The 72,089-nt window shown below is 43.2% G+C and overlaps 2 protein-coding genes across 3 annotated transcripts; both read right to left on the reverse strand.

Annotated features, from left to right (window-relative positions):
* Positions 1-8,517: 8,517 nt before the first annotated feature.
* LOC141139883 (receptor-transporting protein 3-like) lies at positions 8,518-19,304 on the reverse strand. Its single transcript, XM_073626431.1, has 2 exons — positions 19,037-19,304; positions 8,518-12,683 (listed from the first exon to the last, which is right to left on the reverse strand). The coding sequence occupies exons 1-2, from the start codon at positions 19,174-19,176 to the stop codon at positions 12,131-12,133; spliced, it is 693 nt and encodes a 230-aa protein (XP_073482532.1). The 5' UTR covers positions 19,177-19,304; the 3' UTR covers positions 8,518-12,130.
* Positions 19,305-30,102: 10,798 nt separating this feature from the next.
* On the reverse strand, positions 30,103-49,564 carry LOC141139884 (receptor-transporting protein 3-like). 2 transcript variants are annotated; one of them, XM_073626433.1, is made up of 2 exons: positions 49,297-49,564; positions 30,103-30,747 (listed from the first exon to the last, which is right to left on the reverse strand). In XM_073626433.1, exons 1-2 carry the CDS (start codon positions 49,434-49,436, stop codon positions 30,165-30,167), a joined length of 723 nt encoding a protein of 240 aa, XP_073482534.1. In that variant the 5' UTR covers positions 49,437-49,564; the 3' UTR covers positions 30,103-30,164. The 2 variants fall into 2 exon arrangements, 1 of the variants encoding a protein (XP_073482534.1); XR_012243828.1 differs by lacking the exon at positions 30,103-30,747 and adding an exon at positions 34,203-34,937 and having other exon boundaries at positions 49,297-49,434.
* Positions 49,565-72,089: the final 22,525 nt, after the last annotated feature.

Consider the following 72,089-nt stretch of genomic DNA (forward strand, 5'->3'; position numbering starts at 1 on the left):
CCCAGGCAATTACTTCTTCTGTTTTAGATAGAATAGAACTGAAACACCTGTCAGCTTTTTATTGCTATCTGTTCCCATTAGAGAGATTCACACTCTCTAATTGTCATGGTGACTATTATGGGAAGTGAAAGAAAATCTCAAATTTTCAGTGATCACCAGAACAGGAAAAGAGGGAAATTCTTTCAACCAGGGCACTAGTTCTAGCGGCCCTGATATTTACCTGAGATTTTTCTCACTTTGGAGGGATTTCTTCTCACTTCCTGTGGGATAGGAAGTGATGGGAACTCTCCCTAGTAGAACAGAGATGGGAAAAAAATGACAGGTTTTATAACCCTCCAACTCAATCCAAAATGGAAAATATATTTGATATCAGTGGAATATTATGACTATCACTTAAAGCGGAATTTCACTCTTTCAATCAACATTGACTCTTTTTAATCGTTATCCACTTGAAGACCAAGTCTTTTCTGGAACTTTTTGTTTACAAGTTTAACATTATATATATATATTTTTAGGAGAGACCCTAGGGATTAAAATGGTAATTTTTTTTGGAAACAATACACTTTAATGATTTAATGGGCACAATGGCAGCATTTGATGGCACAGTGGCAGCGTTTGGGCACAGTGGCAGCGTTTGATGGCACAGTGGCAGCGTTTGATGGGCACAGTGGCTGCAATTGATGGCACAGTGACAGCATTTGAGGGCACAGTGGCAGCATTTGATGGCACAATGGCAGCGTTTGATGGGCACAGTGGCAGAGTTTGATGGGCACAGTGGCAGCGTTTGATGCACAGTGGCACGTTTGATGGCACAGTGGCAGCGTTTAATGTGGACAGTGGCAGCCTTTGATGGCACAGTGGCAGCATTTGAGGGCACAGTGGCAGCGTTTGATGTACACAGTGGCAGCGTTTGATGGCACAGTGGCAGCATTTGATGGGCACAGTGGCTGCATTTGAGGGCACAGTGGCAGCATTTGATGACACTGTGGCTGCAATTGATGATTTTTTTTCAAAAATTTTTTGCGCCCCCCCCCCCAAAAAAAAATTTTGAGCACCAGCCACCACTGTATAAATCATTCCATGAAACATCAAAGAATAAAATTGAAATAAACTAAATACAATATTCCCTATAGTATACTCTTTTATATAAGTGATTAAAACCACAGTGCAACCAGTCCATATATATAGGATTTCATATATTGAATAACATCAGTGTTGATAGAGAACCAGTTCATATCAAACAGTGTGTGAAACCATCCACCGCTGTGCTCATCCATCCTCACTGGGATCAGTATCATGTGCACACCACCACCAGCCAAATTGCCTGCTCACCTCACAGATGAGTTTAAAAAACTCAAATAATGGTCACTCTTTTGCTCCTTCATGATCTCTCTCATCCGTGCCAAAACAGCTGATCCTCCTACATTCTCCCAGCTGAGTGCTTGCGCTGATAATTTAGATAGATTTAATTCAGGAAACTCTCTCCTTCCCTCTCCGCCTACAGCTCAGCTCCACTTTTCTCAAATCGGTTATTCACATGTAATCACAAACATAGACTCCATAGTGCTCTCTGTTTGTTACTTAAAACAGCCCCAAAATAGGCACACTTACAAGATCAAATATTTAAAACAGCATGTGTATATGCGTCCGTATATATATATATATATATATATATATATATATATATATATATATATAACTGCTTGCAGGGCACTGGACAAAGCATTGGGGACAAAAGGAAGGTGAAATAATTTGATACAGTAATGTAATCTGTAAGATTACAGTGTACTTTATGTGTTTTGTTTTTTGCACTTTTTGAATTAGCCGCCAGGCTCCATCCCCATGCGTCGCAACGCTCACTAGGAACGGAGCCCGGCACAGTGATGAATGGGGCAGAGTACACAGTTTGCGGACACAGCGGGGGGACATCGCAGGATCCTGGGGACAAGGTAAGTAACTTTCCACACTCGGGATTACCTCCAGGGAGGTTAAAAGCAACAGATAAAAAAAAGTGATCTTTTGCTTAAAAATAAATAAATAAAAAATAATTGTTTACTTCCGCTCTAGACCAGAAGTGATGTCATGACGGCAAGTCTACCCTGAAAGGTCATATCTCTGAGTCACTAAGTCTGGGTAAATGATTAGATAACTAGCTCATGTTAATTAGGTTTCTGGTTACAGGTGTATTGTTAGAGTAATATGAGCAGGAGGGGGAACCTCCTCTTCAACTGTATATAAGACTGCATTTTTGTTCTAATAAACAGTCCATGTTCAGCAAACAAATGAGTATTGTCTTGTTTTATTTGTTGTCAGCGGTTGGAAAAACTGATATCTATATTCAGACTGGCAGGAAGCGGTATATGACGAAAGCACTCAAGTGGAGTGTAGGATGTTTTGTTACAATACATACACATACTAGGCCCAATTTAGACAGCCAAATAGCCCACCAGCATGTATTTGGTGTGTGGGAGGAAATCCATGCAGGCACAGGGAGAACATGCAAACTTCCTGGAAGTAGTACTGTGGTTGAGATTTGAACCATCGACTCTAGTGCTGCTAGGTGAAAATGCTAACCAACTGTACTGTCCATATTTACTTGTTTTCCAGGCCCAGGCAAATGATGTCATGCATTCATGTCAGGAGTCTTCGGGAGGGAAGGAGGGGTTTTCTCAGCTAAGCACACCCTTCTGCATGCAAGCCTGAGCTAAGAGCAGATGGATTGCAGGAAGTAAATGCTACATGAATCACATGCCCTTACTCAAGATTGCCACAACCAGAAATGCTAGGGGTGTTTTTCAAAGTGATTTCTCAGCAAAATAAAAAATGGAGACATGGATGGATGGGAGATTTTTGTTTATTCTTGGATGTATCTTATTTGTACCAGTTTATCTATTTACTGGCTGTATACTTTAGAATATGTAATGAATATTTTCTCAATAAAACATTCCTGATTTAAAAAAATATATATAGCGTATTTGGTTTGTGGAACTCAGAGGCAGTGTACTTCCGCTTTAATGACCACATTTTGTATGAAGGTGCTCTTCTGGAATGTGGCCAAGTCACTATTCAAGCCATCAAATACTGGTGATCACCCCACTTTAAAAAGGGCTATACCATATATAACTTTGATGTGTTGGCACCAATCTTAGTGGCTTTTATAAGTATCTGGGGTTAATACAAGCTGAATAAAACAAAAATACACAAAATATCCTAGAATGCCTGTAATTTATTTATTAATAAAGTAATATAAAGTATTGTGGTTTAATTTCAGTCAATAAACTAAGCTTTACAAGAGGTACCATGCAGTTTTGCATAATCTAACTGTGAAAACAGGCAATAACAAGACACGTACTGTAAGTTAGAAATGGTGGCAAAACTTTTATTTGGCCTATGTTTAGTTTAAGTTGTAGGTAGAACAGATAAAAATAATTTTGCTCATAGCAAAAAATTGACTCTGGAGTATAGCAAATTCTTTATGAGTTTTAGAAATGTTCATATTCATGTGCTTGCCCATACACAAGAAGAGTAATCCAATCTTTGTTTGGTGAATTACATTGGTTTTAATGTAACTGTTACTATAATAATTATTGTAAATAAATATTCAAAACGCATGACTCTTCTTTTTCAGAGGGTTGTCAAACACCTGCTTAATGGTATGCTTGGCCTTGTATTTTGAATGTTGACATTAAAGACTATGTCAACCCAAGATTTCATATTCCTGATATGTGCCTGCTGTACCATGTACTTGTATGAAAAAGCATCCTGTTCTCTTTGTATTGCTTGTATATGCTTTCCTATTAAAAACTGACCACACTAAACAGGAGAACATGCCATGGTCGATTCTCTAGCTATGATGGGAACTCTGCCTCTGCCAAAGCATAAAGAAGGAACATTGCTGCAACGTAAATTTTTATTGCAGAAGGGACTCTGTACATCCTACACATTAGGCATGGACTCTATCTACTGTATGTTTGCACTGTTGAGATATTCCAAATCTAAATATGTATTTATTATATTTTTCATCTAATATGCAATTAGTAAATGTAACATCATAATGGCTATCATTTATAGGTCCAGAATACAAACAAGTAATATGAAATTTTGAGACAATGTTAGTATTAAAAACATCTGTGTTGCAATGATATAGTGATTACTAACTGGTGGATGTGTAGCGTGTTGTAGCATGTCCATCAGTAAATCCTAGTTTTAACACTTGCTGCGTTTTTTGAGAAATTGGGCAAAAATAGTATGAAGTCATTCCAGGCTTAGTGATTTAATGCACAGCTTTCCATTTCATAACTGAATCTAGGAAATATTGTGGAGTAAATAATGAACGGAAACCAAATATTTCTGTCCCTTTGGGTTTGTTCACATGGGTATACTTAAATTAGAACTATAGCCCAAACTTTTTTTTCATTTTGGATAGAGCAAGGGAGGGTTATAACCCCTATCAGATTTTTTTTCGTCATCTGTGTCCCATTGCGGAGATTTCCCTTCACTTCCTGTCGCCTAGCCAAAACAATGAGAGGAAATCCCTGTAAATGAAGGGAATTCTTTGGGGACCACCAGGTCACCAGAACTAGTGTCTCCATTGGAAGATTTTCACCTCTATTCACCACTATTATTTTTGCAGGGACAACTCAAAATTTGGGATTTTCTTTTATTATCACTTTCAATGATAATGGTAAACAGGACAAATAAAGAGGGTGAATCTCACTAACTGGGGCACAGACAGCAGTAAAAATTGACAACCTTTTTAATCCCTCTCCACTCTATCCCAACTAAAAAAATGTTTTGCCTTTAGTTATACTTTAAGTGTACACCCATGTGAGGGCCACGTTTGCCTGTATGGTGATGCAGAGGTGGTCTGTGGATCCCTATGCAGGCAGTCCCATTCATGTCAATTGGGACACAGCTGCTTCTCCCAATTTGGCATCCATGTGGGTGCGTGTGCTTGGCCCAGAACACAGACAGCGTGAGTTTGGAGACAAGTACCCCGAATGCACCCATACCCACACAGATGTGAAATTGGAAGCAACAGCTATGACCATGCCGCAATTGTGTCCAGATTTACATGAACGGGACTACCTACACAGGGATGCATGGAAAACCTGTGCATCCCCATGCAGGCAAATACAGCTCTGACACATGTGTACGCTTGGGTACACTCATGTGAATGAGGCCTTTTTCTTCCTCAGTTGTCTCTCTTTGTGGTCTGATGTATATAGAACTTTATGAAAATGTAGTTATTAACTACCAGTTTTTTATCTTGAAAAGCCAGGAAAAAGGAACAGTAGCTGTAAAGAACGTGCTTGTGTGTTTAACCAATCATTTTTTGTATATACACTATCTCACAAAAGTGAGTACACCCATCACATTTTTGTAAATATTTTATTCTATCTTTTCATGTGACAACACTGAAGAAATTACACTTTGCTACAATGTAAAGTAGTGAGTGTACAGATTGTATAACAGTGTAAATTTGCTGTCCCCTCAAAATAGTCCAACACATAGCCATTAATGTCTAAACCGCTGGCTAAAAAAGTGAGTACACCCCTAAGTGAAAATGTCCAAAAGTGTCAATATTTTGTGTGGCCAACATTATTTTCCAGCACTGCCTTAACCCGTTGGGCACTGAGTTCACCCGAGCTTCCCAGGTTGCCCCTGGAGTCCTCTTCCACTTCTTCATGATGACATCACGGAGCTGGTGGATGTTAGAGACCTTGCTCTCCTCCACCTTCCGTTTGAGGATGCCCCACAGATGTTCAATAGTGTTTAGGTCTGAAGACATGCTTGGCCAGCCCATCACATTTACCCTCAGCTTCTTTAGCAAGGCAGTGGTCATCTTGGAGGTGTGTTTGGGGTCGTTATCATGTTGGAATACTGCCCTGTCTCCAAAGGGAGGGGATCATGCTCTGCTTCAGTATGTCACAGTACATGTTGGCATTCATGGTTCCCTCAATGAACTGTAGCTCCCAAGTCCTGGCAGCACTCATGCAGCCCCAGACCATGACACTCCCACCACCATGCTTGACTGTAAGCAAGACACACTTGTCTTTGTACTCACTCACCTGGTTGTGCCACACACGCTTGACACCATCTGAACCAAATAAGTTTATCTTGGTCTCATCAGACCACAGGACATGGTTCCAGTAATCCATGTCCTTAGTCTGCTTGTCTTCAGCAAACTGTTTGTGGGCTTTCTTGTGCATCATCTTTAGAAGAGTCTTCCTTCTGGGATGACAGCCATGTAGAGCAATTTGATGCAGTGTGCGGCGTATGGTCTGAGCACTGACAGGCTGACCCCCCACCCCTTCAACCTCTGCAGCAATGCTGGCAGCACTCATACGTCTATTTCCCAAAGACAAAGACAAACCTCTGGATATGATGGCTAGGCCATCTTTATTTAGAGCAACAATTATTTTTTTCAGATCCTCAGAGAGTTCTTTGTCATGAGGTGTCATGTTGAACTTCCAGTGACCAGTATGAGAGAGTGAGAGCAATAACACCAAATTTAACACACCTGCTCCCCATTCACACCTGAGACCTTGTAACACTAATCAGTCACATGACATCGGGGAGGGAAAATGGCTAAGTTGGACATTTTCACTTAGGGGTGTACTCACTTTTGTTGCCAGCTGTTTAGACATTAATGGCTGTGTTGAGTTATTTTGAGGGGACAGCAAATTGATACTGTTATACAAGCTGTACACTCACTACTTTACATTGTAGCAAACTGTCATTTATTCAGTGTTGTCACATGAAAAGATAGAATAAAGTATTTACAAAAATGTGAGGGGTGTACTCACTTTTGTGAGATACTGTAAAGCCTTCATGCTTCATGTAGCTAGGAGGTAGGGCAGGGGTGTCATGTGCTGTACCTGCATACTTGGTGCTAAAGGTGTCCCTCTTTCACATTTAGAGAGATGGAAGGTATGTAAATATAAAGAAAATGCCTGAAAGGACAGTTTGTAGGATGCGGCACTGATGTCACATCGTATTCACCCAGCAGGTACAGAGAGGCTGATTCACTAAAACTAGAAAAAAATGAGAAGTTGTTACAAATAGCAACCAGTGAAGCTTAAATTTCCATTGATTGAAAAAAATAGCACACACTTTCTAATTGGTTGATATGTGTAGGGTTTCCACATGTTCGAGGATTCACCCGGACAGTTTAGGTTTTGAATCCTGTCTCCGGGTTTCAGACCGCCTGAAAACCAGACACATTATTCAGACTGGACTATGGCTTCCCAGCAGGGTTACTATGTGCAGTTGTCTAAGCTAAGAGTGTCTGTTACATTCTCTTACACACTGCCCAATACCAGCACTAACAATTCCCCGCCCCCCCCCCCCCCCCCCCCCCACTGACGGGAGAGGAGAAAGGGCTTGATCTGCTCCTCTTCCTCCTGCCCCTCTGTGTCTGCCCACACTCCAATCCCTGGCGCTGTGCCTCAGAAAAGGAAAATGGGGGCCGGAAATTTGAAGTCCAGCAGCCCCAGATACATCTGGATGAGAGGTGCTGACTGCCAAGGGGTGAGTGAGCTCACCATCCATTCCTGTCTGTGACTGAAGTCTCCCCCTTCACTCTCCTGCCTCTGAGTGAGTACACTAAGGTAAATCAGGGTTCTCAGCACCCCTTACATTAGTGTTCTCCTTTATACAAGAGGCCGCAGTGTTCCCATTACATCAGAGTCCTCTCCGCACATCAGAGTTCTCAGTGTTCCCCCTTAAATCTGGGTTCCCAGAGCATCCCTTATGTCAGAGTCCCCAGAGTGCTCCCTCACATCAGAGTCCGCAGAGTCCCCCCTTACAGTGTAAGGGAACTCTGCAAGTTCAGATATAAAGAGGGAACTCTGCGGATTCAGATGTAAAAGGGGAACTCTGCGGATTCAGAGGTAAAAGGGAAACTCTGTGGATTCAGATATAAAAGGGAAACTCTGTGGATTCAGATGTAAACGGGGAACTCTGTGGATTTAGATGTAAAAAGTGGAACTCTGTGGATTCAGATGTAAAAGGGAACTCTGTGAATTCAGATGTAAAGGGGGGACTCTGCAGATTCAGATGTAAAAGGAGATGTAAAAGGGGAACTCTGCGGATTCAGATGTAAATAGGGGAACTCTGCGAATTCAGATGTAAAGGGGGAACTCTGCAAATTCAGATGTAAAAGGGGAACTCTGTGGATTCAGAGGTAAAAGGGAAACTCTGTGGTTTCAGATATAAAAGGGAAACTCTATGGATTCTGCTGTAAATCAATTAACCGCAAAATATATGTATAGTTTATACTATAAAAAATTGCTGTGCGTGCTAAAGTGTTCGGGTTTAACTTGAAGAAAAGGTGGCAACCCTAGATATGTGCCCCCTCCCTCTTGTTTATGCAATTTTTTTTCCCCTCAAGCATTAATGGTTCATCTTCCTGATTTCTTTGACAAATGGCTGACCAGACATAGTTCTAATACTTTCCAAGAAATCATGACCAAAACAGTAAAAAGCACAACAAATAATGTGTAATCAATGGTTATTTTTCCATTTCTATACTGTAAGTGGATAGATTTTTATTCACAAGTCAACCCATGAGATTGCACACAATTTATTACCATGTTATTTAAATAGGCTTATCATAATGAATAACAGTTCACATAAATCAGTAAAGCACATCCACTCATTATATAACAATATATTGAGGCTCCTTTCACACTTGTGCAACTTGTCCTGGGACTTGGGACTGCAAGGTCGCATGACAAGTCATACCCGATGATTTCCAATGAGTATTAGCTATTCTGCATATCTAAATAAGATTCAAAAAGCTATAGGTCCTCTGCAATTGTTTTTACTGAATAAAAGTTTTACTGAACATACATTATATGCTGTATACTATGGGTTTAAAAACTAAAAGACGAAAAGGATGCTCACTTAACAAAGTAAATTTTTGTTTAGCTTCGAAAATAAAGTTGCGTTCAACTGGAATATCCAATTATGTGCAAAAGATGTAGAAAAACTGTATTTTTGTCTGCACATGATTGGATGACTGAAGTGAGCGCAGCTTCACGCTATTTACTGTTCCTATTTACTAAAAAGAGTGATTTCTCACTTCAAATTAAAGTATTTGTGCATATATTTTATGGTATATAATATAGTATAAGTAGTGTTGTAGTCTATGTTGTGTATATGTTCTATATATTTGTAATGAAATTAAAAAGCAAGTATGAATATAGTAAAATAATTCTGTCTATAGTACACACAATCAAATATACAAAGAAGTGAAATCATATAAAATGATACAAGTTTGAACAAACTATATGATGTATAAAAATGATTTATCTCAGTCAGTTTTTATCAGAAATTATATAAATCGTTTGTATATTTACAGTATATTTATATATGTGAGGCACTGGCTGGCTGAATTGTGGATGGAGTTGATGTGTCACCTAGGTTTCTCACCTACACATTGCAACTGGCTCCTGATGTGGAGAAAACAACAAACTTTTTGTTTTCTCAATTTTTTATTAAGTTCTGGGCTGTGTCCTGGAGCCTAGAGGCTTTGTAGAACTTTGAGTGGGATATAGCCTCCATTCCTAGGCTCACATCTTACATGGGTGCCAGACATCATTATTGGTCTCAGCTGTCTTCAGCCCTTTATATATGTGAGCTGACCAATGCTCATGGCTCTTTCTCCCACCCTCTCTGCTGTTGGAGCCTGCTGCTGGGTGAAGACTCTGATAGCAGACAGAAGACTAAAAATGTACAAGTGCTGCCTGTTTGTTTTGGGGAATCCATTTGCACCCTGATAGTCATGAACTGACCTGAGTTTAGTTAGTTGCTCAGATGTGCAAATGTTTTGTTTGTTTTATGGCATAGACTTGCTGCGCAAAGCCCACCTGCATTGAAGCGGTGTTTCTTTGCTGCCTTGCGGAATACAAGTTTAGGACAAATTTGCTTGTCCTGTTTCTGGGTGTCTGTAGCATCAGACACCCAGAGCTGCTGCCAACGCCAGCTGAACTCATCCTTCTTACAAAAAAGGGCCTTGTTTCAGGTCTCAAGTTATGTTCTGCTGAAAATGCAATAATTGTATACAGAGTGTGCTGAGCCTGTGTTTTAATACAGGTGCAGCCCCAATTAATCTGATATCAGCCTACAAGCTCTTCAGCATTGTGGGGACTTTAAAAGGGGTTCCTGAAAAACTGCTCCTCCCATAGCGCTGGTGCTATGCTGATGGGCACTGACTGTTTTTCTAGCTCTTCCATCCTCTGTCCTGCCAATGCATCATAGGACACCTTTGAGCGTCACTGAAACTTTAAAGGAAATATTAGTTGACTTAAAGTGGATGTAAACCCTCTCCTATACCAAGGGAAGTGAACAGCTTTAGATGATAAACAGGGATGAAACAAATCTCCCTCAGCTAAGCATTAGGCTGATATTGTGTTTTGGATACCAAGTGTCCAATATTTTCTAATAATAACGTTTCCGTTGGATTCTTTCCTATACGAAGTACTGAACTCTGGGTCATACCCTTTCCTACCCATAATGATTTGACTGTAACTTTCACATTATGTTTTGTTGTCTACCTGTGACATGTTTTTCTGTATTTTGCCTATTTCTGCAAATCAATAAACTGAGCAAGAAACAAATCTCCCTACAAGTTTTACATGCATATCTGCTGTCTTCAGCTTCATATATTCTTTAGAATAGGCACCCCCCCCCCCCCACATAGGCAGAAGAATGAAGATAATTTCAGAGCTGTGCTGTGACAAGACAAGCTCTCTGCTAATCTATTTATAGCACCCACCCCGACGCACATTTCAGATCTCCTGTCTCTGAGAACTTTTCAGAAATTTTCATGCTGATGACAGGGGAATGAAACAGCAGAAACACAGGGGACTCAAGGCTTTGGAGAAAGATAAGTAAACACTACAGATAGAGGTCAAATTTCATGAATCAGGTTTACATTCACTTTAAGTAAAATCATTTTAATAATTTATGGTGAACTGGTTAGGAGTCTGAGGAAGCCCTTAAACCAATTCACTATGGAGGGGGCAACCATCTACGTGCAACTATGAGTGGGAAGTTAGTTGGTACATAAGACCCCCCCCCCTCCTTGCTGCACCCCTCCTTCCTGATCCCAGTACCTGTCAGCATCAGGCACTGCTGCTTCTTATTTTTTTTTGGGGGGGGGGAATGCTGTTTTAGGACAACCCCAATTTAAGCATACCCTCAGTACTGAAGGGTATGTTGGCTGTGGTCAGCAGCCGCCTTGCAATGGGGATGTCAGCCAATAGCCTGGCATGCTGGGCTGGTAAGCTGTGGAATGTTTACGCTGGCCATCCTTTTCAGTGATCCATCTGACTCTGTAGCTCCCTCCCAGTTGCATCTATCTGCCCCGTATTGGGAGTTTCTGTCCTATGCTATCCTTATGCTATAAGCAAATAAGAATGTGACTTTTTGCACATGTGATCCCTCCACCTAAAAATAAAAGTACACTCAAACTTCTTTAAAAAAGGCAAGTAGTGCTCATACAGCTTCTATATCAGCAATCCTTTCATCCTTTAATTAAAACCTGCTTGCATGTAGCAGTGAGCACAAGAACATATTAATACATATTATATTAACATTTCAATATATAACATATTAATACTTCAAAGACTTTAGTAGCATCACTAAGCATAAACTGCAAGACCTACACAATTGCTGCAGACACGTCTTCTTGAGTGTTGAATCATTTTTATATTGCAGCAAATGTAGCAAGATGAGTATGACTGTTGCAGCAAGAGAAGTGAGACTCCAAGAAAAGGTTAACAGAAAGCTGAAAACAATGGTAAGAAGCACTTGCTACCGAAGTCCCAGAGATGATAGAAAAGCAGGTGACTACACTCATCATTTACAAAACTAAAATATTTGCTTTGACCATACTAACCCGTTATTATACGCTACAGATAAAGCATCATGAAATGATGAGAGATAAATGAAAGTAAGGTCAATTACGAAACTATGTTAATGTATTATTTGCCTAAATCAAAAATGATTTCTTGCTATTCTGTTTTGCTGAAAAGCTGTTCAGATTTTGTTACTATTGTGCAAAATTGTGTATTGATTTATTTAAAGTATTATACAACAGGGTTCTGATGAGTCACGTTGCTCATTTGTTGGCATGGAAACAAAGTGCAGCCAAGCATACAACAATCACTATCATAACAATCAACAGTAGAATCCAGAATGGGGTCTGCTCCACTCTAGTTTCTTCCCTCAAAGAACCTTGATAAGAAGATTTGTATGGGGGAGGAAATCTTGTCTCCTGTTCACTTCCTTGATTGGTTCTCGTTGGTAGAATGTGCCAATTGTCAGAATATTGGCTATCTGTGTAGTAATTACAAATTCCCAATGCACAGGCCTCGCAGTTGTTGTATTCATGAGGACCATCCAGCCAGCCATCTGTCACAAAGCTCCGTGGCAAATTGTCTATAGTCAAGTTGTAAAATTTCTGGGTTATTTTATTAACCAAATTGCCTATAGCTATCTCAATGTTCTCTACTAGGAAAGTAGGCTCCTCATACATGGCAGATGTGCACATTTTGCACTTTTGCTTGAAAACATACATCCTCACCTCCCCGGTTTGTCTTTTCAGGCTCATGTGGAATAAAATGTGAACCTTTGAAGAACCCCAGCAGCGACCACAGATTGAGCAATAAAACCTGAAATTAAAAAAGACTTTCAGATTACATTTTGATTTTGGAATAGACAGATAAAGTTAGAATTACAAGTCAGGCTACGTTGTGTGGAATAGTCTAAAAGGTACTTCTGTATTTATTAACACCACATTTTGTTTGCTCCTCCTGTACCTTTACAGGAGCAGTTCACTATAAACATACATGTGAGAGCAGGCTGAATCACTTGGCTTCCATAATCTGTTGAGGGACACCTGACCCTGAGTTCTTGGGGCACAACCGGAAATTCTATTTTGTGCTAGAGATGTAAAAAAGTATCTTTAGTATCTACCTGAAATTGAAAAAGTAGAGTTTAAAGTGGTAGTAAAGTCCCCCTGGACACTTCTCCCGACAGGTAAGCTTAAAGTGGATGTAAACCCTCTCATATACCCAGTGAAGTGAACAGCCTCAGGTGATACACAGAGATGAAACAAATCTCCATACATAAGTTTTACTTGTATATCTGCTGTCTTCACCTTTCTACATTCTTTGTAAAGTGCAGATCAGGTTAGAAATCTGTCTTCCTCTTTCAGCAGGTGGGTGGGGAGTATGAGCTTACACTTTATGAGAGCTGATTGTAGGAAAGGAACCCCCACCCCCCACATAGGCAGAGGAACAAAGGAACATGCAGAGCTGTAGTCTGAATAGACAGGCTCCCTGCTCATCTCCCTCTAAGCTCCCTCCCTGACACAAATTTTCAGCTGCTGTTATTTCATGTGTCAGAAAGCTTCTCAGAAGTGACTCTTACTGATAACAGAGCAGGGATGTGCAGTCAGGGGAGGCAGGTGAGGCAGAGCCATGAACATAAAAAAAAAAAACCATCAAGCTTTGAGGGCCGTAGCCCGACGACCTGAGGTCACAGAGACCCCAAATTTTTAGGGGGAGGGGTAGCCGAAGTCCTACCCCACCACTGGGGCTCTTTGGACCTATGGTTTCGGAGATACGGGGCTCCTTTTGCAGCCTGTCAGAAGCTACATACAGCGTGGCCAGTTTAAATACAAGCTGGCACACTCTTTTTGCAGCAGACTAAAAGGATGAGCTCACAGTGCCTCCGAGGCACTGAGCTCAATGAACAGCTTGGAGCCTTGGACCAATGGTAAAGTACCATTGGTCCAAGCTGTCCAATAAAAATGCTGCAGTGGAGGCTCTCCTCTCACTGCAGTGTCATAGAAGGGGGGTTTGTCTAAAAGACACATGCTCCCTTCCAGTCCAGCCTTCTTAACTAGAAGGAAAAAACATGGGTTTGTGAGTATAATGCCGCGTACACACGGTCGGACTTTTCGTCTACAAAAGTCCAACGGACGCTGACGGACTAAAGCTGGCTGGTAATCCGATCGTGTGTGGGCTTCTCCGGACTTTCAACGGACTTTTTTAGCCTCAAATCCGACGGACTTTAGATTTGAAACATGCTTCAAATCTTTACGTCGTAAGTACGACGGACCCCGAAATCCGCTCGTCTGTGTGCTAGTCCGACGGACAAAAACCCATGCTAGGGCAGCTATTGGCTACTGGCTATGAACTTCCTTATTTTAGTCCGGTGTACGTCATCACGTACGAATCCGTCAGACTTTTGTGTGGTCGTGTGTAGGCAAGTCCGTTCGTTAGAAAGTCTGCTGCAAGTCCGCCGAAAGTCCGCCGGAAGTCTGTCGGACAGGCTGTCGGACTTTTGTAGACGAAAAGTCCGACCGTGTGTACGCGGCATAAGGCTTACCCATAATCCCATGTTTTTCTTACACAGTTAAGAGGGAGAATGAGAATCTGCTGCTGCTGCTGGAAAGGTACTTTTTTAATCAAGCTACATCATTATTATGCTATATGTTATAACATAATAATTTATTTTTTATCTATTTACTGTGAAATTACTGGTTTAAAGTTAGAAATTCAAACTTCAGTAATTTGTTCATTAAAACACCTGCTTGAGTACAGTTTTTGAAAATATAGTAAATTACCTTAACCTCTTGGCATCCTAGCTATAGCCAAATGACGGCCACAGCGTGGACCTGAATTTTCGGGAGGCTGTCATAGACGGCCTCCCCTGTGCACGCGCCCCCTGCAAGGCGCGCGCTGTGATCACCGAGTCACTGAGACTCGGGTGATCACAGATCTGAGCAAGGGGGCGGTCCCGGCCCCTTACCATGTGATCAGCTGTCAGCCAATGACAGCTGATCACATGACGCAAACAAAAGCTCGGTAATCGTTTCTTTTTTCTCACTCTGACAGCGTGAGGAGAAAAAAAGGCCGATCACCGGCTTATCTGCAAGGGATATCGGTCCCGAAGAGGAAGACTCCTGCCAGTGCCCACAGTGCCCACCAGTGCCACCTATCAATGCCCATCAGTGGTGCCAATCAGTGCCACCTAGCAGTGCCACCCATGAGTGCCCATCACTGCCACCCATCAGTGCCCATCACTGCCACCTATCGGTGCCCATCAGTGCCGCCTCATCAGCGTACATCAATGAAGGAGAAAAATTACCTGTTTGCAAAATTTTATAGCAAAATGTTAAAAACAGTTTTACATTCGGTCTTTTTAAATTGTTTTAACAAAAAATAAAAACCGCAGAGGTGATCAAATACCACCAAAAGAAAGCTCTATTTGTGGGGAAAAAAATAATAAAAATTTCATTTGGGTTCAGTGTAGCATGACCGCACAATTGTCATTCAAAGTGCATCAGTGCTGAAAGCTGAAAATTGGTCTGGACAGTAGCGGGGTTTAAGTGCCCAGTAAGCAAGTGGTTAAAGTGTATGTTAAGGCACAAGTATAAGTCACTGGCAGCCGCTCTATGATACTCAGGCATAGCACACTGTATATGTCTTTTCTATAAACGAGGCTTGCAAATACCTATTTAGAGCGATCTTCAGGCCGGTCACGTGACTTCCGGCTGCTTTTCAGCTCCGATACATTGCAGGAGGAGCCGAGATCTCCCTCTGATGTCAGCCGGGGAGATCACGTGCCTGCTCAGCCCCTCCCGCAGAAGCCTTGTCTCAGAGCTGTAAAGCGGCTGTGAGTCACGTGACCGGCCCGAAGATAGTTCTAAATAGGTATTTACAAGCCTCGTTTTCAGAAAAGACATATACAGTGTGGTATGCCTGAGTATCATAGAGGGACTGCCAGTGACCTTTTAAAAGTTTTGGATTTGTACTAATAGCATCGGGGGGCATGGGGGGCAGAGACATAGACACACAACAAGGAGCTGACAGGCAGGGAGGAGGGAATGAGGGGGAGAGAAGAGAGCTGAGAGCAGGGCAGCGGATGACTCAGGGACATACTCTGACAATGGTGGTCAGGGCTCAGCAGCCCTGGTTACCGTGGTCAGTACAGAGAGGGGGATACAGGAAGTGGCAGGTTCAAGCAGTTTCCTTTACAGTTTAGAGGGGGGCAGATTACACAGCACAAGCACTGTGCTGTTTAATCTGCTTTAAGGGGCCAGGATCTATATTTTTGGGGGGTTAACAAACACTTTAAAAACAATATATAATAATTATTTGTATATTACTTATCTATGGTAATTAACCCCTTGCCACTCAGGCCAATTCTGACACTTCTCTCCTACATGTAAAAATCATCATTTTTTGCTGGAAAATTACTCAGAACCCCCAAACATTATATATATTGTTTTAGCAGACACCATGGGGAATAAAATGATGGCTGTTGCAACTTTTTTATGTATTTGCGCAGCAATATTTCGATTCTGGTTCTGCCTATAGCTGGGAAGAGGTTCCAGTAAGCAATGAGAATTAACACCTTTGAGTTATGAATATTTATTGGATCCAGCCAAATCCTAAAGGATGGCCCGGGAGATGATAAATGTTTGGAAGCTATCTAGATGTTGTAAGAAGGATTCATTGACTGCTTCCAAAAGCAGCCTTCAACTAAAGAAAGGCAGTGATTGCTCCTAAATTATCATACTGTAGATCTGCCTGTTATAAAAAGGCTGCTCTTAAAGAGGAAGTAAACACTACCTCTTTTTTTTTCTGTTTCCTGACCTGCAAAGTAAAGGCATAATGTGCTAGTATGCATTGCATACTTGCACTTTATGTGAAACTTACCTGCAAACTAAGCCCTCGTTGTCACTGATGGAGGGCGCATCCATCTTCACCTGTCTTCCTTCCGGGTCCGTGGACTCCAGCTGTGTGACTGGCTGAAGCCACATGATGGGAGCCACCAGTCACCAGTCAAAAGTTACCTTTTCTTAACTTCCCAGGACCCCTTTACCTCAGGAGTTCTGATATGCAAATGCCAAAATGCCAAAATTCTCAGTATTGGCCAAGGGCTGGCCTGCCCTGTTTAAATTAAATTAATTAATTGTTTGGGAGCCACGTCGCACGACCGCGCAATTGTCAGTTAAAGCGACGCAGTGCCGAATCGCAAAAAACGCACTGGTCAGCAAGGGGGTAAATTCTTCCGGGGCTGAAGTGGTTAACTAATAATAACTGTTCACGACCACTGAAAGTTCGAAACACCCAGTTATTAAAAGCTATGCTCAATTTAAGAGCATGACATAAAGTATGTGTAAACCCAAGAGTAGAAATCTTATTTTATTGCAGCTTACCAGTCCTCATAAGGTGGCTGCATTCATTTTATTTTCTTCTTATATTTTCACCTGGTGCTCCTATCAATAAAACACTTTCTGTCCTAGTGTGACAACACTTTCTCACTGTGGTGTTTCTATAAGGTGTAGCGTTGTCAGCCTAGGACAGGAAGTGTGTTAAGGACTACAGAACACTGCCTCATCTTCTCATGTTCTTAACAAAGGGGTTGTGCTATGGTCCACAGAGGTAACTTGTGCAGGTTTGATAAGACTTCTTGAGACAACACTGCAGTGTGAAGATGATACAGAACAGCATTGTCATGCTGACAGAAATAACATGCTTTTTATGCATTTATGGAACAGATATAACAAAACACTTTAAATGGTATATTTTAGAGTCCAAAATGGAAATGATTAGAAAAGTTAATTGTTAAAGTTTACAAACGGTGTACTCTAAAGTCTCCCACAATCTGATCGTGCATATGTTATAACAGTGGCGGCTGGTGGTTTTTTTGGGAGGAGGGGGGGGCAGCAAACAACAACAACCACACCCCCCTCGCTGTCTGCCAGTTGGTCCTCCAGCACTTACCCCATCTAAGTGGCTGGCATCAGTGGGCATCAAGCATCAGACAGTGGCGGGCATCAGCCATCATGCAGTTTCGGCATCGGGTTCCTGTGTCTTCTCCTCCTCGCTTCTGCCGTGTGTCTCCTCCCCTCCTCCTAGGCATCCAATAGGATCGCCTGTCTTTTCAGCCAATAGGGTGATGGGTTTCAGACCCGCTTCCTGATTGGCCAGGAGCAGGATCAGTGTTACAACAGCAAATATTCATTCACTATTGCAACACACCTGGGTGGGCTCCGGACGCACTGCTCTGCGTCCAGAGCCCACCCTATTTTGAAGCCTATTAGAGCCTCTGCTCTAATCAGGTACTTAAAAAAAAACACCCCCACCACTGTAATTCATGCGCCCAGCATCCTGAAAGGGACCGGATGCATGGATAGGGGGTGGCGGCATGGTTAGAGGGGGCGGCGCCCGTGTGCCCTTAATGGATGAACTGCCCCTGTAATAGTTAGGCATACTGTACATAAGATAGGTCTATTATCCCCCCACTGTCCTGCTGCTGGCCAATTTACACTGTTGTATCCTCTCCAGTATTTTGGCTTTAAAGCTGTGTACACATGACCGGACTTTTTGACCGGACTGGTCAGACGGAACGAATCCATTGGACAATCCGACCGTGTGTGGGCTTCATCAGACCTTCAGCTGACTTTTTCTGTCGAAAATCAGACGGACTTTAGATTTGGAACATGTTTCAAATCTTTCCGACAGACTCGAGTACGGTCGAAAAATCAGTTCGTCTGTATGCTAGGCCAACGGACAAAAAAAGATGCAAGGGCAGCTATTGGCTACTGGCTATGAACTTCCTTATTCTAGTCCCTTCGTACGTCATCATGTTAAAACCAACGGACCTTCGAACGGACTTTAGTCTGTCGTCCGAAAGTCCGTTGTAACTCCATCGAAAGTCCGTCAGAAAGACCGTTGGACCTTTGATGCGGAAAAGTCCACTCGTGTGTATGCTGCATTAGTGTTTTTTCTCTGAATTCTTGGCAAATTGACTTAGACAGAGTTGCCCACCAGTAAGAGTGATACATCATGTTGCAGCGCTGTGAATTCATTGCCATGTCTTTATTCCAGAGTTACAGGGCCCTCACGTGTGCCACATAGAGCAGAAAAAAAAAGATAAATTAAAGGAATGGTAAAAAAAAAAAAATTAGACTACATTTAAAAAAATTCCAATGAAATGACTATACCTGGCATAACAACATTGTACATACTGCAGCCAGCCCATCCGTTGCTGGTAACGTTCATCCACAGAGAAGTTCCACACATCGTAGACACCTCGGTTTTTCAAATCAGTCTCAAATATTGATCTCCATTGGTGCCTGTCCATTATTGCTTTTCTCGTGGAGTGAATAGTTACAAGGTATATTGCTGTTTCCAGAGAAGTGATGTGTCATTTGTTCAGGAAACGAAAGTAGAATACACCTTCCCGCTATAATGAGTGCTGGGCAGTGTCTACAACCTGAAGCATAGCTCACAATTTTATGACATGAGAGAGAGGCACACCTTTTAGCACAAAGTATGCAGGCAAAATAAACACTCCTGTCAGGCCCGCAGTTAAATGGACCCCAAAAATGAATACCGATTAATGATTTTACCATGTTTCCTTTACACTGGTTTTCAAAATAGCAAATCGAATCATTTAAAAGTTGAATAAAAGCCTCCGTTTTTGAATACCAGTTGTGGTAGGTAATTGGTACATTATTATAGAGGTGTATACATCAGAACAGAAAGAGGGACAGCCGAAGAAAAAAGAGGGACAGAAGGATTTTGTTTCAAAAGAGGGACAGTCCCTCCACATAAGGGACAGTTGACAGTTATGCTAAAGTCTCAAGTTGGCCCATGTGTTCTGATGATGTTTTCTTCTGTATCTGTGAATGGAAATAGCACTTCCCCACCTGCCATTTATTGCACTAATATTACATCAGGTGTGTAATATCCATCTAGGTATACTAGTTGCCCTGTTGTCTTCGACTCAGTGTTTTCTGATTTCATGTCATTGACCTGGAGAAAAAAACATGCAGATTAGAAAGTCACAGCGAAGTATGAACCCTTGATCTGCATACTTGCTCTGTTTCAGTAGCAAAGACTGTATTGGAACCACTGCTGAATCAGCATAACAGTCAGGCTAAGTTCACACTGGCAATAAAAGCAAGGCATTTGAAAGGTGTTAAAAACGCTCCTCAATCACCTATACAAATGATACAATGGACAGCACACAATGCTGTTCATACTATCGAAACGTGAACCGTTAGTGTCGCTTCGCTTCAAAATTAAAGCCTCATGTAGAGTCAGGAGGCATTTGAAGCCTTTCAATGTCTCCAATTCAAGTCTATGGTAACGCTTCACAAATGCTCTGGCAGGCAGTTGCGGTGCGGTCGCAGGGCGTTAAGAGGGTGTATTTCATGATTGTAACAAGGGGTGCTGGTAACTAATACAAAATTTGTCAGGAAACACTGGACAAAGAACACTGATATCAAATAAACACTGAAACCAAAAAAATACTGTTAAAGTAACTCTTGCAGTCAATAAGCAAAGTGAATTGACAGTGCTGTTGAAGTGCAAGCACCCTCAGGTTTCTGCACATACCTTTCCTAACCTCCTAGGACCCCTACTGTCTGGGGAGCTCTGATATGCAAATTTCAACATTCTCGGTATAAGTCAAGGACTGGACTGTCCTGTCCCAATTCCACAGCTCCTTATAAATATGCTATTCTGAACCTTCACTCCTCTAGTGAGTCCACTTAACGTGGACTGTCTAACCACTGGAAGTCAGAAACGCCCAAATATCACAAGTTAAAGCGGAGTTCCACACAAAAATGGAACTTCCGCTTTTCGGAACCCTCCCCCCTCCGGTGTCACATTTGGCACCTTTCAGGGGGGAGGGGGGTGCAGATACCTGTCTAAGACAGGTATTTGCACCCACTTCCGGCATAGACTCCCATGGGAGTCTATGCCTCTTCCTGTCCCGACCGCGCTGTCTCCTGGGAACACACAGCTCCCAGGAGAGAGCGGGGACCACTAGGGATGCGCAGCGCGACTCGCGCATGCGCAGTAGGGAACCGGGAAGTGAAGCCGCAACGCTTCACTTCCTGATTCCCTCACCTAGGATGGCGGCGGCAGCTGCCGAGAACCGAGCGAGTTCTCGGCGTCCCCTGCCGACATCGCTGGACTCCTGGACAGGTAAGTGGCCATGTATTAAAAGTCAGCAGCTGCAGTATTTGTAGCTGCTGGCTTTTAATATTTTTTTTTTTTGGCGGTGTGGGTGGACCCCCGCTTTAGGTTTAGGAACATGAGTTTAAGTATATTAAAACCCAAGGACAAACATTTTACTTTCAGTTCCTTTGGTTATGTTCCTTTATCTTCATCTGCTGATCCTAACAATAATACACTTTCTGTCATAGTGCGACACTACTATATCCCTGTACTGTTTGTATAAGAAGCAGTGTTACATAGTTACATAGTAGGTGAGGTTTAAAAAAGACACAAGACCATCAAGTCCAACCTATGTGTGTGATTATATGTCAGTATTACATTGTATATCCCTGTATGTTGTGGTCGTTCAGGTGCTTAACTATAGATGCTCCCTGCTGAGAGTGGAAGGGAATTCCATATCCTTGCCGCTCTTACAGTAAAGGACCCTCTACGTAGTTTAAGGTTAAACCTCTTTTCTTCTAATTTTAATGAGTGGCCACCTGTCTTGTTAAACTCCCTTCCACAAAAAAGTTTTATCCCTATTGTAGGTTCACCAGTACAGTATTTGTAAATTGAAATCATATCCCCTCTCAAGCGTCTCTTCTCCGGAGAGAATAAGTTCAGTCTCGCAACCTTTCTTCATAACTAAGATCCTCCAGACCCTTTATTACCTTTGTTGCCCTTCTTTGTACTCGCTCCATTTCCAGCACATCCTTCCTGAGGACTGGTGCCCAGAACTAGACAGCATACTCTAGGTGCAGCCGGACCAGAGTCTTGTGGAGTGGGAGAATTATCGTTTTATCTCTGGAGTTGATCCCCTTTTTAATGCATGACAATTTTCTCATTGGTTTGTTAGCAGCAGCTTGGCATTGCATGCCATTGCTGAGCCTGTCATCTACTAGGACACCCAGGTCCTTTTCCATCCTAGATTTCCACAGAGGTTCTCCCCCCAGTGTATAGATTGCATTCATATTTTTGCCCCCCAAATGCATTATTTTACATTTTTCTACATTAAACCTCATTTGCCATGTGTTGTCAGCCTAGGACAGGAAGTCTGTTAAAGACTACAAAACACTGCCCCATCTTTTCACCTACTCAACAAAGAGGGGTGTTCTATAATTCACAGATGTAATGTGCAAGTTTGATAAGACTTCTTGAGACAGCACTCCAGAGTGGACACGAAACAGAACAGTACTGGATTCTTGGTAGGATCAAGTATTTTTTATTAAACGGATATACAGGCTGTCCCCTAGTTACAAACATCCAACTTACAAATGACTCCTACTTACAATCGGAGGGTGACAACAGGAAGTGAAAGGAAATCTACCCCTAGGAAGGGAAATTCACTCCTGTAAGAGTTATTATGGGAAAAAGGTGTCTCCACTGATGCTTTTATCACCAAAGCCTTGTTTCCACAACAACCCAAAAATTTCAAAATCCAATTGTCATTGGAACAGAAAGTGAGGTGAAATCTTCTGAATAGGGGCACAGACAGCAAAACAAACATTACAGGGGTGTTAACCCTTCCCTATGCTATCCAAAAAGCTTTAACCACTTCAATACCAAGGACATCATATGACGTCCTTGGCTTTGAGCAGGTATATCTGAATGATGCCTGTAGTTACAGATATCATTCAGATATTGCCGGTTTCAGCCGGCGAATCTCTACACCATAGGAATGATCATAGCGGCTGTTCCGCCGCTTGATCTTTCCTATGGGAGGCGAGAGGGGACGTCCCCCCCCTCCCGCCGCCCTCCGGTGCCTGCTCCGACTCACCGTTACGATCGGTGAGGTGGAGAGTGGATCCGCCAGCGCCGGATGTAGATCATAGAGATTTCCGGCGGACCAGATGGTCCCCGGAGTCTCTATGATCGTCGGAGGCCGGGTGCGATGTTATGACGTCACGCCCGGCTTCTCCATTCAAAAAAACGGCGCCGTTTCGGCTTGGAAGCGGCGATCGTTTTATTTTTTTTTTTTTATTGCAGGCTTTCCAGCCTAGTGGTGAGATATGGGGTCTTATTGACCCCATATCTCACTATTAAGAGGACCTGTCATGTCATATTGCTATTACAAGGGATGTTTACATTCCTTGTAATAGGAATAAAAGTGATCAATTTTTTTTTTTTTTCAAAAAAGTGTCAAAATAAAAAAATATATATATAATTAACAATAAAAAAAAAAAAAAAAAAATTTTTAAAGCGCCGCTGTCCCCGTGTGCTCGCACGCAGAAGCGAACGCATACGTTAAAATGGGCTGACCTACCCACGACATGTGCACCTAATGCATATGTACAGATCTGAACCCATTCTTACATCAGCATCCTCATTCCCCAGTGCACATCAGAGTCCTCTCCCTCTTGATGAGTGTCCTCAGGTCCTCCTTTATATCACCCCCCTCCAAAGTAAACCAAAGTAATGTTCTCACACTTCCTTGACACAACCCCCCCCGCCAGTACTGTCCCCTGCCCCTATTTACATTATCCCCCCACATTGCTATCCTCAGCCCCTTCACATTACTGTCCTCATTGCCCCCACATTACATTTCTCAGCTCCCCCACATCACAGTCCTCAGCCCCCTCTGTAATGTCCACATCTCCCCCACTGTAATATCCACATCTCCACACTGTAATGTTCACATCTCCCCCACTGTAATGACCACATCTCCCCACTGTAATATCCACATCTTCCCACTGTAATCTCCACATCTCCCCCACTGTAATGTCCACATCTCCCCACTGTAATCTCCACATGTCCCCCACTGTAATGTCCACATGTAATGTCCCCATGTAATGTGTAATCCCCACTGTAATGTCCACATGCACTGTAATGTCCACATCTCCCCAACTGTAATATTCACATATCCCCCACTGTAATGTCCACATCTCCCCCACCGTAATGTCCACATCTCCACACTGTAATATCCACATCTCCCCCACTGTAATACCCACATCTCCCCCACTGTAATATTCACATCTCCCCACTGTAATGTCCACATCTCCCCCACTGTAATATCCACATCTCCCCACTGTAATGTCCACATCTCTCCCACTGTAATGTCCACATCTCCCCACTGTAATGTCCACATCTCCCCCACTGTAATGTCCACATCTCCCCACTGTAATGTCAACATCTCCTCCACTGTAACATCCACATCTCCCCCACTGTAATATTCACATCTCCCCCACTGTAATGTCCACATCTCCTCCACTGTAATGTCCACATCTCCCCACTGTAATGTCCACATCTACTCCACTGTAATATCCACATCTCCCTACTGTAATATTCACATCTCCCCCACCGTAATATCCACATCTCCTCCACTGTAATGTCCAAATCTCCCCACTGTAATGTCCACATTTCCTCCACTGTAATATTCACATCTCCCCACTGTAATATTCACATCTCCCCCACTGTAATATTCACATCTCCCCCACTGTAATATTCACATCTCCCCCACCGTATTGTCCACATCTCTCCCACCGTAATGTCTACATCTCCCCCACTGTAATATCCACATCTCCACACTGTAATATCCACATCTCCCCCACTGTAATACCCACATCTCCCCCACTGTAATACCCACATCTCCCCCACTGTAATATTCACATCTCCCCACTGTAATGTCCACATCTCCCCCACTGTAATATCCACATCTCCCCACTGTAATGTCCACATCTCACCCACTGTAATGTCCACATCTCTCCAATGTAATGTCCACATCTCCCCCACTGTAATGTCCACATCTCCCCACTGTAATGTCCACATCTCCCCCACTGTAATATCCACATCTCCTCCACTGTAATGTCCACATCTCCCCCACTGTAATGTCCACATCTCCCCCACTGTAATATCCACATCTCCCCACTCTAATATCCACATCTCCCCCACTGTAATATCCACATCTCCCCACTCTAATATCCACATCTCCCCACTGTAATATCCACATCTCCCCACTGTAATATCCACATCTCCCCCACTGTAATATCCACATCTCCCCCACTGTAATATTCACATCTCCCAACTGTAATATCCACATCTCTCCACTGTAATGAGGAGGTGTCCAGTCCGCATTAGTTGTCAGTGCTGTGCTGACATTTCACATCCTCAGCTCCAGCTTCTCTCCTCTCTCCGCGCCAAAAATTCAGAACTACTCCAGAGCCAATGAGAGAGGAAGGGTGTGGATTGAAGGCAGAGGAACCAACCAGGATTGGAAGATTATACTACAGCAGACAGCCTGACACCACCCCAACCCTGTACTCTCACTGAGGATCGGCCCTGCCAGGAGATCGCAGGGTACTCGCAGGTGTCCAGGAGCCGCTCCTGAAATGCGGGAGTCTCCCGCACCTCGTGGGAGACTTGAGATGTCTGTTGAAGTAACAGGTGGAAATATGACCTATTCATGAAGAGTACATAATTTATTGTTGAAAGAACTTTTGGATGTTTTCTTAATAAGGAAGTGAAATATGAATGTTTAGCATAAGCGTGATTTCATATCCTGTGGGAAAGGATGAGTAACCTTTCAGTTCTTTTACAAAGAGTTTTAGCTGGGGGTGGGCCCCGGCTGTCTGTGTCCATGGATGCAACTCAGGAGCGCACCCGCACGAGTGCCCCAATGGAAAGTGGCTCTCCGTGGGGGCACTCGATGAAGAGGAGGGGCCAGGAGCGCTGCCGGGGGGCCCCCAGAAAAGAAGGATCAGGGCTGCTCTGTGCAAAATCCTTGCACAGAGCAGGTTAGTATAACATATTTGTTATTTTTTTTTTTAAATGAACTTTTACAATCACTTTAAAGAGATTTCTATTACAGCACCTGGCTCAACAACATATTTAATGCAAGTATATAGGGGATTCCTCTGTTTTCTAAATTGGTCTCAAGTATGTCTCTCCATGCACCCTGTTTATTATTGCTCTTCTCATTGAGTGAATAGTTACAAGGTATACGGCTGTTTCCAAAGCAGTGATGTGTTGTCATTTGTTCAGGAAAGGAAAGTGAAATTCAGCTCCCTCTATGGGAATATTCAGAGTAAAACAAATTTGATTTTACATCAGGGATTCTCACATACTGCTTAGCAAGATTATTGAGGTCCTCTCATGTGCTGTCAGGAAAAAACGTGATGTTTTTACACCTTACTTTGTAAGTATGAGCTTAATAAAAGTTATTTATTTAAAACATTTAATGAGGACTAATAACAATAATACAATTTTATTATGGGAAAAAAAAGATTTTATTAAAGCGTATCTATGGTCAAAATATAAAAACATATATTCACTTTCACAATATTTTTCACTTATTTCCTGTTAACCACTTAAGCTCCAAAAGGTTTTACCCCCTTCAGGATAAGAGCATTTTTTGCTGTTTGGCACTGTTCTACTTTAACTGGCATTCGCGCAATCATGTAACATGAAATTTTTATCACTTTTTTCACACAAATAGAGCTTTCTTTTGGTCTATTTGATCACTACTGGGTTTTTTATTCTATTATATAAATAAAAGAAGGCTGAAAATTTTGAAAATAAAATATTTAATACTTTCTGGGCCAAAGTGTATTCTGCTACGTCTTTAATATGCAGTTGTAGCATGTCCACCAGCAAATCCTAGTTTTAACGTTTGCTGAGCATACTGCGTTTTTGAGAAATTGGGCAAAAAATAATGGTAAGTCATTCTAGGCTTAGTGATATAATGCACAGCTTTCCATTTCATGGAATAAATGATGGGCAGAAACCACCCATGTACACCCATGTGAGGAAAAACGTTTGCCCGTATGGGGATGCAGAGGTGGTCTGTGGAACCCTATGCTGGCATTCCCATTCATGTCAATTGGGACACAGCTGCTGCTCCCAATTTGACATCCATGTGGGTCTGTATTGTTTGGGGACAAGCACTCACATGCATGTGCAACTACGGAGATGTCAAATTGGGAGCAGCAGCTATGTGCATGCAGCCATGTGTCCCGATTTACATGAATGGGACTGCCTGCACAGGGATGTATGGAACACCTATGCATCACAATGCAGGCAAATATAGCTCTCGCACACGTGTACGCTTATGTACACTCATGTGAATGAGACCTTTTTCTTCCACAGTTGTCTCTTTTTGGTGTGATGTAGATAATAACTACATTTTCATAAAGTTCTAACTACCAGTTTTTATCTTGAAAAGCCAGCAAAAAGGAACAGTAGCCGTAAAGAATTGGTTAAACCCACAATGTACTTGTGGGTTTAACCAATGATTTTTTGCATATAAATCCTTCAAGGTTCCATCTAGCTAAGAGGTAGGGCAGGGGTGTCATGTGCTGTACCTGCATACTTGGTGCTAAAGGTGTCCCTTCACATTTAGAGAGATATAAGGTATGTAAATATGAAGAAAATGCCTGAAAGGACAATTTGCAGAATGCAGCACTGATATCACATTGTATTGGCCCAGAAGGTACAGAGAGGATGATTCACTAAAACTAGAAAATGGAAAATGAGCAGTTGTTGAAAATAGCAATCAGTCAAGTTCCAATTTCCATTTATTGAAAAAAATAACACACACTTTCTAATTGGTTGACATATGCCCCCTCCCTCCTGTTTATGCTATTTTATATTACACGAGCTTTAGTGGATCATCCTCATGATTTCTTTGACTACTGGCTGACCATACACATTTCAAATATTTTACAAGAAATCATAACCAAAACAGCAAAAAGTACAAAAAATAATGTGTAAGCAATGGTTATTTTTCCATTTCTATACTGTAAGTGGATAGATTTTTGTTCACAAGTCAACTCATGAGATCGCACGCAATTTATTACCATGTTATTTAAGTAGATTTATCATAATAAATTACACTTCACATAAATCAGTAAAACACATCAGCAAAAATACATCATAATATGTAATATATTAACAAACAAAATTAAGTACATTAGCTGTTCTGCATATCTAAAAAAGATTAGAAAGCTATAGGTCCTCTGCAATTGTTTTAGTGAAATAAAAATGTTACTGAACATACATTCTATGCTGTGTATATTATGGGTTTATAAACTAAAAGAAGAAAAGGATGTTCACTTAGCAAAGTAAATGTTTGTTTAGCTTTGTGAATACATTTATGTTTAACTGGAATATCCAATTATGTGCAAAAGATGTAGAAAAACTAATTTTGTCTGCACAAGATTGGATGAATGAAATTAGCACAGCTTCACCCTATTTACTAAACAAACATTCACGTTGAAAAGTGAACTCTCTACAAATAAAATATTTGTACATACACTGTACTATATACCATGAAATATTACTGTGTTGTATACTATTTTGTATATATGTTCTACATATTTGTTGTTGAGTTAAATAACAGGTATGAATATAGTAAAATTCTTCTGTCTATAGTGCACACAATCAAATATACAAAGTAGTGAAATTATATAACATTGTACAATTTTGAACAAACTATATGATGTATAAAAATGTATGTGTTTTGTGCAGTATCTGTTAAAATTACAAGCATACTATGTGCTGTGTTAAAGGGAATTCTCTCATCTCAGTTATACAGTATTCTGTTTAATAATATAAATCTTAAGCATATTTACAGTATATAATTTTATTTATATATATATATATATATATATGCATATACATATATATATATATATATATACATATATATATATATATATATATATATATATATATATATATATATATATATATATATATATATATATATATATATATTCTCTTGTGATACACTGGCTGCCAGAATTGTGGATGGAGTGTATGTATCACCCAGCCTCACCTACACATGGCAACTGGCTGCAGGGTTTTGACAAACCTTTCTTTTCAGAACTTTAAGTTCTGGTCCGAGTTCTGGAGCCCGGAGACTTTGTAGAACTTTGAGTGGAATATTGCTTTCATTGCTAGGTTCACGTCTTACCAGGTTGTCAGACCTCATTATTATTCTCAGCAGTCTTCAGGCCTTTATACTGTATATGTGAGCTGACCAATGCTCATGGCTCTTTCTCCCACTCTCTCTGCTGTTGGAGCCTGCTGCTGGTTGAAGAGACTGACAACTGACAGAACACTAAAATAGTGCTGCCTATTTGTTTTGAAGAACCCATTGGTACCCTGTTAGTGAGGAAATGACCTGAGTTTAGTTAGCTGCTCGGACGAACAGATGTTTTGCTCGTTTTATGCCATAGACTTATTGTGCAAAGCCCACCTGCATTTAAACTGTGTTTCTTTGCTGCAGAATAAAAGTGTGGGACAAACCTGCTTGGAATGTTCTTGTGTGCCTCAGACACACCGAAGACTGCTGCCAACACCTGCTGAGCCAATCCCTCTTACGAAAAAAAAAGTGCTTTGTTTTAGGTGTCAGGTTATTACATTTTTTGCTGAAAATTCAATTATTGTCTATGGAGAGTGCTGAACGTGTGTTTTAATGAAGGGGTAGCTGTCAGCTATGCTGATACCAGCCCATGTGCTCTTCAGCATTGCGATGACTTTAAGATTTTTTTAAGAAACCCCTTCAAGAAGGGGAAGCTCTGCTGATTGTATCATCCAATCAAAATGCTGTTTTTTATTTTCCTTGCATGGCCTCCTCAGATCTACAGTGACTGCACTTCCAAGTGCACTTGTAGTGCAAAGTGGATTTGCCTTTAGTAAATAAACCCTTAGTATATTCATATTTCAAAGACTTTAGTAACTAACCATAAACTGCATGACCTGCATAATTCCTGCAGACACTTCTTCACTATTGAATCATTATTATATTGCAGAAAATGTAGCAAGATGAGCATGTCTGTCTGTTGCAGCAAGAGAAGAGAGACTGAGCAGAACTGAAAACAATAGTAAGATGCACTTGCTACCAAAATCCCAGAGATGATAGAAAAGCAGGTGGCTGCACTCATCATTTATAAAAAAACTAAAATATTTGCTTTGGCCAGACTAGCCCATTATTATAGGCTACAGATAAAGCATCATGACAAGAAAGTAAGGTCAATTACGAGACTATGTTAATGTATTATTTGCCTAAATCAACAATGATTTATTGCTATTCTGTTTTGCTGAAAAGCTGTTCAGATTGTGGTGAATTTTATCATTTTTTTGTGTTACTATTGTGCAACATCATGTAGTGATTTCTTTACACATTTACAGTATTATACAACAGGGACATGATGAGTCACTTGGCTCATCTGGTGGTATCTCAACAATGAAATGTGAGCTCTCTCCCACTCCCGTTTCTTCCCTATCCCAATAGGCTGATCTCTGAGGTTGCGATAAACTTTGATGATGAGAGTACGTGTTAGGGAGAGGAAATCTTTTCTTCTTCTTCTTCTGTTTACTTCCTTGATTGGTTCTCTTTGGTAAAATGTGGTGTTTGTCAGAATATTGTCTGTCTGTGTCGCATTGACAAATCCCCAATGCACAGCCCTCGCAGTTGCTGTAATCATGAGGACCATCGTGCCTGCCATCTGTCACAAAGCTCCGTGGCAAATTGTCTATAGGCAATTTGTAAAATGTCTGGGTTATTTTATTAACCAAATTGCATATAGCTATCTCAATGTTCTCTACTAGGAAAGTAGGCTCCTCATACATGGCAGCAGTGCATATTTTGCACTTTTGCTTGAAAACATGCATCCTCGCCTGCCCGGTTCGTTTTTTCAGTTTCATGTGGAATAAAATGTGAACCTTTGAAGAACCCCAGGAGCGACCACAGATTGAGCAATAAAACCTGAAATAAAAAAGACTTTCAGATTACATTTTGATTTTGGAATAGACACATAGAGAGTTATAACTAAAAAAGTCAGGCTACATTGTGTGGAATAGTCTAAAAGGTACTTCTGTATTTATTAACACCACATTTTGTTTGCTGCTTCTGTATCTTTACAGGAGCAGTTCACTATAAACATACATGTGAGAGCAGGCTGAATCACTTGGCTTCCATAATCTGTTGGGTACACCTGACCCTGAGTTATTAAAGTGTTACTAAACCCAGGACCCTGCATTCACTATACATGGTCTCCTACAGTACACAGAACATGTAAATGTAAATATTTTAGGAAATATAAACTGCTAAGTACCTTTTCTCATCAGCAGTATATAGCAGTCTTGTGACTTCTATGAGTGTCTGGTTAAAGCTTGTAGGAGTTTTCATTCTGTACTGACTGTCCTATCAGGATTGACCCTGTGCTGATCACATGCACTCTCCCAAGGAAAAAAAAAACTCTAGAATTACACACCAAACTGAGCATGTGCAGCCTGTCCCCCTGCTCTGTATTATCAGGAAATATATTGGGGACAGTGGAAGGAGGAGAGGATCAGAGGAGACAGGATCAAACAGCCTTTTTACACAATGCAGAGGATTAACCCCTAGGTTCCACAATGCGTATAACAAGCATGCTTTACTGCAGGCTGGTTTTACTGTTGTGGGTTTACTAACACTTTAAGGGTACAACTAGAAATTCCATTTTGTGCTACACTTACACAGAGAGATGTAAAAAACAAAACAGTGAGTTATTTTGCCTTTAGTATCTACCTGGAATTGAGAAAGTAGAATTACTTATTTTTTATTAATCTGTAAGTAGCTGCACAGTGTGCATTATTTATCATAGGAGAATAAAAAATCAAGATTTCCTGGGACAAGTCTACAGATACTTAAAGTTAAGAATGTTCAGATGGACACAATCAGTGTCACAGACATATGAATGAAGTGTTGAAAAACACATTAATTCAAGCACCTCTCAGAATATCCGTTAGGGCTGCTTTAATGTAACCTTGCTGGAGAGGTTTCCCTTCTTTTTCAACAATTATAACTTTTTTCTTACTGTATCCAAAATTTAAAAAAAAGTTTTGGTGCTTTAAGGGTTCCAAGACTGGTGTGAGCAGCTACACTGCAACTTTACACATCATAAGGAGTATAGTCTGTAGTTTATCCCCAAAGCTATACAAGACGCAAAATTATTTTTTATTTAAAATTACACTTTTGTACTTGTTCTTGAAGCCTCTACCAAATGCAAGTTTAGGGACCCTGCCCTATGCTATTGTGTCTCTAGCTAAATGTAGTGTGTGATATTGTTAGACTGTAGCAATCCACAGTTGTTATTTACCTTTTCTGTGCTCTGTATGTCTTCCCTAAGCCTGGAGAGGCTGAATGGTTCTGCCTTTTTCTTGAAGGAGGTTCCAAAAAGCAATGCAGAAGGATCAACACCTTTGAGATATGAGTATTTATCAGATCCAGCCAAACCCTAAGGCTGCTTTCACACTGGGGTGTCGGCGGTAAAGCCGCGCTTTACCGTCGTTTTTGCTGAGGTTTTCTGGCCGCTAGCGGGACGCTATTAACCCCCGCTAGTGGCCGAAAAAGGGTTAAAACGACCCGCAAAGCGCCACTGCAGCTGTGCTTTGTTGGCGGTTCGGCAGGGCTGCCAATTCATTTCAATAGGCAGGAGCACGGCTCCAAATATGCTGCTTGCAGGAGTTTTTTTAACGTCCTGCCAGTGCATCGCCCTAGTGTGAAAGCACTCGGGCTTTCACACTGAGACTGAAGGGGAGCCGTTTTTCAGGCTCTTTCTCTTAGCACATATTTACCCACCAGATTCCCCCTCCTAGAACAATACTTACCCCCTGCCACCACCACCCCCAAATCCCCCTTACAACACAAATTCCACCCCCCCCCCAATCTCCTTGCAGCGCCCCACCTCACATGAAACCACAGTGCCCAGGGCAGCCGCCCATCCTGCAACCATAAACCTCTTCTCCTATTATGGAGTTCAGCAATTAAAGGTAAAAAGACTAACGTGACTGGGGCCCAACTTATGTTTTGCCCCATCATACACCAAGGACCAGACTGTGAGATCTGAAATGCTAGCCTGGGGTTTACCTATCAGTGATCAAGGGGTGTTACATTATTTGTGAAGGATTATCTTTCCTCAAAAAATGTCTTGTGCCCAGCAGCACAGATTGTAGCCTGTTGGCTCTCCAAACAGTGCCCTCCACAGGAAGATAGAAACACTTGTTATGCCATGAAACCAGAAACAGTAAATGTAACCCATTTAGCAACGTCCTGGAGCCACTTCCAAAGGGTAAAATAAACTTTATTGTTCAACACATGCACAAACATAGGCCCAGAATCCTCCCACTAATATGTTTCACCCTCTACTTGGGCTTCCCACATTTGATACTCTAGAACAGTAATTTTTAAACCTTGTGAGACCAGGACCCAATAAAATTATTGAAAACACATCCATGCCCCAACAGTTCATAGTTAAAGGCTACTTATACTTTAGTTTAAAGCCTAATTGAATTTTCAGTTTAAATTAGCTAAGTAAATTTCAGGTAACAAAAAGTCTTGAAAGTCTTGAAGTCTTGAAGTCTAAAAAAACAGCCCGCAGTGTGAGTAGAAAAGCCTCAACTCTTCCAGTAGTGCCCCGTACACATGGTCGGATTTTCCGATGGAAAATGTCCAATCGGAGCGTGTTGTCGGAAATTCCGACCGTGTGTGGGCTCCATCACACATTTTCCATCGGATTTTCCGACACACAAAGTTTGAGAGCAGGAGATAAAATTTTCCGACAACAAAAACCGATCGCGTCAATTCTGACCGTGTGTGGCCTGTTCCGATGCACAAAGTGCCACGCATGCTCAGAAGAAATTTCGACACGGAACAGCTCGGTCATGTAAAATTAGCGTTCGCAATGGATACAGCACTTTCGTCACGCTGCAATGTTAAAAATGGTTTAATACAGCGCACTCTCTTCTTCTTTATAATGTGACAAGAATGAAGTAGTTTTGCTGCTCATATTCACACAGACTTCTCACAAACTTATTTTTTTGTTTTTTTCTTGGGATTCCTTGAATATATTGTTATTTGTCACATCTGACAGAATTTTTTTTTTTTTTGTTTTCTTTTTTTTTTTTTGATTTAAAGCCATTTTTGGTTTAGATTTTATGTTTGTATTTTTTCCAAGGCTGATCTTTGTTTAATGTTATTTTTAGTTTTACTCCAGACTATTTTTGTGTGTGTTTTGTGTGTCAAGTTACCACAACACCATTGATATCTTTTATTATTTAATCTCAAGGAGATTGTTTGGTGTTGGTGTCCCTTGTTAATTTCACATTGTATTTTTGAAATGTACCTGAATCCTCACAAACAAACTGTCCTTTTTGAAGTAAAACACACATAGGCAAGTATAATTCAAAGCAAAATTCCTTTATTAAGGGCTCAGAACCAAACAAAGAGGGAGGCAACACTGGATAAATATGAGAAATTAGCGAAGCCTGGGACCCCCAGGTCAGACATCAATTCTTGAACATCAAAATTGGTGGCCTGAGGAGTCCATATGTAAGGGAGTGCAGTCTGGTCCAGAAGTCGCAGAGATCCGGAAAGCAGCAGATGACATCTGTGTCCCCAGGCTGTGGTACCACAAGAGGCTGCATCTTTTGGCCAACCAGACTGGATCCAGGGTCCTCACTTTCTGGTCTTCCTTCCACGCTTCATTCCGGGCTGTGGCTGTGCTGTTGGAGATGTGGCAGGAGGAGGAGTAGGACCTGGAGGAGGAGGAGGACTGGGAGGGCCTGGAGGAGAAGGAGGAGGAGGACCTGCAGGAGGAGGAGGAGGGCCATCTGTGAGTTCGCAAAGGTGTGTCTGAGATGTAATTTGGCCCCTCATACCTTTATTAAGAGCCTCCAATATGAGCGACTCACACATGAGTTGTTGTCCCTCCTCCATCCCCTGCATTTTAGAGGCAGCAATGTCCTCCTCCACGGTGTGTGGTGCTCCCAGGGCCTCTGTAGCCCTCCAAAAGAGGCCTATGGCAGCCTCCTCTAGGGCACTCCTCCTCCTGCCACTTTCCTTTCCAGGTGTTGGGGAGGGACCGGCATATCAGGCAGCCGGCTCGGCCCGGCCACCTCCTGGCTGAGACTTCCCTGTGTATGAAAAAGGGACATGGTTTTAGTTTTTGCATCATCAATCACAATCCTAAATTAGTACTCCAAACTAACATCTAGTTAACATCATTGATTGGACAACCTGAAATATTTAGAGGAATGCTATACCTGGCTCAATCTGGGCTCCTCCACATGTTGTTGCCTGGAAGGCCCAGGTTGGGCGTCAGAAGCCTCAGCCGGGGGGGAAGGAAGCGTGGAAGGAAGACTGGAGAGGGATGACCTGGGTTCAGTCTGGCCTGCCAGAAAATGCAGCCTGTCATAGTACCACATCCTGGGGACATAGATGTCATCTGCTGCTCCGGATCTCTGCAAATCCTGGACTTTCTGGCGCTCCCTTACATATGTGCTCCTCAGGCCACCAATTAAGATCTTCAAATATGTGATGTCTGCCGTGGGGATCACCTGCTTCACAATTTCCAACAATTGATCCAGTGCTGCCTTCCTCTTTGTTTGGTTCCTGTAATGTGGGTGGTTGATCTCCCACAAACAGGGCAGCTCCCTTAACATATCAATGAATATTGACATGAAGTCATTATCTTGTAATAAGATATCCGTGTTCACTGTAAGACACAACACAAGACAAAGCCTAATGTCAGACAAAACTCTCCTAATCTTGTTACAATATAGGCCTCAATCTAGAAGCAGTATAGGCACAAGTTTGTCTCTTACCTTCGTTCTTACGATCGGCGCGTCCAATGCTCCTTCCTCCGTTCACAGATCGTACGTAATACGCACGTGTGTTACGCTTTATACACACTGCGCATGCGTGTAACTCCGCCCGCCCCTGACGTTCTTTCTAGTCTCTTCCCCGCCCCTTTTCGTTCGGCGCAGTGGGTGAAGAGCACATGGCGGAGTCACAGAAGGTGCGTGCTAATTATAGCAACGAGGAGGAGGAGGAGGAAAGCCCGGAGACAGAAACGTCCCGATCCAGAAGGAGAAGATTTAAGGCTACAAATATGTCCTTTGGGGAGATGTTGGAGATGGTGGACATCCTGAAGAAGGCCGACTATGATGGAAAGTATGGGCCTTACCCCAACCCCAATATCAGAAAGGCCAAGATCATGGCGAAAGTGGTCAAAAGTCTGCACCGGAATTTTGGGGTATGACGATCGAAAGATCAGCTCAGGAAGCGGTGGTCGGACTTCAAATTAAGAGAGCCCGAGCAGTACCGAAAGATCCGGAGAGTGCTGCAAAAAAGTAAGTAGTTGTGCTGTGTTCCTATTCTTTTTGTCTTTATTACGTTCGTGCTGCTCCATATGCTTTTCTTAATTGTACAGGTTAAAATGTCAGTTTTAATGTTCATGGGCCCATTATTCGTTCGTATCAAACATTTTTTTTTCTCCCTCTAAAACACCATTGTTTAGGCCATATGCATTTTCCTACATTTTTTAGGGCCTACTTGGATGCAAAATATTTGGTTGTGTAGATGGGTTTGTTACTAGAATGAAATGCAAACTAGATTCTGTGTAATGAGAGGACACTGAGCAGCTGTTTTCACATCTGGACACTGGAGCACTAGTGTGGGACACAAGAACACCATTTTTATTAGGGGGGGCACACAGGTGCTCCAGTGTATACTATAGGGGGGTCTCCATCTGTGAAGCTTGTACAAAACAGGTAAAGTATTGCAGGATGACAAAGGACAATGCCCCCCCCTAATAAAAATGGTGTTTTGGTGTCCCACACTAGAGCTCCAGTGTCCAGATGTGAAAACAGCTGCTCAGTGTCCTCTCCTTACACACAATCTAGTTTGCATTTCATTCTAGTAACAAAGCCATCTACACAACCCAATTCTTTGAAGCCAAGTATAGGGCGTCAAAATGGTGGCCAAATGCATATGGGCTAAACAATGGTATTTTATAGTCCGAAATAAAAATGTGTGATCCGAACGAATAATGTGCCCATGAACATGAAAGTTGGCATTTTAAACTGTACAACAGTTCCTAAAAGCACATGGAGCAGCACGAACGTAATAAACACAAAAAGAATAGGAACACAGCACAACTACTTACTTTTTTGCAGCACTCTCCGGACCTTTCTGTACTGCTCATGTTCTCGTAATTTCAGGTCTGACCACCGCTTCCTGAGCTGATCTTTCGATCTTCGTACCCCGAATTTCCGGTGCAGACTCCTGACCACTTTCGCCATGATCTTGGCCTTTCGGACATTGGGGTTGGGGTAAGGCCCATACTTTCCATCATAGTCGGCCTTCTTCAGGATGTCCACCATCTCCAACATCTCCCCAAAGGACATATTTGAGTCCTTCAATCTCCTTCTGGATCGGGACGTTTCAGGCTCCGGCCTTTCCTCCTCCTCCTCCTCGTTGCTACAATTAGCACGATCCTGCTGTCTATCCGCCATGTGCTCTTCCCCCACTGCGCCGAACGAAAAGGGGCGGGGAATAGACTAGAAAGAACGTCAGGGGCGGGCGGAATTATACGCATGCGCAGTGTGTATAAATCGTAACACGCGCGCGTCTTACGTACGATCTGTGAGCGGAGGAAGGAGCATCGGAGACGCCGATCGTGATAACGAAGGTAGGATCTAAACTTGCACCTATACTGCTTCGAAATAGAAGCCTATATTGTAACAAGATTAGGGGAGTTTGGCCTGACATTAGGGTTTGTCTTGTGTTGTGTCTTGCAGAGAAAATGGATGGGTTCAACGACCACAATTTCCTGCCCTTGTTTATTGACAAGTACAGGGAGCTGCCCTGTCTGTGGCAAGTGAGACACCCCCACTATAACCATAAACAAAAGAGGCAGGCAGCGCTGGAGAAACTGCTGGAGTTGGTGAAGCCGGTGGTCCCCACAGCAACCATCCCTTATTTAAAAGCTAAAATTGGTGGCCTATGATGTTATTTTACAGATTGATGTCTCCTCTGTGAGGGAGGGAGGGTGGGCTTGTGCGGAGTCATTTGCCCACGCGGACCCCCACCCTCCTTCACAGACGATCTGATGTGTGTTCTGCTGTTTAAATGTTTTGTTACACTGACGTGCCTCAAATAAGCTACATATGCCTGTCATGCTACTGGGCTCACGGCTCAGACTCTCCACTTCGACCTCCCACCCTCATTAGGCCGGGCACGGATAGTGCCTTTGTACGTGATTTTTCACGTGGTGTCCCGTTTTCGTGGACCCCTTAGATTTGTTAGGCTCCTTATTTAGGTGTCCCCCCTACCTAGTTGTGTCCTGGTATATTTTTGCCACCCTATAATCCCCCCCCCTCCCATCCCTCTTCCTCCCTCTGTTGTCTCTAGGCTGACTCTCTTTTTCTCATTCCACTATGGTCCACATGGTACTATCTCATCCTCGCCTGAAATTTTGCTCCTACAATGTAAATGGCCTCAATATAGCATCTAAGAGAGGGCAAATCCTCTACCAAATGCTTAAACAACAGGTCAATGTGTTACTGTTACAGGAAACTCATTTCCACACAAACTCCACCCCTTCCTGCTCCAACAGGTACTTTAACAGATGGTTTCACAGTACAAACCCGTCTCAGAAAACCAAAGGCGTTTCTGTTGCATTCCACAAAACGCTTCCGATTGACCTGATAGACCAGATCTCGGACCCCCAGGGAAGGTATGTGTTCGTAAAATTCTCCTTATGGGGCACGAAATTCACTATTGCCAACCTCTACCTACCAAATACTAATCAAATATCGTCTGCTCTGCGGTACAAGAGGATCTTGTCGGAATTTGCAGAGGGTAAAATAATCATAGGCGGGGATTTTAACGCCCCCCTGGATCCACTCTTAGACTCATCAACCTCTCGCTCATCCATCTCCTTTACTAAGTTAAGGGCATTTAAACGGGCTATATACGATTTACGTCTAATCGACATTTGGCGGGTTCTTTTCCCCAAAAATCGCAACTATACCCACTTCTCACAGGTCCATCACTCTTATAGTCGTATAGACTATTTTCTTCTTGACCACAGCTGTTTGGATTGGTCACCTGAATGCGAGATAGACTCAATGGTCTGGTCTGACCACTCGCCTATATATCTGACACTAATGATTCCCTCCACACCGGTGAGGGAGTGGACGTGGAGGCTGAATGATTCCATTCTCACAAACTCTGACTGTTCCCAAAAGGTCTCAGAAACCATTTCTAATTTTTTAATAGATCATGCATCGGACACTACCTCGCTACCCATACAATGGGAGGCACTTAAAGCTGTCCTGCGAGGAATCTTTATTCAGATGGGGACCCGCTTGAAAAAGGTTCGCTCAGCCGCAATAACCTCAGCAATGCAAAAGCTTCGAGACCTTGAGACCCAACATAAACGAGCTCCAACGGTGGGGACTCTTACAGAGGTCTCAACGGCTCGATCCCAACTCAAGGACTTATATGAGGCTTCGGCTCGTACCTATGCGGACAGACTTGCATTACATCAGTACCGATTCCAAGATAAATGCGGTAGACCGTTAGCTTGCACCCTTCACCCAAACACGTCTTCCACATTTATACCCCAGATTCGGGCCCCCTCTGGAGAAATGCTCAGTGAGCCCTCCAAGATATCACAAACATTCTGAGATTTCTACCAAACACTATACAATCTTTCGCCCAGCGTCTCTTCTAGCCCCACCCTTACACCTGACACCGATAGACAGTCTTATATTGAGGAGACGGAGCTCCCTACACTGGACGGCGATACTGTAGAAGAACTAGAACAGGTAATTACAGCGGATGAGGTCTTGGGGGCGATAGCGGCCACCCCGTCCGGTAAAAGCCCCGGGCCCGACGGCTTCACCCCTAAATTTTACAAGACATTTGCTCCCCTATTGACCCCCTTCTTGGCTAGGGTATTCAATTCCATATCGAAGGCTTGGCGTTTCCTCCACAAACACTTGAAGCCCACATTACCATTATCCCAAAACCAGATAAGGACCCTACTTTGTGCGCTAATTATAGGCCCATATCATTAATTGGAGTGGACTTGAAAATATATGCAAAAATTTTAGCCACTAGATTGAAGCCGCTTCTCCCCCGCCTCATACACCTGGACCAGGTGGGTTTTGTAAGCGGTCGCGAGGCAAGGGATAACACCCTGAAAACTCTGCTTCTTACCGACTATGCACGCACCCATGATGTCCCTCTATGTCTTTTGACGGTCGATGCGGAAAAGGCATTTGACCGTGTTGACTGGCAATTCCTCCAGATGTCTTTGAAACAGATAGGTCTGGGCCCCAAAATGCTATCCCGAATTATGTCCCTTTACTCCTCTCCTTCTGCTAGAATACGGGTGAACGGCTCATTATCACCTTCATTTTCCATCCATAATGGGACACGACAAGGCTGTCCTTTATCTCCCCTTCTCTATGTCCTTGTCATGGAACACCTGGCAATTGCCTTGCGCAATAACCCTAACATCTCGGGTGTATCGATAGGCCCTATTCATTCCAAACTGGCTCTCTTTGCGGATGACCTACTAATGTTTGTAACCCAACCCCATATATCTTTAACACATATTATGCAGGAATTCACGAGGTTTGGGAAGCTGAGCAATTTCAAAGTGAATCATACTAAGTCAGAAATCCTGAACATTTCTTTATCCCAGGAGGCCCTCCGCCAAGTCTCCACTAAGTTTCCCTTTAAAACAGGCTCCACTTCCATCCGTTACCTTGGAATCCAAATATCCACAGAAAGGTCCCAATTGTTCTCTCTGAACTATGCTCTCCTTCTGCTTAGAACCAAGACTGATCTATCAAACTACATGAAAAAATGCCTATCGTGGCTAGGGAGAGTGAATGCTCTAAAAATGGACGTCCTCCCTCAGTTTCTTTATTTGTTCCAGACAATTCCTATTTCAATACCCTCCTGGTTCTTTAAGAAACTCCGCCAACTGTTCTCCTCCTTTATCTGGGGGGGGGCTCGTCCTCGGATACGCTATGAGACGCTGTCGCTTTCCAAGATCCGTGGTGGAGCTGGAGCTCCAGATGCCTCTATATACTATAGAGCAGCAGTACTAACACGTATAGTTAACTGATTCCATCATTCCTCCACCAAACTATGGGTACAAATAGAGAGCCATCTCAATTCAATAGATCTCCGCGCACTACCGTGGACGCCTACTGAATTCCTTAAATAGGGATTACCCCTGAGTGACCTCACCCGACAAACTATACAAATTTGGACCCGAATGAATTCCTCCAGGACCCTATCACCTCTGAAAGGACCCATGACTCCACTGTTTGGAACTCCGGCTTTTCCACCGGCCCTACAAGTAGAGAGCTTTGGCCCTTGGTGCAAGAAGGACCACAGACGACTTGCCCAAGTCCTGCGTTCAGATTCTCCTCTGATTCAAGACGTTCCCTCCGGCCCACCTTCCCATACTTCGACGCACTGGCTGCAGAGGCAACAGGTGCTATCTTTTATTCGAACCTTCCCATCATTACCTGATGTACTTACTGACACAACAGACTTGGAGAACATGCTGCTCCAGATTGACCCTCCTACGCATGTGGTCTCTCAACTATACTCTCTCATACATATGGTCTATAATCCTGACCTCCCCCCATACACACAGGCCTGGAGGGAAGATTTGGGTCACCCCATCTCACCTGTAGATTGGCAAAAGGGCTTCATTCTGACTCATAAAATATCATTAGCCTCCAAATCGCAAGAAAAGGGATTCAAATTACTGACCCGTTGGTATAGATGCCCCTCGACATTACGCTGCATAAACCCGGCGCTCCCAGATACCTGCTGGCGTTGTTTGTCATCAAATGGAACCTTACTCCACATTTGGTGGGAGTGCCCCCCTGTGCGGAGGTTCTGGCAAAAGATCCTCGACTTGTACTGCAGACTCATGGCGACCTCGGTTGCATCCTCTCCTGAGGTAGCCTTGCTATCTATGCTCCCTGGCCCGCTTAAATCGGTCAAAAAAGACGTTCTGCGTCACTTTCTGGCGGCAGCTAGAACGGTTCTGCCCAGACATTGGAAGTCGACAAGCATGCCTTCCCTGGGGGATTGGGCAATTGAAGTGGACCAAATTAATAGACTGGAACGGATGTTGTCGCAGGAAACGGGTAAGGAGGAACAATTTTCCAAGACCTGGACCTCGTGGTCTATCTTCCGCTATTCTGCGGAATTTATTTCATGGGCTACAGAGGATTCCACCAATGCAACTGTGTGACCAGAGTGGAATCTCTTTCTCTTAATCTCTGTATTCCTTACTCCCTTGTCCCCTCTACTCTTACTCTTCCTTTTCCCTTTCTCCCCTTATATGTTACAGCGCTACACGATCACCTAAATCATACTCTCTAACCTCATCAGACCAATAATGTGACACACATTGAGCTTCCCCATCAGAGAAAACACATTTAGCACAGCAACAATAGCCCTAGCGTGTTTGCAATAGGTGGACGCCACTCGTTGAGTGGATAGTGGTGCTCACCTGCACTTTAATCAGCTTAGACGGTATAACTACGCAGGCTTAAATATCAAACTAAATCAATAAGAGCTCACAAATTGTTTAAAACATGAGATGATATGTTACCAGTATCGCAATGATGTCTATTTCTATTTTTTGTGTTTTTGTATGACATAAATGTATACTGTACATTTTTCCTTTCTCAATAAAATAAGATTGAATTAAAATTGGTGGCCTGAGGAGCACTTATCTTAGGGAGCGCAAGAAGGTCACGGATTCCCAGAGATCCGGAGCTGGAGCAGATGACATTTATGTCCCCAGGCTGTGGTACTATGAGAGACTGCGATTTCTGTCAGACCACACTGAAGTCAGGGAATCCCTCTCTACTCTTCCTTCCACGCTTCCTTCCATCCCAGCTGAGGCTTCTGATGTCCAACCTGGGCCTTCCAGCCAGGAAGAAGTGGAGGAGCCCAGCTGGAGCCAGGTATAGCATTCTTCTACAGATTTCTGGGCAATAAATAAATGATGTTTATTAGATGTTATTATTGATCATTAATTGAAAGTGTTTTACATATCAATAGACAGTAGTGGGCACCCAAAATTGGGACAAGAATGAAAAATGCTGGGCTCAGAAGGATAGTCTGTTATATTTGTTAACATTCAATTTGCAGCAGTCAGGAGGTGAAAATTGTGTGTGATTGATGGAAAAAATACTAAAACTATGTCCCTTTTTCATACACAGGAAGACCTTAGCCAGGAGGAGGTTGTGGAATGTGGCAGTCAGGAGGAGGCGGGGATTAGTGGCAGCCAGGAGGAGGCGGGGATTAGTGGCAGCCAGGAGGAGGCGGGGCTAAGTGTCAGCCAAGAGAAGCCTGGGACAAGTCTCAGGTTCCTCCCCTCCACCTGCCATACAAAAGGGCCAGGAAGGCCACTCCCAGTCCTGTGCAGGATTCAGCATACAGGCTGATCCAGGAGGCTTCTGCGTCCCTCAGAGCCTTCCCCAGTGCTGCAGAGGCCTTTGCCTGCATGGCTGCCACCAAATTGCAGGGCATGCAGGAGGGCCAACGCAAGCTCTCTGAGGACCTGATTTATAAAGTCCTACGTAAGGGGGAGAGTGGGGAACTGACACCCAAGACGGATGTCATTGAGATCGACGATCCTCCTCCTCCTCCTGCTGCCACAACTCCACCACCAGAGCCACCACGTGGAAGGAGGCGTGGAAAGAAGACCAGAGAGTGATGACCTTGGGTTCAGTCTGGTCTGACAGAAGCTGCAGTCTCTCGTATGACCACAGCCTGGGGACACAGATGTCATCTGCTGCTTTCCGGATCTCTGGGACTTCTGGACCAGACTGCCCTCCCTTAGATAAGGACTCCTCAGGCCACCAATTTTGCTTTAAAATAATTGATGTCTGCCCTGGGGGTCCAAGGCTTCGCCCACTTCTGCAGTTTCTCCAGCGTTGCCTCCCTCTTTGTTTTTTTATAGTTGTGACCCCTTAATAAAAATTTTTTAGGTAAATTCTACTCTCCTGTGTGTGTTTTCATCCAAAAAGGACAGTTTGTTGGTGACGATTCAGGTACATTTCTAACATAAAATGTGAAATTAACAAGGGACAACAACACGAAACAATCTCCTACAGATTAAATAGAACAACATATCAATGGTGTTGTGGGAACTTGTCACAAAAAACACACAAATCAAAATCACCCAAAAAAAAAAAAAAGAGAAACACAAAAAAAGATTCTACATTAAAGGCAAAAAAAAATATATATATATATATACAAAAATATGTTGTCAGATGTGAGAAATCAAAATATATTGAGGGAATCCCGATAAATAGTAACGAAAGAAGTTTGTGAGAAGTGTGTGTGAATATGAGCAGCAAAACTACTTAATTCTTGTCACATTATAAAGAAAAAGAGAGTGCGCTGTATTAAACCATTTATAACATTGCAGCGTGACGAAAGTGCTGTATCCATTGCGAACGCTAAGTTTACCAGAACGAGCTGTCCCTTGTCGGAATTTCTTCTGAGCATGCGTGGCACTTTCTGCGTCAGAACAGGCCACACACGGTCGGAATTGACGCGATCGGATTTTGTTGTCGGAAAATTTTATCTCCTGCTGTCCAACTTTGTGTGTCGGAAAATCCGATGGAAAATGTCCGATGGCGCCCACACACGGTCGGAATTTCCAACAACACGCTCCGATCGGACATTTTCCATCGGAAAATCCGACCGTGTGTACGGGGCATTAGAGGGGGTAATTTTGTATTTTCTCAATTCAGGTTTCCTTATTTCATATTGGTAGCCAGGGGTGCTATTAAAGTGGAGTTCCACCCAAAAGTGAAACTTCTCGCCCCTTTGCATGCCACATTTGGCATGTAATTTTTTGTGGGGGGGAGTGGGTGTTTAGTTTTAAGAGGGACTTCCTGTCCCACTTCCTGCTTCCGACTTCAGGCTGCTAGGCAACTCCTCCTCTCCCCCTAGGCGGCCCCTCCCTCTCTGCAATCTTCTGGGACACATCACAGGTCCCAGAAGATTGCCTGTCCACCCAGAGAGTGCAGCACGACTCGTGCCGCAAGCTGTCACGGCCGGGTGCCCAAAGTTTCTATTGCGGCTTGGCGGAGCGGGGGAGAGGAGCGAGGCTTTGGGCCTGAAAAAAGCCTGGAATTCCGCTTTAACCAATACAAAATTTGGCAGAAAACAATTCAATAACATAGCACATATCAGAGTAAACAGAGCTGTAAGAACACTGATATTAAATAAACAATGAAACCAAAGTGACCCTTCCAGTCAATAAATAAAGTGAGTGGACAGTCCTACTGAAGTGCAAACAACCTCAGATTTTTGCACATACCTTTTCTTAACTTCCCAGGACCCCTTTACCTCAGGAGTTCTAATATGCAAATGCAAACATTCTCAGTATTGGCCAAGGGCTGGACTGCCCTGTCTGAATTCCACTTAAAAATGAGCTACTCTGAACCTTCCTTCATCTACCCACTCCCCTTAAGGTTCTACCTTTAACTGTATGATAATACCTGTCTCAAACCACTCGAAGTTAGAAACACCCAGTTCTCACATGCTATACTTCCATGTTTGATTTTTACATATAGGTAAGCCTATAATATGGCTTTCCTATAGGTACTGTAAATTTCTCCTTTAGGTGCGCCGTTTAGGAGATATGTACTTTAGAAGCAGCCGGTGACATGCGCTCTGAAGCAACTGCATACCCATGCCGTTCCTTCAGAGCTATGCCGTAAACAGCTACGGTAGTGACGTCATCGCCAGCTTGGACATTCATATTGCCAGAACCCACAAACCCGGAAAGAAGACAGCAGTGACAGCGCAGCTGGAGGGCTTCGCTTTCAGGTAACTCTGTCAAAATGTGCTAGTATGCGATGCATACCAGCAAATTATGCCTTAACCCTTTCGCTGCCAGAGCCGTTTTTGCTTTTTTTTCACACATGTTTAAAAATCATTTTAGGCCTGAAGATTACACAAAACCCACAAATATTATATAATTTCTGAAAGAAGACACCCTAGAGAGTAAAATAGTGTAGTTGCAATTTTAATGTCACAAGATATTACGGCAAAGGTCTAGGAAACGCAAACTTTCAGTAAAAAACACACTAACGTGAATTTTAGGGCAAATAAACATAATAAAATACCCACATTTTTGGTAAAATATAAAAGACTAGGTTGCACTGAGTAAATAGATACCCAACATGCCAAACCTTAAATTTACATGCGCCCGTGAAATGGCAACAAACATCAGTACCCTATATTTTCTATAGGCAACACTTCAAAGGCCCCCTATAGGTATCAGTTTAGTGTTACGGAGGAGGTCTGGTGTTAGAATTATTGCTCTCACTCTGGTGACAATATGTAACATGTGTACATAATCAATGTTTTCACGTGTAGGCGCCCCGATGCGTTTACGTTTTTGCGTGTGTATATGTGGGGGTGGGGGGGACTCAAAATTTTTTTTGGGGGGGGATTTTATGTGCTTGGGTGTAACTTTATTTTTTTGCAAAAAAAACACCTTTTTTTTTTTCTTAACAGTAAAACAGTCCCCTATATATTGATTTTTTTGTGACAGGTACTCTTTATAAGTACTTTTTAAGTAAGCTTTATTGAGATACGCAGGGTTTAAAAGACTCCTCGTGTCTCCCCTGTACTCCACTGAATGTTTTGCAATGCAGATCACATCCTTTCTCAGCAAATCGAGCCGGGGACACCAAGAGCTTGACCCGGAAGTGACGTCAGAGACTGCCTGTCAGTTTCACTTCCTGTCAGTTTCACACACAATGCCGGTGGCTGCACCATTGTGATACATCCACCCCCCTGCCATTAGGTCCTTGGCGGCGAAAGAGTTAAAGTGGGAATAAACTCCCATGTATGACTTTTACCTATAGGTAAGCCTATAATAAGACTTACTTATAGGTACAGTAAATATCTTCTAAATGTGCGCTGTTTAGGAGATATTTACTGTACATGCAGCCGGTGACCTCACTGGCGCATGCTCTCTGAAGGAACAGCATACTGTGCCATTCTTTTAGAGTCCTGCGCTGTAAAGAGTGGCTCCCACTTCTATGCATGGAGTGAAATCTTCGCAGCTCCGGCCACTCACTCAGCCGGAGTCCGCAGACCCGGAAGGAAGACCAGGTAAAGATGGAAACGCCTTCAGCAGAGACAGCATGATGCTGGAGGGCTTTGTTCTAAGATAAGTTTCACATAATGTGCTAGTATGCGATGCATACTAGCACATGATGACATTCATTTCCAGGGAGAAGATTTTTTTACTACCGCTTTAAACTTTTTTATGCAGTTTACTACCGCTTTAAGAGCATGACATAAAGTATATTTAAACCCAAGAGTAGAAATGTTATTTTATTGCAGTTTACCAGCAGTGTTAATTTAGTCGACTAAAACGACTAAAACATTTTAGTCGACTAAAACATTTTAGTCGACTAAAACGACTAAAACATTTTAGTCGACTAAAATGACTAAAACATTTTAGTCGACTAAATGAATACTATTTTAGTCGACTAAAACTAAAACAATTGAGATGACTAAAATACGACTAAAACTAAAACAATTTAGATGACTAAAATACGACTAAAACTAAAAGCCATTTTAGTCAAAAGACTAAAATGAGACTAAAACTAAAATGCCATTTTAGTCAAAAGACTATTGCCCTGTACACACGGTCGGACATTGATTGGACATTCCGACAACAAAATCCATTGATTTTATCCGATGGATGTTGGTTCAAACTTGTCTTGCATACACACGGTCACACAAAGTTGTCGGAAAATCTGATCGTTCTGAACGCGGTGACGTAAGACACGTACGTCGGGACTATGAACGGGGCAGTAGCCAATAGCTTTCATCTCTTTATTTATTCTGAGCATGCGTGGCACTTTGTCCGTCGGGGGTTTGTGTACACACGATCGGAATTTCCGACAACGGATTTTGTTGTCGGAAAATTTTATAGCAAGCTCTCAAACTTTGTGTGTCGGAAATTCCGATGGAAAATGTGTGATGGAGCCCACACACGGTCGGAATTTCCGACGACAAGGTCCTATCACACATTTTCCGTCGGAAAATCCAACCGTGTGTACAGGGCATATGACTAAAACTAAATTGCAATTACTGAAATTTACTGGAGATTTTAGTTGACTAAAATGTACTGGAGATTTAGTCGACTAAATATGGCTAAAACTAAAACAATTGCAGAAGACTAAAATGGGACTAAAACTAAAATGCCATTTTAGTCCTAAGACTAAAATGAACACTGCTCACCAGTCCTCATAAGGTGGCTACATTAATTTTTTATTTTTTTTAACCTGGTGCTCTTATCAATAACAGAGTGTCCTAGTGTGACAACACTCTCTCCCTGTGGTGTTTCTTTAAGGAGTAGCATTGTGTTAAAGGAGAAGTCCAGCCTGAACTCATTTGGCTGGGTTTCTCCTAAGGGTCACAGGAATGCAATTCGTTTTGCACTCCTGTGACCCATTGTCAGCAGAGAACGGTCTGAAGTCCGCTCTCTGCTGACATCACCAATATCAGTCCAGGCAATGCATCATCCCAACTTCAAAAGTCTGGATCCGCCAGGTGCCTGGACTGATGGCAGTCTCAGCCTCTCAGTGAGCCGCTGATAGGCTGAGACAGCCACTCCCCGCCCCTCCACAGCTCAGCGCCCCAGTGAGCGTGGAGGAGCAGAGCAGGAGAGCTGCTGATTGACAGTCAGCGTCTCTCCGCTCGGGGAGTCGAGAGACCCGAGCCATCGGCGATGTTCGGTGGCTCAGTTCTCAGTGCAGAGGCAGCAGGGGACAGATGCAGCATCAGATCGATGTTGCATCCACCTACACAAGTATGAATAGGGAAAAAAAAAAAAAACAATCCCATACTTCTCCTTTAAGGACTACAGAACACTGCCTCATCTTCTAATCTTCTTCATCAAAGGGGTTGTTCTATGGCTCACAGAGGTAACTTGTGCAGGTTTGATAAGACGTCTTGAGAAAAGACTACCGAGTGCAGATGATACAGCATTGGCATGCTGATAGAAAAATGCTTTTTATGCATTTATGAAACAGAAATAACAAAACACTTTCAACCATATATTTAACAGTCCAATTAGAAACAATCAGAAACAATCAGAAAAGTTAATTGTTAAAGTTTAAAAAAACAGTATACTCTAATGTCAAAGTCTCCCACAATCTGAATGTGCATCTGTTAGACAATAGTACCAGATGGGTCTATTATCCCCAATTAAAACTGTCCTGCTGCTGGACAATTTACACTGTTGTATCCTCTGCAGTATTTTGACTTCAAGTGTTTTTTTTCATACCCTTGGCAAATGGACTTAGACAGAGTTGCCCACCAGTAAGAGGGATACATCATGTTGCAGCGCTGCGAATTCTGTGCCATGTAAAAATTCCAATGAAATGACTATACCTGGCATAACAACATTGTACATACTGCAGCCAGCCCATCCGTTGCTGGTAATGTTCATCCACAGAGAAGTTCCACACATCGTAGACCCCTCTGTTTTCTAAATCAGTCTCAAATATTGATCTCCATGTGTCCCTGTCCATTATTGCTCTTCTCGTGGAGTGAATAGTTACAAGGTATATTGCTGTTTCCAGAGAAGTGATGTGTCATTTGTTCAAGAAACGAAACTGGAATTGGCCTCCCTCTATAATGAGTGCTGAAGCATAGCTCACAATATTATGACATGAGAGGAAACGAAACTGGAATTGGCCTCCCTCATAGCACAAACCTCCCTTTTAGCACAAAGTATGCAGGCAAAATGAACACTCCTGTCATGCCCCAAATTACATGGACCCCAAAAATGAATGTCCAGTAATGATTTTACCATGTTTCCTTTACACTGGCTTTTCAGAATAGCAAATCTAATATTTTAAAGGTTGAATAAAAGGTTTCGTTTTCGAATACCAGTTTTGATAGTTAATTAGTACATTATTATTATTTTTTCAATTATTTTATATACACCAGGAAAAGGCAGATCCAAAATATTACATCAATAATGTAAATACATCAATATATCCAATTACAGAATATGAACCACTTCAATACCAGGCACTTAGACACCTTCCCGCCCAGGCCAATTTTCAGCTTTCAGCGCTGTCGCAATTTGAATGACAATTGCGCAGTCATGCTACACTGTACCCAAAACATTTTTTATCATTTTGTTGCCACAAATAGAGCTTTCTTTTGGTGGTATTTGAAACTAAACTAAAACTAAGAAAAAACTTTATTTTTTCAAAATTTTCGTTCTTTCTTTTTTTTTTTTTCTTTTGTAAAAAAATAGAAAAAAAAATAGCAGTGATTAAATACCACCAAAAGAAAGCTCTATTTGTGTGAATAGAATGATATAAAATTTCACATGGTTACAGTGTAGCATGAACGCAAAATTGTCATTTAAAATGTGACAGCGCTGAAAGCTGAAAATTGGCCTGGGCAGGAAGTTGTTGTATCCCCCTGTCTGTGTTCATTTTTTTCTAGTATAATGGCCAATTCTGCTTCTATTGTATCCTCCCCAGTATCTTAACCATTATAGTAAAAGCCAAGAAAAGATATGATAAAATACTGCACCAACCCAAAGTGTATAAGCAGCCAACACAACAATGAGACTAACTGTAAATAAATATGAGTAAAAAGTGTAGCGCTAGGGGTGTGCCAGGTAAATAAACCTAGCAAGGAAATGTATATTTTAAATTCTACGGAGACTAGTAATGTGAAAAAATACTATCTCATAACAGACAGCACAACATATGAGTGTCACACAGTATTTATATATGGCAGACCTCGTGCGATGATGAGTCGCAAGAAGTCGCAAGCACAAAAAATTGTTAACAATAGTGAGGTGATATAAGTGACTGGTTAGAATCATAGTATCGTGCAAATATTCAAACAAATAAAACAAAAAATCAAACATCAACAGTATCATGTGCAAATTTTCAAACAAAACAAAAATCAGACATCCAACGTGAATGTAATGCCCTGAATGATCACACAATCCTGTGTAAATGTTTAGGAAAGACAGACCCATGTGTAACCAAAAATCATATGGAACAACAAGTGTAATGCTAATTCCAATTGTAGTTGAAACTGCAAATGTGATAGCCCATACGCTTGAGATATCCAAAGTAGGCCGTGGCATGTGAGGAAAACACACTGCTGCTACAGATATCTAACAGTCTCTGAGATAAATATAATGACCGGTGGATAGATACACCCAGGAGTGCCTTCACCTTCCAGGAATGGGGGAGAGAAAAAGGTACTCTTACCCGAAGTAGTGGACCCAACTCACCATATGGCAGTGGATCTATCAAGCATAAAGCCTGCGATGTAGGGTCAGGTTCCCAGGGTAGACCATTCAATCCCCTCCTCTATAAGCCAGTAAGAACTCCAAGAGACCAGTGGAAATGGATATGATTACAAACCATAAATGGTTCCAGGCACGGTACTCCAAGATATATCCCCTCCAGATGGAAATATTATGCAAGGTTCAAAAAAAAGAAAAAAAGCCTCCACAGTATAAAATCCAAATGATGGAATTTATTAAAGTAAAAATATCCAAACAAATGAATATTAAGTAAAAACAGTTCAATTGAACAATAAAAAGCACAGTTTGAGGTGGCTAGAGCCAGTGTATTAACCCTACGCGTTTCGTCTGCAAAGACGATTATATAGGTCCATTGATAATTTTGCATTTAATACATTAACTTTATTATATTTAAATAATTGACACAAGGAATACAAAATTTAAAAAATAAAGATTTATTTGAAAATTACAAGTAAAAAAACCCCCAAAAACATTTACATTATACATAAATTAATAAACTATTCATTACTTTGGAATATGTATGCAGCTCGGGTGTATCAGTCGTTTGGCAGGCTGCTCTCTGTAGTTCTACTTCTTTGAAACTTGCGCCATCCGTCTCCTTTACCCTGTGACATAGGAGTCACAAGGTAACCATGATCCTTTTAGGGACGAAAAATCTGAGTAACCATCGCGGGATGTCGGGGCTGACGTCTACAGCAGGAAATGACGCAGCCCCGACATACACAAAGAATGTTTCCGGCAGGGTCTCGGCTTGCCGGATTTTATTGATGATATGGCGCATGCGCGTATCACGTCATTACTCGGGAATATAGCGATAATACGGAAAGGAAGCAGGTAGGCAAAAAATAAATAACGGCAATAGATTGGGGATATTAGGAGACATAATTAAATGGAAAGTTACAAATTTGAGTATACAACCGCTTCAAGGGCATTCCTCAAGAATACTATTTAAAAGATTTGTGTATTTTTAATGTTGCCATTGAAGCCACATGAAAAGACCGTCTCTCCACTGTTTGTTTTTGTTTCATTTTTTGCATTGGTGCATAATCTTCATCGCAGTGCGCAGCTCCGCATGCCTACTAGACCTAAAAATGGCCAGAATTAAACAACAAGACTCACCCCACTTAGACTTCGTAAGTATTTGCCATATTAACAAGATCTGCTAAATTTTTGGTCGAATTGACCCTGGACAAATTTGCCTATCACAAACAGTGATATATCATGCTGGGACCTTAATGCCGTGTCTTTTTAGCATATGGCTTCCAGCACTGGAGGTGTACAATAACTTTCTTTTCTCTGTCTCCGGAGTTCCATTCCCCTCACGTATGTCACTTATAGCAATAAATAAGCTGTGATATGTAATAATGCTCTCGGTAAGGCAGCCTAATGGGGGTCTTTCGGGGCAGGGGACACTGATGGGTGGGTCCGCTGATCTAATCGAGGGGGGAACCGATATAAGGGAAGGGGAGTCTGTGGAGAGGGGGGTGGTGACCAATTAGATCAGCAGTCAGCACCCCCCCTTAGAGACCCCCCATTATATCAGCCCCTCGTCCACTTAGAGACCTCTATTTGATAAGGGAAACTCTCGCTATATAAGCACCCCCTTTAGAGACCCACATTAGATCCTTACATCATTCCCTCCTTAGAGACACCCATTATATCACATTCCCCTTATATCAGCACCCCCCTTAGAGACTAACAGCTGGTCTCTAAAGAGAATCGGATATAGGGGACTCTGATCTAAAAAAAAAACCTAAAAAAAAAATTTTTTTTGTTAAATGCAGTGCAACCGCCCCCTATAATTATATTAGTTCAAATGTGAAAAAATAACTGTGAATGATGGTGGAAACCCCCAAGGGATAATCCAAGTATGAATACACTCCATTCTAATTTAAACATACAGTGTATATTGTGCAATCTTCATACACATATAATACTGTATGAATAGTGGTTTAAATCCATTCCAAAATGTGCTGTGCTAATATCCAACGTATCTAACTCAAAAAGAGTTTATAAATTGGATATTAGCACAACACATTTTGGAATGGATTTACACCCCTATTCATACAGTATTATATATGTGTGTGGAGATTGAACAGTATATATGTTTAAATAAAATTGGAGTGTATTAATACTTGGATTATCCTTGGGGTTTTCCACCATCATTCACAATGATTTTTTCACATATGAATTAATATAATTATAGGGCGAGGTTGTGCTGGATTTTTTTATTTGTTTTTGGGCTCTCTAAGGAGAGCACTTATATATGGGGATTCTGATCTAATGGGGGTCCTCTATAGGGGGCCCCTGTATTATGGAGGATGTAATACTGACCCCTATATTATGAAGGGGAGAAACTGACCCCTGTGTTATGGGGGGGTAACACTGATCCCTGTATTACAAAGGGGGGTGACACTGACCCCTGTATTATGAAGGGGGTAACACTGACCCATGTGTTATGGGGGGGTAACACTGACCCCTGTATTACAAAGGGGGTGACACTGACCCCTGTATTATGACACCTAGGATTGCCACCTGTCCCGGATTCACCTGAACAGCTCAGGTTTTGAATCATGTGTCTGGGTTTCAGTCTGCCTAAAACCCAGACACATTATTCAGACCGGACTGTGGCTCCCCAAGTAACCAAGATAGTCACACACCAATCTGTTGCCACCTGTTAACGCAAATTGGCCACACCCACTGTTTGCCACGGCGCACTAAGCGTGACGCATTATTGCTCTCCTTTGGGTCTTTAAAATCCTATAGTGTATACCACTAAAAAAATTTGCCATGCGCCGCTAAAGTGTTCGGGTTATGGCTTGAAGAAAAGGTGGCAACCCTACCATAAGTAATACTTCAAGGTGTAGATAACTTAAAGTGGAACTTCAGTCAAGTTCAGAAAGTTTTTCAACTTTTCATCTATTAAATCTTCTGCCCTTGTTGTTTTAACGTTGGATAGTAAATCATTTTTTTCTGCCAGTAAATACCTTATAAAGCCCACTTCCGGTTTCTTGTCTGGTAAAAAGCCTAGGCTTATAACATCATGCACAGCTCTTTATCTCACTCGCATGAGAGTTTACCAGGAAGGGAGGGGGTTGAGTCATAAGAGGGCCAATGAGAGCTGCAGGGCTGCAGAGCTAGAGGTGTGCCTCTGTGTGTCTGTGTAAATCCAGGAAGTGAACAGGCAGCAGCTTCAGCTGCCCACAGTTAAAATGGATGCAGCCAGACTTAGTGGAAGGAGATTTCTGCAACATATTTGCAACATATTTGACAAATGCAGAATCACAGTTTACCGTATTTATCGGCGTATAACACGCGCCGGTGTATAACACGCACCCCAAGTTTAGGAGGGAATTTTAAGGAAAAAAACTTTTAGGAGGGAAGTTTAAGGAAAAAAAACTTACATTTAAATGCCCATCAATGCAGCCTCATCAGTGTTCATCTGCAGCCTTTCCCCAGTGTCCAGTGCAGCCTTGTCCCAGTGCAGCTTTGCCCCAGTGCAGCCTTGTCAGTGCAGCTTTGCCCCAGTGCATAGTTGCCAACATTGTAAAAAAAAAATGTGGGACACTTTTGTGGCTGTAGGCGGAGCTGTCCAATAATTAGGGGGCGGGGCATTCGTCAGCAGGCGTGGCCTAGGAAAAATAGACAAGTGCAGCGGCAAAAAATGGGCGTGGTTTACGGGAAATTATGGGCGTGGCTTAAATGGGCGTGGCTCTAGAGGGTGTGGTTAGAGTCTGAAATGAATGAGGGATGGAGAGGGGGAGAGAGGGGGAGAGAGAGGGAAATGACGGGACAGCAGCCACAGATCCTACACAATAGAAATATGTGTATTCTAGAAAGTTTAACAATCAGCAGATAAAGATACTCCAAACACCTGGTGTTAGCACTTCAATCAATCCGGCACCATGGTTGTTATGGTGTCAGGATGATTGAAGCGCATTATTTCTATTATTACATTGTAATATAAAATGAAATCATTCAACTCACCATAATGCAGAGTCAGTGGGATCCCTGAGCGTGTCACCAGCCACGTCGCCTGCCACCAGCCGTCCGTCCTTGCTTCAGATGTCCGAGCAGAGTCCGTCCTTGCATCAGATGTCCCCAGCGGAGCCCCCCCTCACACCAGGAGTCCCCGGCGGAGCCCCCCTCACATCAGGAGTCCCCGGCGGAGCCCCCCCTCACATCAGGAGTCCCCGGCGGAGCCCCCCCTCACACCAGGAGTCCCCGGCGGAGCCCCCCCTCACATCAGGAGTCCCCGGCGGAGCCCCCCCTCACACCAGGAGTCCCCGGCGGAGCCCCCCCTCACACCAGGAGTCCCCGGCGGAGCCCCCCCTGACATCAGGAGTCCCCGGCGGAGCCCCCCCCTCACACCAGGAGTCCCCGGCGGAGCTCCCCCTCACACCAGGAGTCCCCGGCGGAGCTCCCCCTCACACCAGGAGTCCCCGGCGGAGCTCCCCCTCACACCAGGAGTCCCCGGCGGAGCTCCCCCTCACACCAGGAGTCCCCGGCGGAGCCCCCCCTCACATCAGGAGTCCCCGGCAGAGCCCCCCCTCACATCAGGAGTCCCTGGCGGAGCCCCCCTCACATCAGGAGTCCCCGGCGGAGCCTCCCTCACATCAGGTGTCCCCGGCGGAGCTCCCCCTCACATTAGGAGTCCCCATTGCCCCCCCCTCACATCAGGTGTCCCCAGTGCCCCCCCCTCCCATCAGGTGTCCCCAGTGCCCCCCCCTCACATCAGGTGTCCCCAGTGCCCCCCCCCTCACATCAGGTGTCCCCAGTGCCCCCCCACTCACATCAGGAGTCCCCAGTGCCCCCCCCCACTCACATCAGGAGTCCCCAGTGTCCCCCCACTCACATCAGGTGTCCCCAGTGCCCCCCCCACTCACATCAGGTGTCCCCAGTGCCCCCCCCACTCACATCAGGTGTCCCCAGTGCCCCCCCCACTCACATCAGGTGTCCCCAGTGCCCCCCCACTCACATCAGGTGTCCCCAGTGCCCCCCCACTCACATCAGGAGTCCCCAGTGCCCCCCCACTCACATCAGGTGTCCCCAGTGCCCCCCCCACTCACATCAGGTGTCCCCAGTGCCCCCCCACTCACATCAGGTGTCCCCAGTGCCCCCCCCACTCACATCAGGTGTCCCCAGTGCCCCCCCTCACATCAGGTGTCCCCAGTGCCCCCCCCCCACTCACATCAGGTGTCCCCAGTGCCCCCCCCTCACATCAGGTGTCCCCAGTGCCCCCCCCCACTCACCTCAGGTGTCCCACAGCGGTGCGCGCGCTCCCCCCCACCTAGACCCCCCGCCCCTTTCCATATCAGACTGGCAGCGGGGCGGGGGGTAGGTGGGCCGAGGCGGAGCGAGGCGAGGCGGAGCGGGGCGGGCCGAGGCGGAGCGGGGCGGGCTGAGGCGGAGCGGGGCAGGGGGTGGGCGGCGACGCAGAAGCTTCGTCTAGCCCCCCCCAGCCGTCTTCCTGAACTTCAACAAAATGGAGACAATGTCTCCGCCGGCCGCCGACCTCTAGCGGCGGCGGCGGATTCAAATTTGGGACATTTCCCGGGACACCACAAATCCGGGAATGAAGTCCAAGTCCCGGGAATGTCCCGGGAAATCCGGGACAGTTGGCAGCTATGCCAGTGCAGCCTTGTCAGTGCAGCCTTGTCAGTGCAGCCTTGCCCCAGTGCAGCCTTGCCCCAGTGCAGCCTTGTCAGTGCAGCTTTGCCCCAGTGCAGCCTTGTCAGTGCAGCTTTGCCCCAGTGCAGCCTAGTCAGTGCAGCTTTGCCCCAGTGCAGCTTTGCCCCAGTGCAGCTTTGCCCCAGTGCAGCTTTGCCCCAGTGGTCAGTGCAGCCTTGTCGCCGCCGACATACAAACGTTTAGTTTGTATTTTTAAACATGGCGCCGCGGAGTTCGGAGGGACTCGGCGGCGCTCGTTCAGCTGAACGAGCGCCGCCGAGGACACAGTGACTGGGCGGAGCCGAGATACACATAGCCGAGGGTTCTCGGCTCTTCTCGGCGCCGTTCACAGTCACGCCCAGTCCCTATGTTGGACATAACACAGGTCCAATGGCGGGACTGGGCATGACTGTGAACGGCGCTGAGAAAAGCCGAGAACCCTCGGCTATGTGTATCTCGGCTCCGCCCAGTCACTGTGTCCTGTCCCTCCGAACTCCATGGCGCCATGTTTAAAAATACAAGCTATGTGAATGTCGGCGGCGATCGCTCCGACAGATCACAAAATAGCGGGGATCGGCATATAACACGCACCCACGATTTTCCCCTTATTTTAAGGGGAAAAAAGTGCGTGTTATACGCCGATAAATACGGTATATAAAATAATATACAAAGTGGATGGAGGGAAGCTTCAGAATGGCAAAGATGTTTTTATTACAAATTATGTGAGCAAACTGCAGTTCCTCTTTAAAGTGACATTAAACTCTGGTTAAAAAAGTGTTTTACTCAAGTATGTATTCTGAACTCAAAAGCACCTTCTATTGCACTCAGGCTCCCCCAAATCCTTTTTTTTTTATGCTGCTGTAAACTGACTTCCTGTTAGAGGGTGGTACATTTGTTCTCCATGGTCCCACTGCATGTAGGAATGTAGCAACCCTTTCTTGCTAACTCCTGAGATGGACTATGGACAATCGGATTTAAAGTGTGCAAACAGCAGTACACATAACTACAACTAATAACCAGAAGAGAGGTGGGAAAAGGAGAGGTTTGGGAGCTCAGGAAACAGGGAGGCAGAAAAACACAATAAGAAATAATGTTATGAAAAATATATTACAATGGATATTATTAGGGTTGTACGATACTAGTATTGGTGCTGATACCGAGCATTTACACAAGTATCGGAACTCGTGCTAATGCACCGATACCTGGAACTGATACTTTCAGGCTCGGCTCTTTGAGCTGTCAGTGGGTCTCCCCAGTGTTAAAGAAGTCCGGTAATTGGAGCTGTCAATAAAAAAAAAAAAAGGAGCTGTCAAAAAAAAAAAAAGCAGCCGGCAATGTTTATTAACAACATTGCTCAGCCCTAAAACACTGAAATAAAAAGAAACATTGTTTCTTTTTGTATATTTCTGTTTCTTCATCTGCAGATCAAAGGGATGAACAAATGTTCCTCTGTTTAACCCCCTTAATAACCCTCTAATCAGCCTTAATTAACTCCCTATTCTCCTCCATTTAATTATTATTTTCCTGTTTTTTTCTTTTGTTCACGTCTATTTTATAAACAATAAACAATTAAAACTTTTTTTTTGTTTGCTTTGTTAGTGAATATTTTTACACATATATATTAACATATATTTACACATTTCACATTGATAAAGCGCTAAATTAACCACTTCAATGCAGGGCACTTATACACCTTCCAGCCCAGACCAATTTTCAACTTTCAGTGCTGTCGCAGTTTGAATGACAATTACGCGGTCATCCATCACTGCACCCAAACTAAATTGTTTTCATTTTGTTCCCACAAATAGAGCTTTCTTTTGGTGGTATTTGATCACCTCTGCGGTTATTTTTTGCTAAACAAATAAAAAAAGACTGAAAATTTTGAAAAAATAAAAGTTTTGCTTTTGTTTCTGTTAAAAAAAATTGTAAATAAGTAAGTTTTCTCTTTCACTGATGGGCACTGATAAGGTGGCACCGATGAGTGGGCACTGACGGGCACTGACGATGGGCACTGGTAGGCGGCACTGATGGGTGGTACTGATATGCAGCACTGACGGGCATTAATAGGCGGCACTGATGGGCACTCATGGGTGGCACTGGGTGGCACTGGTTGGCACTGATGGGCGCTGAAAGGCGGCACTGATAGGCGGCACTGATGGGCACTGATAGGCGGCACTGATGAGCACAGATACGTGGCACTGATGGGCACTGATACGCGGCACTGATATGAGGCACTGATAGGCATCCCTGGTGGCACTGGCAGTGGTAGGCATTGGAGTGGGCACTGATTGGCAGCTGCCTGGGCACAGGTTGGCAGCTGCCTGGGCACATATTGGTATTTCCCTGGGGGTCTAGGGGGCATACCTGGTGGTCCAGTGTGGTGGCCATCGTGGTGGTCCTGGGCAGCTTGCCTGGTGGTCCTGGGCGGGATCCGAGGGGGGCTGTGCTGATAAACAATCAGCACAGACCCCCCCTGTCAGGAGAACAGCCGATCGGCTCTCCTCTACTCGCGTTTGTGAGACGCGAATGAGGAAAAGCCGATCACTGGCTCTGCCTATTTACATCGTGATCAGCCGTGATTGGACATGGCTGATCACGTGGTAAAGAGTCTCCATCAGAGACTCTTTACCTAGATCGGTGTTGCGGTGTGTCAGATTGACACACCGCAACAATGATCGCCGCGATGTGCGCCCCTGCATCGGCTCAATATCCTGATCACGTCATATGACGTCCGGTCAGGATATTGAAACCACTTTGCCGCCGTCATTTTGCTATATGGTGGGTGGCAAGTGGTTAAAAAAAATGTATTTCATTTGCAAATAACTTTTCAATGCTTTGTACCATTGCTGACAGCTGAAGTTAAAACAAAACAGTTGCAGTGGGTATCGGTAATTGGTATCGGCGGGTAAAAAAAAAAAAAGTATCGGTACTTGTACTCATTGTAAAAAAAATGGTATCAGTGCATCCCTAGATATTATGTAGTATATGTGTATATATTATTTTTGGAGAATAGGGATATTGTTTAAATGTCACTTTAATGCAAGGTTTTACATTAAAACATCCAGGAATAAGGATTTGTTGAATTTAATTAGAAAATGGTAAACAAAACAAATAAACTTAAAGTGGACCTTTGGTAATGTTTTCAACTTTCCATCTAATAAATCCTCTGCCCTTGTTATTTTAACTTTAGATAGTAAAACATTTTGTTTTCTGCCAGTAAATACCTTATACAGCCCACTTCCTGTCTGGTGATTAGCCTAGACGTATGACATCATGCACAGCTCTCTCTCTCTCTCTCTCTCTCTCTCGAGAGAGTTTGCCAGAAAGGGAGGGGGGTGAGTCATAAGAGGGCCAATGAAAGCTGCAGGGCTGCAGAGCTGGAGGTGTGTGTCTGTGTAAATCCAGGAAGTGGACAGATTGCAGCTTCAGCTGCCCACAGTTAAAATGGCTGCAGCCAGACTCAGTGGAGGGAGATTTCTACAACATATTTGGCAAGTACAGAATCACAGTATATATAAAATATGCAGAGTGGTTGTAGGGAAGCTTCAGAATGGCAAAGATGTTTTTTTACAAATTATGTGAGCAGACTACAGTTCCTCTTTAAAGTGATACTAAAGTCTATATAAAAAAAATAAAAAATAAATAACAAACTTGTTATTCTTACCTCCTCTTTGCAGTTGGTCTTGCACAGAGCAGACAAAATCCTCTTCTCGGGTCCCTCTTTGCTGCTTCTGGCCCTCCCTCCTATTGAGTGCCCCCACAGTCAGCAGCTTCCTATTGTAGCACTGGAGCCGAGCCACAGCTCCGTGTGTCCATTCAGACAGGAAGCCCCGACCTGGCCCTGCCCCCTCTTTCCCATGATTGGCTGACTGACTTTGATTGACAGCCGCGGGAGCCAATGGCGTTGCTGCTGTGTCTCAGCCAATCAGGAGGAGTGTCCCAGACAGCTTAGACACTCGTGGACATCACTGGAGAGTGATGGGGCTCAGGTAAGTAATTAGGGGGTGCTGGGGAGGCTACTACACACAAAAGGCTTTTTTATCTTAATGCATGGAATGCATTAGGATAAAAAACCTTCTGCCTTTACGACCCATTTAAGCTGCAGCCAGCTGAAGTTCCACTCATCAGAGATCCCTCTGTTTTTCTAATGTTGTCTTAAATACAGAACAAAGTATACTGCTGTTTCCATAGCAGTGATGTGTTATCATTTGTTCAGGAAAGGAAAGTGAAATTCAGCTCCCTCTATTGGAATATTCAGAGTAGAACAAATATGATTTTATATCAGCAAATCTCAGATACTGCTTAGCGAGAATAATGAGGTCTTCTCATGTGCTCTCAGTAAAACACATGCTGTTTTTATACTTCTTTTAAGTATGAGCGTATTTAAGAGTTATTTCCTTAAAACATTTCATGAGGACTAATATCAATAATACAATTTTATTATGAGGAAAAAATATTTAATTAAAGTATATCTACCTATCTATCTGTAAAAACATATATTCACTTCCACAATGTTTTTCAATTAGTTGTAGTGCTATTAATCTGATCAATCTTGTAGTTTGTAAACTTACTTCCCTGCACATTTACTTCTTTGGATTCTGTGACACACATTCACTATGCCCTGTTGATAGGCACTGCTGTGGCACAGATTTCACAGAGCCAGTCTTCTGAGCTACAAAGGTGCTGAGAGGAGGAGTTTCGGGAGGCATGTAAGGGTAGGTGGCTGGTTGGTTGTCATGTCCTCTACGTTCCCCTCCTCGTTGGATGCAAATGCAAGGATCACATGAGAGACCTATGGGGTGGGAGGCTTTGTGCAGGTTAACTACCTCACCACGGGGGGGTATCCAGCATATTAATGCTACCTCACTCCCAATAACTGGTAATAACTGAGCTTTAGGGATCTTAGCCAGAGGCTCGGATATAGACCCATCTCTGGCTGCAGGAGTACTCCTGGACAGGTCATCTGAGCCAATCTCACAGCTGGGTTCTTCTTCTAGTATGCAATGAAGAAACGGTACACCACAGGCATGGCAGTGGGCCAAGGGGAGAATATGACCTGGCACCTCTTGCAGGTTGGGAATAGGACTTGGAACTCTTCCTGGGTGCCCAAACAGAGGGCAGGACGTTATGGAAAGAGATGGCCAGCAGACAGGCAGCACTTACACCATGAAAAGAGATTTTTCAAGTAAACTTATACTGGATTGTCAAAAATAACTCTGTTATTACAATGTTGGTGTTGTAAAAAGAGAATGCATGCTGTAACCATATATTGCCTTTAAAGCATCAGGCAGGCCTTTGGCTGCCAAGAATACAGTACATAATTATTTCCTAAATACAAGAAATCCCTAGTTGCACTATTCAGCCATTACGCATTGTTTAGTGCAGTCCGAACCATGGCCGCACCAGTTAGCAGCCTGAGTGGACTCCTTTCCTGTGTAGCCATGCCTGCCTGCCACTGACAACCTCACAGCAGGGCAGAGGGCAGGCGATACGCAGGTCTTCAGTGGGAGCAGGAGCCGCCCAACTTTTCAACTTAACAAATGGGTGATGGGTTGCTAGGATGCTAGGAGGTCCTAACAACCATTCACTTGCTTGTTAACATAAAGAGCTGTGTATTTCCCATGCAGACCTGCATATCTTCCGCCCTCTGCCCTGCTGTGTTAAGGTAGGACTGTGAAGGGAGGGGAGGCCTTGTAATTGCATGGGGGATAAGGAGTGGGAGATGAGAGGGGGGTCTGTGATTGCAAGGGGGGCTATGATGTAAGGGGGGACTGTGATGTGAGGAGAGAGGATATGATGTGAGGAGGGGGGCCATGATTGCAAGGGAGACTGCGATGTATGGGGGGGGCTGTGATATAAAGGGGACCAAGGGAGACTGATGTGAGGGTAGATTGTGATGTGTGGGAGGGTCGCTGTGATTGCAATAGAGACTGGGATGTTAGGGGCAGCTTTCATGTAAGGTGGGGGCTATGAAGTGACGGGGGCTGTCATTGCAAAGGAGACTGTGATCTAAAGGGAGGCTGTGATATAAGGAGGGGGCTGTAATGTAAGGAGAGGGGGACTGTAGACACTGATGTAAAAGGGGGTTGCGATGTGAAAGGAGGTTGTGATGTAAAGGATAGGACTAAAGGCACAGGTGTAAATGGGGCTGTGATGTAAAGTGGGGGGCGGAGCTGTAATGTGAAGGATTTGAGTCATAGAACAGAAATGAGATTCAAACCTCTGCAGGAAGAAAATGTTACTGAGGGGCGTGGTCTGGACATGGCCGAGTAAAGTAGTGTGTCAGTGAAGCTCCCGGCCCTTCTCAGGCTAAAGCAGCTTACAATTCAGCCTATATCCTCCAGAATTCTCCGTCATGTACTCTGCTGCGAAGCGGAAGGGAAAGAGTAAAAAGAAGACATCCCCAAACCGCAAACGAGCGGAGAAATCCAGCGATATTTCTTGAACACACAGGGGGCCTCCGTGGCTACCAAGATGGTGGATCCCACGCTGCTCGCCCACCACGAAGGCCGGCCATCTCAGGACCCCTCTACTTCCCCAACGACCTCAATTGCCTCGGAGGCGAGCTTTGACACCCTGGCAGTGTTCCGATTGGATCCCCAGGGTCCACAACACACGCTGCTCACCCTGAGAGCTGATGCTGAATTGAGAGCGCTGCTGCAGGCCTTGCCCACGAGGTAAGACATCGAGGCCCTTGTTGGCAGGCTTGACGCATCTCAACGCCAAGAATTAACGTCGGTCCGGAAAGATGTGAAACTGATTTTCAGATCAGATGGGGTCGGGTGAGTCCTCGGTGGCAGCGTGTGGTGTTTTGACCAGTTACCTTCTGCTCTGAAATGCCATCCCGTAATGGGCACTACTCTCCGCGTAGGCTCAATGATTATATTGACAACTTCCTTTTCCACTAGAGACTCTCCTCTTTTGCCAATGCTGGGTAACCCGGCATTCCCCCCCTGGACTTCAACAATTACAGTATGAGGCGCTTCTATCGGCGGGTCAGGACCGCGCCTCGCATTTTTTAGATGGCAATCAGTGGCCTTCCATTCAATTGCTGATAAGTGATACTGGTCACTTTCAGCTTCTGTTTTTGAAAGCAATACAACTACATTATTTCCTACATTTGATCACCAATCCGGCTCAATTTAACCATACCCTGACGACCTTTGAGGATTACTGTAGGGACGAGGGGGCTTTACCCCAAGTGTTATCTAAAACCTATGCTTTAACTCCCCATCGGAACAACCTTACTTGTCTTCCTTACAGAAATGGGAGCTTGACATAAAATCCTCTTTTACAAACGCCCAAAAACAAACTATAATCAGGTTCTCCTTAAAAACACCTATTTGTACGAAAATACAAGAATCTAACTATAAGATTTTGACCAGGTGGTATTATACACCTCAGTTATTACACAAGTACTTCCCAACCACCACTGACAACTGCTGGAGATGCCAGACAGACAGGGGAACGCTTCTCCATATCTTTTGGTCCTGCCCTCTGCTGCAACATTTCTGGACAATAGTTCGGACAGTTACTCAGAAATTTACGGATTATACGATTCCTAACGATCCAGCTTTCCTTCTACACCACACTACCACAATCCCGGCAAAAAGCTACCAAATATCAATAGTGCGACAATTGTTGAATGCCGCTAAATCCTGCATTCCCCTTATGTGGAAAAAAAGCCATCTATTGGGACATGGTTGCGTAGAGTGGAGGAAATTAAAACATTAGGAGACAGTCCTTACGGCCCAAAATAAACAGGAAAAACATTCTAAGGCATGGAGGCTCTAGAATATGTTTATTCTATTCGATGGAGGTATATCCCTGCTCAGGTTATGAAGAGCGAATCAATACAGGGCCGATAGATATTTGAAGCGGTGACACGTTTACCGCCTTAAGGTTTGCACCCACTTTTCTTTACCTTCCCCTCCCCCTCCCCCCCAACTACTCATGTCTTTTATCCTTCATTTATTTGGCTACTGTTTCTCTCTTCTCTCTTCTTTTCATTCTCTCTGAAACCATTGTGTTCCCCCCCTTTTATCTTTTCTGTATTTTTCCGATTTAACACTGTTCAGGCAGTTCAATTGGGTTTCTAATTGTGGGGATATTGTGACATTTCTCATTCGATAATTCATGATATCAGTGTTGTGTGTCAAACAATGTCGTGGACAGTGCCATAACAGGTCCGATTGCTATTACAGATATGTGTTTTAAATGCTGGACATACAGCCTGCTGTTATAAAAGTAATTACCCTTGTACGTTTTCTGTTATGGTTATAATTGAGCTGCACCTTCCCTGACTTTTTTTTCTAAAAACAATAACATTTTATATTTGAAAAAAAGAAAATGTCCTGACTGGACCTTCGTGAATTTTAATTCAGTACCCCTGGTTTAGAGCTTCCAGTACCACCAGTCCATTAACACATGCCAGGCAGTGCCTGCAAGCTGAAGCATACCTTACAACTGGCATGAGAAAGAGGGACAACTTTTAGCAGAAAGTATGTAAGCAAAAGACGCACCCCATGATGCCCCATTTATGCATAACAATAAAAATATTGGTTAATGATTTTACCATTAGGTTTCCTTTATACTGGCTTTTTAAAAACAAATCCAAAAATATAAAAGTTGAATAAAGGCTTAGTTTTGTATAACAGTTTTCATAATGTGAAAATAGTGTGTAATATTATATTATATACACCTACTACACCACTCTCATCAAAACCCTCTCATCCAAACCTCGTCAACGCTTTTCTACCCTTAATTCCTTACTTCACCCCCCCCCCCCCCCACTGCTTCCACCCATCAACTTGCTTACTGCCCTGGATATTACCAATCATTTCAACAACAACATCGACACAATTCCTGTCCCCTCACAATTACTGCGACCACCTTCCTGCTCTATCCTGAACTCTCTAACCCACAACTTCAAACTCTCCCTTTGCTCCAGCACCTTTACCTCCCTGCTCAAACATGCACTAATTACCCCATATCTAAAAAACCCTCACTGGATCCTACCTGTTTGAATAACTTAAGACCTATCTCCCTGCTCCTGTTTGCCTCCTACCTTCTTGAATGCCTACCTCACTGACAACAACCTTCTCAATCCCCTACAGTCTGGCTTCTACCCACAACATTCCACTGAAACTGCCATACTGAAGCTCACCAACGACCTACTAACTGCTAAAACCAATGGCCGGTACTCCATGCACATACTCTTGGATCTTTCTGCTGCCTTCAACACAGTTGACCACCCACTCCTCCTCAGCAAACTCCACTCCCTTGGTCTCCGTGATTGTGCTCTTTCCTGGTTCTCCTCCTACCTATCTCAGTGCACTTTCAGTGTCACATACAACACCATCCCCTCCTCTCCTCTTCTTCTTTCTGTTGGGGTACCCCAAGGCTCCATTCTTGGTCCCCTCATATTCTCTCTCTATAGCTCGTCTCTGGGCCAGTTGATAACCTCCCATGGCTTCCAATACCACCTCTATGCTGACAACACCCAGATCTATTGCTCGACTCCTCAACTCACCCCTTCAATCTCCTCGCGTATCACAAACTTACTGAGCGACATATCAGTGTGAATGTCACAGCACTTTCCCTCCCCATGACTTTACCTTTGAGATCAATGGCACAACCAACAGTTTCCCCACACACGCCAAGGTGCTGGGTGTAATTCTAGACTCTGACCTCTACTTCAGCCCCCACATCTAATTACTGGGTACATCTTGCCGCCTTAACCTCTGCAACATTTCCAGAATTTGTCCCTTCCTGATTAACAAAACCACAAAACAACTTATTCACTCCTATTCCTTCTGAATGAATAAAAGAATGAATAACTTGTATAGTGTTACATATGCTAACTAAATTGCCTCAAGGCACTTTGCCACCAGTGTCCATCTGGATCTTCAGAATAGATGGGTCTTAAGCTTCTTCCTGAAGGCCAGATGTTTTTTTTCCAAGCGCATGTCTGCGGGTAGAGCGTTCCATAGTCGAGGTCCTTGGACTGCGAACCTTCGTTTTTGATTTATAACAGATCTTAGGGGTATGGAGGAGGTTCTGATTAGTTGACTGGAGTGGGCGACCTGGGGTATAGTGCTTTATATTGTCGCAGAGGTATTGCAGGGCTTTTCCTTGTGTACATTTGTGAGTGAGGCAGAGTGTTTTGAATGTGACCCGGTCCTTCGCAGCTAGCCAATGGAGGGTCCTCAGGGACAGGGTGATTGATTCCCAGGGTTTTTTTCCAGTTACCAGTCTGGCCGCTGTGTTCTGGACAACTTGTAGATGTGAAATTTGATATTTGGGAAGTCCTAGATAGAGAGAATTTGCGTAGTCGAGTCGGGAATTGATGATTGTTCCAACTACTGCTGTTGTATCTCCTCCCGGGATGAAGGGGATAAGTCTACGCAATAGGCGAAGAAGGTAGTGGGATCCACTAACTACTGATCCTATTTGTTCCTTCTGTCTTAAACTGTATTGTAATTGTACTGCTCCCCCTCTACATTGTAAAGCTCTGTGTAAACTGTTGGCGCTATATAAATCCTGTATAATAATAATTATATAAAATAGATAGTATATTATCATAGCGGTCTATATATCACATTAGAAAGAGGGACAACCAAAAAGGAAAGAGACACAAAAAGATTTGGTTAAAAAAAAAGGACAGTCCCACCAAATGAGTGACAGCTGGGAGCTATAACCAAAGTCCCAAGCTGGCCCATGTGTACTGATGATTTTTTCTATTTTGGTTGTAATTGGAAATAACTATACTACTAATGCATCACTGCTGCAGCACTTGAGTGCCATTAACGTAAAATGATTCCCACACCTATATACCAGTGACTGATGGGCTAATAAGAGGACTGAGTCCATTGCATTGGAGTGTGAATTATGAAAATGAAACATGCTGCATGGCATACAGCATGTAGACACTAGGGGGCATACCACACAAGCCAATAGTGCAGGAAAAAATGCAGGGCATGTGCAACACATAAAGAGAGTTGCAGCATTACTCCCACCGTGCTCAGATCTAGTTTACTATTGATGAGAAATGCTAGTACTGTACTAAAAGGATTAATTAGGGCTAACAAAACTCCCCAGCCCAGTCTTACATTTAGAAAACTAAGTAGGATTTTTTTTCTTGCTGGAGTTTCCATTAAATAGTATATAAAAAAAGTAAGCTGTGATTTTTTAAATATGTTGTTAAAATTATGCTATATGAATGGGGACATGTAACAAATATAAAGTAGGTATTATCTCAATTTTGTCTGCAAAAAGGGAATTACACTTTAAATTTATGGGATTATGCCAGCAGATTGAATCACAGAATCATCCAAAAAAGGATAAGTCACACCTCTATTATCCCCAACTTCTCCACCTGGGGTAATCATCGCCACAGTGAGCCTTGCAAGTGGCACAGTCACAGTTGGCTGTATAATCTCCCCTGTGTTTGCCGTAATGAACTTTGTCTGTACTGTGCTGGCAGATCTCATCTCAACAGTCATGAACAGTCGTGCCCCAAATACTTACATTTTTGGTGTCTCTCTTTCTTCCCCTTCCTGTGTCCCTCCATATATTCTCCACACACTTCCAGTCAGGTGTGTCAGCAGCAGGGGCCAGCATGTGCGCAGTAAATGTCACTGATGCTGTCCTGACGAAGTGTGCGCAGTGGGGGAAACTCTTCTGTGTGGGGGCAGCTTTTCTGTGTGCACTCTTGCATTGTGCTTGCCTGGTGCGTCAGCATTATAGGCGGTGCTGCTTTGCCCTGTGCGTGAGCAGTGCAACCACTGGTCTTCTTTTGCTCTGACATTGCACCCAATCTGCTGGCATAATCCCATAAATTTAAAGTGCAATTCCCCTTTTGCAGACAAAATTGGGATAATACCTACTTTATATTTGTCCCCATTCATATAGCATAATTTTAACAACATATTTTTAAAAAATCGCAGCTTACTTTTTTATATACTATTTAATGGATACTCCAGCAAGAAAAAAAATCCTACTTAGTTTTCTAAATGTAAGACTGGGCTGGGGAGCTTTGTTTGCCCTAATTGATCCTGTTAGTACAGTACTGGCATATCTCATCAATAGTAAACTAGATCTGAGAAACCTTTGGAGTTTATTACGACGGCTAAACCAGTCATGTGTACGCGGCATAAGAAAAACTTTTTTTTTTCAAAACATTTGGTCTTTTTTTAAAGAAAAAATTAAAAACCCAGGAGTGATCAAATACCACCAAAAGAAAGCTCTATTTGTGTGAAGAAAATGATAAAAATTTCACATGGTTACAGTGTAGCATGACCGAGCAATTGTCATTCAAAGTGTGACAGAGCTGAAAGCTGAAAAATGGCCTGGGCAGGAAGGGGGTGTTAGTGCCCTGTATTGAGGTGGTTAAAGGAGAAGTCTAGCCTGAGCTAGTTTTGGCTGGGCTTCTCCTATGGGTCACAGGAGTACAATTAGTTTTGCATTCCTGTGACCAGTTTTAAGCAGAGAGTAGTCTGAAATCCGCTCTCTGCTGACGTCACAGGAATCAGTCCAGACACCGCATCATCCAGACAATGGAAGTCTGGATCCACCAGGTGCCTGGACTGATACCCATCTCAGCCTCTCAGTGAGCCACTGAGAGGCTGAGACAGCCACTACCCTCCACAGATCAGCGCTCCAATGAGCGTGGAGGAGCAGAGCAGGAGAGCTGCTGATTGACAGTCAGCAGCTCTCTGCTTGGGGAAGGTGAGAGAACTGAGCCATTGGTGATGTTCGATCGCTCAGTTCTCAGTGCTGAGATGCCAGGGGACAGATGCAGCTTCGGACCAATGCTCCATCCACCTAGGTAAGTATGATTAGGGGGAAAAAAAAACTTTACTTCTCTTTTAAAGGGGGCAAAACCTTCCAGGGCTGAAGTGGTTAAAGATATAACAATAAAATGAAACTGCTATTTTACCAATACTTTTATTATCTGATATCAGTCTTGGATAGAAACATGCAATTGTTTGTTTAAACTATTAACATTACCAACCACTTGTGAAAAATAAATTCCATGTCTGAAATATTATTGTAGTAGGTGTAACCCACACACACACCACAAGCCTTACTGTTAGAGATATGAATATGAATGTGCAGTGAAAATGATTTGAACTGTGTCAGCAATTTACTAGATTTCACTTTCCCGTAAAATACGATAGAAATGAGAGGCTGATTTTTCACCGCCTAATTTTTTCCATTATGTATGGGACGCAGAATTTGTATGAGAATGTGCTTATATAAGCTTTGTACAAACTCTTTGTACTAATTGTGGTTAATATGTGAGTTAATGGGGTTGATTTACTAAAGGCAAATAGATTGTGCACTTTTCAAATTGCAATTGCACTCTGTAAGTGCAGTTGCTCCAAAGATTAGTCAATGGAGTAAAGCTTCCCTTTGCAAAGAGTACCCAATCACATGCAAGGAAAAAAAAAAACAGCTACATAATTAGTCTGGTTGAAAAAAGACACAGATCCATCATTTTTGTTTGCACATGATTGGATGATAGAAGTCAGCAGAGCTTCTGCTCATATACTAAGCTCTGGAGCAACTGTACTTTGCAAAGTGTGCAGTCTATTGGCCTTTAGTAAATCAACCCCACTGCATTGTATAATGTCGGGCATGAGGATATGTAAAAGGTAGCTCCTCTTTTATTAATCATTTGATACAAATTTACTGTATAATTGCTACACAAATCATTTTTTGTATATGTGAAAAACAGTGCTCCTTTCCAGTAATACTTATACATATACACCTTTGATTAATATCATAGTACAATATTCCAATATAATTAAAAACAAATATAATAAAAAATCTAAATAAAAATTTAAAAAAAATCTCTGTGGGGGTTATTTACTAAAGGCAAATCCACTTTGCACTACAAGTGCACTTGGAAGTGCAGTCACTGTAGATCTGAGGGGGACATGCAAGAAAAAAAAAAAAGGATTTTAGCTTGCACATGATTGGATAATAAAATCAGCAGAGCTTCCCCTCATTTCAGATCTATCCTTCAGATTTACAGCCACTGCACTTCCAAGTGCACTTGTAGTGCAAAGTGGATTTGTTTTTCTCGTAAATAACCCCCACTGTGTCTTTATTAATAACTCCACCTTATACTGTGTGTTTAACAGCCTCCCAGTACATCTTTGTTAGTCCACTCTACTGTGCGGACTAAAAAACACTGTAGGTTTTCTTTCAGGCTACTTTCACACTGGGGCGGCGCGTCCATTAGCGGTAAAGCTCTGCTAGTTTTAGTGGTGCTTTACCGCTGTTTAACCGCTTGCTGACCGCCGCACACAGATGACCGCCGCACACAGATGTACATCGGCAGAATGGCACAGGCAGGCAAATGGGTGTACCTGTACGTTCCTTTAAATTTGTCAACTATCGGGTGGGCGCCCGCCGCACCCCGCTGGAGCACACCCGCGGGAACTCGATGTTCGCCGAGGGCCCGCGATTGCAGTGTGAAGAGGCAGAACAGGGAGATGCAAACAAGGCATTTCCCTGCTCTGCCTTGTGACATGACAGAGATCCACTGCTCCCTGTCATCAGGAGCAGTGATCGCTGTCATGTCATTGGTAGCCCATCCCCCCTACAGTTAGAACACCTCCCTAGGACACACAGTTGACCCCTTGATCGCCCCCTAGTATTGAACCACTTCCCTGCCAGTGTCATTTACACAGTAATCAGTGCATTTTTATAGCACTGATCGCTGTATAAATGACAATGGTCCCAAAATAGTGTCAAAAATGTCCGATGTGTCCCCCATAATGTCACAGTCATGATAAAAATCGCAGATCGCCGCCATTACTAATAAAAAAGATTAATAATACAAATGCCATAAATCTGTCCCCTATTTTATAGACGCTATAACTTTTGCGCAAACCAATCAATATACGCTTATTGCGGTTTTTTTTTTACCAAAAATATGTAGAAGAATACACATTGACCTAAACTGAGTAAGAAATTTGTTTTTTTATATTTTTTGGGGATATTTATTATAGCAAAAAGTAAAAAATATTGCTTTTTTTTCAAAATTGTCGCTCTTTTTTTGTTTATAGCGCAAAAAATAAAAACCGCAGAGGTGATCAAATACCAGCAAAAGAAAGCTCTATTTGTGGGAAAAAAAGGACGTCAATTTTTTTTTTTTGGGTACAACGTCGAACAACCATGCAATTGTCAGCTAAAG

Source organism: Aquarana catesbeiana, linkage group LG04, assembly GCF_042186555.1.
Source record: "Aquarana catesbeiana isolate 2022-GZ linkage group LG04, ASM4218655v1, whole genome shotgun sequence".
NCBI classification, from domain to species: domain Eukaryota; kingdom Metazoa; phylum Chordata; class Amphibia; order Anura; family Ranidae; genus Aquarana; species Aquarana catesbeiana.

Coding starts and splice junctions, on each gene's coding strand:
- LOC141139883 (XM_073626431.1), bottom strand. CDS start 19,176: ATGGACAGGCACCAATGGAGATCAATATTTGAGACTGATTTGAAAAAC. Junction 12,684..19,036: donor GTACAATGTTGTTATGCCAG/GTATAGTCATTT, acceptor TTTTAATTTCAG/GTTTTATTGCTCAATCTGTG.
- LOC141139884 (XM_073626433.1), bottom strand. CDS start 49,436: ATGGACAGGGACACATGGAGATCAATATTTGAGACTGATTTAGAAAAC. Junction 30,748..49,296: donor GTACAATGTTGTTATGCCAG/GTATAGTCATTT, acceptor TTTTTATTTCAG/GTTTTATTGCTCAATCTGTG.